At 41.6% G+C, this 72089-nt stretch overlaps 1 protein-coding gene across 1 annotated transcript; it reads right to left on the reverse strand.

Annotated features, from left to right (window-relative positions):
- Positions 1-1580: 1580 nt before the first annotated feature.
- Positions 1581-52486, reverse strand: Myh13 (myosin heavy chain 13). The gene is made up of 38 exons (XM_076871406.1): positions 52283-52486; positions 50440-50583; positions 50198-50354; positions 48653-48680; positions 48236-48347; positions 46557-46649; positions 44265-44328; positions 44071-44169; positions 43864-43967; positions 42210-42348; positions 39981-40099; positions 39085-39234; positions 38810-38980; positions 37760-38069; positions 35668-35741; positions 35485-35572; positions 30518-30635; positions 29562-29685; positions 28377-28513; positions 26639-26894; positions 24638-24880; positions 22405-22581; positions 20596-20741; positions 20396-20486; positions 19128-19517; positions 15572-15698; positions 15365-15483; positions 13363-13559; positions 12169-12352; positions 11012-11177; positions 10236-10360; positions 8829-9137; positions 8552-8755; positions 6499-6624; positions 6058-6228; positions 3385-3489; positions 3191-3286; positions 1581-1733 (listed from the first exon to the last, which is right to left on the reverse strand). Exons 1-38 carry the CDS (start codon positions 52484-52486, stop codon positions 1581-1583), a joined length of 5820 nt encoding a protein of 1939 aa, XP_076727521.1.
- Between the last annotated feature and the right edge of the window lie 19603 nt (positions 52487-72089).

Here is a 72089-nt window from a genome sequence, read left to right on the forward strand (position 1 = left end):
AAATGTCAGAATTTCCTTTTTTTTTTTTTTTTTTTTTTGGAAAAGACTGAATAGTACTCTACTGTGTACCTATACACCATATTTTCTTTATCCATTTATGCATCCTGTCACACTGAGGCTGTTTCTGTGTCTGGGCTATTGTGAATAATGCTGCCATGGACATGGATATGCCATGGACATGGATATGCAGATTCCTCTTCAAGATCCTGATTTTATTACCTTTGGGTGTCTACCCAGTAGTGAGATTGCTGGATCTTAGGATAGCATTAAAAAAAAAAAAAAAAAAAAAAACTTTTTTGAGGAAATGCTATGCTTGCTTACTTGTTTCCTTTCTGTCACCCACCCCCCTCCATTTCTTTTGGGAGCTCTTTATCACTGAGCAACATCCCCGATTCTTTTTACTTTTTGAGACAGGACCTCACTAGGTTGCTGAGGCTGGCCTGCACCTTACAATCCTGCCTCTGCCTCCTGAGTCACTGCAACTCTAGACATGCGCCATTGTGCCCAGCTCAATACCATTTGCCACGATGGCTGTACCAACTTATGTTCTCCTCAACGGTGCACAAGGATTCCCTTTGCTCGACATCCTTGGTATGATATTTTGTCTTTTGTTGTTCCTTTTCTCTGTGTCCTTATTATCTTTTGTCTATTGTAATTATTTTTTTTCCCTTTCTGGTAATAGCAATTCTAATAGGTGTTGGGGTGATAGAGTCTTCATTTTGGTTTATTTTTTCCATCTTTAATTTTTTTGTGGTGCTAGAGATAAAAACTGGGGTATAACAGATGACAGGCTAGTGGTCTAACACTGAGCTACACCCCAGCTGGGTCTTTATTCCTAGATGTTTTGCAAGCTGGTAATTTAGCTGACAGTGGGGTGGCTTTTCACCTTTTTTATGTGGATCAAGGAGGCTCTTCCTTCATATCCCTTATATTTCTTAATATTTACAGTAGAGCAGGTAAGTCTTTAAAAATCAGCCCCACAGAAGAATGGACTCCCATGTCGTTATCTATAAATTTAGAGAGAAAATGGAAAACTGAATTTGCAAAAATTATGAATTCATAACAAACACGGCCGAGCCAGCAATTGAAGTGTTTAGGAGAATTTATTTCTCATGTATTTTCCCTCCACTCTCCCAGAGGTGTCCCATGGCAACGAGCCTCAGGAGGGCCTCATTCTTCCATCTTCTGTAGGAGATAAAAAAAAAAAAAAAAATGGACACAGGAAATGAGTCAAATTCAATGGGAGGCTGACCATTGCCTTCAGGTGGAGAAGAAAAATGGCATTAAGAAGAGGCTTCGTCTCTCTTTGCACATTGTAAAAAACAAACCAGTCAAGCTACTAGAGATAGGACAAGTCCTCGAAAAGCAAGGAGCTTCCTGGACAGCATCTCCAGTGACAGAGAGACAGGGGCAACATGTCTGTCTCCTTGTGTCTCTCGGCTTATTCTCCCAAGAGCCTGGGAAATGGGAGTCTCTGTTGAAATAGTAGCATCTGTGAGTGCATGAGCAGTAGCAGGGGTGGAGGGGACCCACAGGCATCCTCCAAGCTCTCCCTGGGTGTTCTGTTGATCCCCTAGGTCTCAGGGGTCTGCTCTTACCTGGCCCCCCACATCTCGGCTCTTGGCCCTCAGCTTGTTGACTTGGGACTCGGCAATGTCCGCCCTCTCCTCGGCCTCCTCCAACTCATGCTGGACCCTCCGGCACCTGGACAGCTGCGTGTTGGCTTGCTCCTCCTGAAGGGGAGATGGAGATATGAGGTTACGGAGCCCCTCAGTGTGACTCTGGGGCTCTAGGGAGTTCAAGGACCAGGAGGCTGTGGGCCCTGGATTACCTGATAACAGGGAGGAAAGGTGGGCTGAGTTCTCCAGGGCATGAGGATGAAGCTCCCAGTTCATGGCCATGTACACTGGGCTCACCTTGCAGGTGCTCCAAGCCCCCACCCATGTAGCCCTGAACCCCTTCTTTATGCTATCTCACCCATAGAGATTTTTGGAAGAGACATAATTCTAAAGTTCTTCTAAGACACCAGAAAGTCTCAGAGACCAATGGCTCAGGTCCCCTTTGTCCTATCATTCTGCCCAGTAGCATGTGTCTGGGACCAGAGCATGGTATGGATTCATTTGAGGGTCATCTAAGGGTTCCTGGCTTAAATGGCCTCCTGGGTACCCCTTCAGCCTTGCCAATCTTGGTGGGACTACACTAATCCAATGTGTATGATCTCTCCCTCCATTTAACCAATTCAAATATGCTTCTTTGAGGTGAGTCTGGAACTGACCAGGTTTCTAGGCAGGAAAGAAAAAGGGCAATGGGAGAAGTCATCTGCTTAGACATTTGTCTAAGGGAGGGTCCTTTAAATTTTATTCCTCATAACACTATTTGTGAGAGAAGCTCTGCATATAATAAGAAGGTCAATTAAGTGTAAGAAATCTACATGATAGACTATCTCTTCCATTGTGGGGTGTTAATCACAAATTACTTACAAAATCTGAGAAACTCTTGAAGTAAAAGAACCAGTTTAACTTTGTTTAACCCAGAGTGTTCCAAAGTCTATTTCTATAAAAGAAAAAGCTATCCTCCTCCTGTCCCCAGCTTCCTGTCATTCATGTCCCCCTGACCTAATGCCGCAGAAGATACTTAGGAAAACACTGGGTTCAGCCCGTTCCATTTCTCTCCTGTTGGTTTCACCTCTGTGATCAAGGGGCAGATCCACAAGGATGAGAGGGAGTGGTGGGAGTGGAGAAGGATGAGAAGACTGGAGGAGGTGGGGACTAGGAATGTAGGGTGTGGCAATGATGTGCATTAAGATGAGGTGTCTTAGGGAAGGTGAAAGGGGTGGCGGGTGGGGTGGTTAGGGAGAGTTGGGGCAATACAAAGCCAGCAAAGTGAGCTAAGATGCAACACGATGGACAGAGTGAGCCAGAGTGGAATGGGATGGAGTGAGGTGAGTAAAGGTTGAATGTAGGGAATGGAGGTGACAGTCCAATGTAGGGGATGGAGGTAAGAAGGCACAGAGGTGGTGGAGGTAGGGAAGGTAAGTCAGGGGAGTGAGAAGAGGTGACCCTATGTTTATACTTGCAAATGCAAATTCAGGTCAGCCCCTCTGCAGATGATACTAAACCTATTCCCACTCAGGATTTGTGGGGGCACACAGCCAGGTGCGTGGGTACTCCTGAGGATCTCCTATACTCACCGCCTCCTCTGCCTGCCTCTTGTAAGACTTCACTTTGGACTGCAGCTTATCCACCAGGTCCTGGAGCCGGAGGATATTCTTGCGGTCCTCCTCAGCCTGCAAACAGAATATCTGTGACAGAGTTCCACCAACCTATGGTTTCTATTTATAGGGTTTGGTCCATGCAACATTCACCGAGGTTTTGGAGACTCCACCTGGTAAGTCATTTCCTTGACTTTGCGTTCGTATTTGTGGGCCCCCTTCAGAGCTTCTGCTCCCCGCTTCTGCTCAGCGTCCAGCTCGCTTTCCAACTCTCGTACCTGGGTAGGTGAAGAAAACGCAAGTGTGAAGTCAGAGCTCCCAACCTTCTTTCATAGACTCACATGCCAGGCATTTTAGAATGAACTCGAGATTCCCTAATTAGATTTTGCAATAGGACATGGGAGCTATTTTTATTCACCAGGATACCACTAGCCCATCAGTGGCTTTGCGTAGATTAGAACAAGACATCTTCTTTGGGCAGAGGCAGCCCGGGTGCACAGAGCTGGGCAACTGGGCCAGAATTGGCAAAGATGTCCCTTCCTCTGGATCCCTACAGTTTGGCAAGGGCAACACAGACTGGGCTTCAGCTTTAACTTGGACCCCAGAGGTGAAACCTGCATGGCTATTTAAGGTGGCCAGGATTCCTGATAGAGTAAGGCAGTAGTGGCCATGGGGCAATAAAAGGTATACCTTTTGTTTAACCCAGGGTATCCCAAAGTCTATTTCTATAAAAGAAAAAGCTATCCTCCTCCTGTCCCCAGCTTCCTGTCATTCATATCCCCCTGACCTAATGTCCCAGAAGATACATTGGAAAACACTGGGTTCAGCCCATTCCATTTCTCTCCTGTTGGTTTTACCTCTTTGATCCAGGGGCAGATCCACAAGGATGAGAGGGAGTGGTGGGAGTGGAGGAGGATGAGAGTTCTAGTTGATGGATCTAAAGCAATTCAGTAACTATCATGGAGTCTGATGATCATCACTTAGGAAGGAAATGATCCTTCTAGCCAGTCTACCTCAAATGGATAAAACTAGATAAAGTGTGTGAAAGTATTTTTAGAAGGATAAAGTACTGCACAGGCATTGTTAATGTCACAGTTGCTTAGGCCTTTTCTGAAGTCTGAAAGGGAGGAGCAGTCACTGAGAACTCAGTTCCTCAATGTGGTTCTAAAGCCACAACCCAGGAAGATCCAACTGTGGGTGGAACCCCAGTGGCTGCAGAGGGGACAACTCTGGACTTGGAGACTCATTGGATCAACTTGGAAAGCTCCCAGTGGAAACTGCTTACTATGAAAACCCTTCTAAAAAGATCCCCACACCCTCCACTTCATGGTCCCTGCAAACTGTCTTCTATCAGGCTCTGCAAAACTTTTTTTTTTTTTTCCCTCGAAATTGCTCTGTAGGTCTATGCAAGGTTTATGGAACTCAGTTAACTGGGCAGCTGGGATTGGAGGACAGTCAAGGTGCTTCACCAGAGATAGGGTGGCCTAGGGCCCTCAGCCAACCCAGAAATCACAGAACCACAGAGGGCAAGAGGGTCTTGATCCTTTCCTCCTTAAGGGATGCATGAGAAGGGTAGGTCTGAGCTCCTTTTAATGGACTAGGACTGGAAATAATTGCAAGTAAGCACTTAAAGGAATTTGAGAGGAAGTTCTAAATTCCCTGTTGTTTACTTTTGTCTATAACCTATTGTTTTTAGCAAAAATTTTTTAAAAACCCTTTCATATTTAAATAAACTGTGTGCCTGGTGACCACATCCTAGGGAGGTTGGTATAAAGAAAGATGGGCTTTCCTGCTGGGAAAAGTTGTTTCCTTTTCTTTTCCTCCTCCTCATCCTCTTTCCCTCCCACTCTTTCATTTCCTGTCTTCCTGGGACAATAGAGATCTCCTAACCACCTCCTTCTAACTTCCTCCTCATAGCCCTTTTCTAAAATGTCAATTGCTAGCACAACCCATTTTAAAAAAAAATGACTGAAATAAATCATCACAGGTCTAAAGAGAAAATCCAGCAGTAGAGGAAATGAAGAGAACACTCAGCAAAGAAACAAAACAAATACAAAAGAAGCTTCCAGATAAAATACAAATAGGTCTTTCAGTGTTGGGGGGCAGGCTAATCTTTTCTGGTGCATTAACATGGAAGAAATACCAATTGCTCTCCTTTTGGGATGGAGTGGGAAATACACCAGAATCACAGATTGCATTTAGAAACTTAGAAAAGTTGGGAAGAGAAAGAGACCTGGGAGTCGGAGACAAAGGGAGACTATAGACTACAGGATGGACCATTGTTCATCAAAATGAATCTCAGTCCAAAATGTAAATTATAATGAAATGTGTATTTTTCTGATTATAAAGTGTGTTTTTCTCATTTAGGTGCACAGATCTGAGTCTGCATGAAAAACAGAAAATGAATATTAAAAGACATCATCCTACTACACATACCAAGGTATTAGCGTATCAAAATGAATTTGTGGCAGGTCTTGGTGGCACACACGTGTAATACCAGTGGCTCAGGAAGCTGAGACAGGAAGATTGCGAGTTCAAAGCCAGCCTCAGCAAAAGTGAGGCGCTAAGCAATTAAATGAGACCCCGTCTCTCAGTAAAATACAAAATGGGGCTGGGGATGTGGCTCAATGGATGAGTGCCCATTTGTGTTGTTGGGGTGCAGGGAAAGGTCAAAGAGAATATGCAGAAATTTGGCTCACAGGGACTTTTGGAAATAGTCCCGAAGCTATCTTTTCAATCTATCAGCAACCACTTTTGTACCAGATAAATGTCTGGATCATGGTTTTGCCTGGGGCAGCTGAACTGGATATCATTTCAAGAGCCAGAATCCTCTCAAAAGAACTTACCCTGGCCTCCAGTTTCTGGATCTGCTTCTTGCCACCCTTCAGGGCCAGCTGCTCAGCCTCATCCAGACGGTGCTGCAGGTCCTTCACCGTCTGCTCCAGGTTCTTCTTCATCCGCTCCAGATGGGCGCTGGTGTCCTGCTCCTTCTTCAGCTCCTCAGCCATCATGGCGGCCTGGTCAAGTTCACAGGCCATATTAGTGAACAATCCACCTATCCCTTCCCAGAGCATATGGATGATGCTGTTCAAGTTGGTCTTGTGCATCAGATTAAATCTCCCCTGCCTTACTGGGGCCAGTTATCATGTTCCATTTTGCCTCTTTAATGACTCCAGGAAGCCACCACTAACTGTTCTCATAAGGAGATGAAACCTACTTGTCATGCCCTGGCTTGGAAGCCCCCTTTCTCCATTTCAAACAGCATCTGAAAAGAGAACAGTGCTTACATCCGTGATGGCCTTCTTGGCCTTCTCTTCTGCATTCCTGGACTCCTGGATGGAGTTCTCCACCTCTGCCTGACACTGAGCCAAATCAGCCTCCAGTTTTTTCTTGGTATTTATCAGGCTTGTGTTCTACAAGAAAAATGAGATATCAGTGGTGAAGGTTTTATTTGGGCACATGAAACAATCGAAAAGGAGGCGGTCGGGTGGGTTAGTAAATAACTTATAATTATGTTCCATTTCTTGTATTTCACATGGGTGGTCTGTTAGGTATGATTTCAGCTTCAACTGAACAGAAAGTCTTGAAACATGTCCAAAACTGAACATCAAAAAAAAAAAAAAAATTGAGTCAATGATAAAGGGGGAATTTTGAATATTTAGGATAGATTAGTCAATAAAAGGCAATGGAACAAGGAAATTGTTGATAGATATAACTACATGTCACATGAAAAATAATCCTAATAATCAAAATGTACCTTAGATAGAATTGAAAGGATAATGACAAACTAAAAAATATTTACAATATATATTATGGAAAAAGTATTCTCTTCCTTACGATAGAAATAAGATGAATCAATAAAAGAGGCAAGGAGTACAAGTAGAAAAAAACACATAAACACATAGGAAGAAATACAACATACAATAAAATGATGAAGCGATTCACTTTGCTAGTAATAAATACTGAAATTCCCAATGAAGTATGCTCCAACAATAAAACTGATGATGATTCAAGAAATAATAGGGACTTTTCAGAATTTGTAGAAAAGAGCCCTCACATCATTTTCTAATTGGAATAAAAATTGAGACAATCTTGTTAAAGAACAATTTACAATGTATTATCTTTATTGTTTTGACCCTGAAATTTTATTTCTAGAATTTTATTTACTTCCAGAAATATCAAGACAATAATAATAGTAGATGTATGTGAAAATTTAGTTATGAGCACATTTATAACAATGGTCTTTCTAATCATAAAAATTTTATTGGGAACAATCTAAATTAACCAACCATAGAGGATTGATTAAAGTGCCATATTATAGCACTGTAGTAGCCTGTTTTCCAGACATTAAAAACCATATCATATATGTCATGATCATTGTATTGTCTTGAGCAACCAATAAAAAAACACCATATCATAGATGATTTAAAGAGGTAGAAGTAAGTTCATGACACATTATTAAATGAAAGCAATAGGTTACAAAAGATCAAACATAGTTTTATCAAAAATGTGTTTATGTAATTCACAAGGGCAGAATAAGATACCCTGAAATGTTAACAATATGGTTGATTTTGTTTCTTCTCTGTGTCTGCTCATATTTTCTGTTTTATAACACAAGCAACTTCTTAAAACTTTCATAAAAATAGTTATTTTGAAAGAAAATCCTAATATTCTCAGATTTCAGCTTAAATGGTATAGGCTAAGCATTCTAATTCAACACATGAAATCTTGAAATCTGAAAAGGATCCAAAATTCAAAACCTCTCACAACCAGAGGAAAATTCCACACTTAACCTTATGTGATAAGTCATTGTCAAAACTCAGGCACCCTAAACAGAATCTATAGAAGTCCCTTCAGGCTATGTGTACCCAGTGAAAATAAAACAAAATGAGTTTCATGTTTAGATTTGGGTCCCATCCCCAATATATCTTATTATGTATGTGCCAATCTTCCCAAATCCAAAACAACCTGAAATCAGAAACATGTCTAGTCCCAAGTACTTTTGGATAAGGGCTACTTAATCTGTACTTTCTCTGAAGCCTTCCCCAGCTGCTTTAGGCAATAATATGAGTCGTGCTTGCTCTGAATTCCCTTCAACATGCATGACCTTTTGTCTTTATCTTTGGATAAAAGAAAGATCAGGAATCTGTCAATCAAGAGTTCAGGGTTACCTGGCAGTTTTAACCACTACTTTGGGAGGAGTAGGGCCTGGGCTCTACTTGCTCCCATGATGAACCTGGAGCAGAGGCACGTGGAGGAGGTAGTGCGGAGATACCTGGGCTTGCGGGAGGCCCTACCTGCGCTCACAGTGTACCCACAGCCTGGCGCTGGCGGACGCACCTGGGAGTGCAGCAGCTGCACTCGGTCGCTGGCATCCAGCAGCTCTTGTTCCGACAGCCTGCGGGTCCTCTCTGTTTGCTCCAGGGCCACCTTCATCTCCTCCAGCTCCTCCTGCAGGAGACCATTCCTGCGTTCCACGATGGCTAGCTGCTCCTTGAGATCCTCATTGCTCCTTACAGCATCATCCAAATGCAGCTGGGAATCCTACAGGGGAAACCAGGAGTGAAGGCAGAGCCGCAGGGCAGGCTGAGGGAGCGTGGGAGTGGGTGGTGCTCACCTTGAGCTGGCCCTGGACGGTGCGCAGGTGTTTCTGGGTCTCCGCCACCTGGCGGTTGGAATGACCCAGCTGGATCTCCATCTCGTTGAGGTCTCCCTCCATCTTCTTCTTCAGCCTCAGGGCGTCATTCCGGCTCCGGATTTCAGCATCCAGCACGCTCTGCATGGCCTCTGTGGCTCGCTGGCTGTTTCTTTTTAGCTGCTCAATTTCTTCATCCTTCTCAGTAACCTTGCGGTCAAGCTCGGATTTTACCTGGCTCAGCTCTAGCTGGACACGCAATATCTTGCTCTCCTCGTGTTCCAAGGAACCCTAATTAGAAAAAAGGAGCAATTGGGAGTGCTGTGGGCATCACCTCTCGAATGGACATTTCCACCCCTATTGTAGTAAGATGGATATTTTTATACCCATTTCACAGATGAAGGGAACAATATTCAGAGGTTCGAGTATTTGACTTGCCCATGAATATACCTAATGTTGGAATAAAACTTTATATATTGAGCATCCTTTGGAATTAATAAAAAAGATGATGGGTTTCTGTTTTAATAATAATCATAATTCAAATAAAAATTCGATGGTGGGTATCTATTTTAATAATAACTGTAATTCAAGAGCTATTTTCTACAATGACAGGGTAAGTGCTTTTCTGTTATCCTGCATTAGTTCAAATTTTCCTAGAAACAGCATCACCAATTGCCCTGCTCTGGACATGACCTGATCTGGTGTTTAGAGGGGCTTTGGGCTGGTTACACACTCTCTTTGTAGCATCTGTAAAATGGATAAGAATAATATATGTACACTGATCATATGTACACACACACGTATAACACACAGGTATAGATACATATATGGATAGATATGCATACACATACGTACCTATATATGTGTATATATAATGTACACAAAGGTCTGTTGTGAGAATTAAATGAATTATACAAGTAAAGGGCTTAGAACTTGCCTGGCCCAGAATAAAATTGCATACATGTTAATCATTATTATGGATCCAGGGCTCATAAATTTGAACTTTACATCTGGCTCTATTTTGATGATTTAAGATTCTTAATAGCCAACGATGTTGTGCACAACCCTAAGTTAAACATAAAACTGAAGGATTCTGAGCTGGCTTTCAGAATGTTTGCTGATTGATTTTTTTGTTTTGCTTCTTGCAAGGAAGATATTGAGGACACAATGAACACACTTATTTTCCAAAGAGGACATGTGCTAGAGAGGGTACTCGGGAGACCATGCCACAAAGCCTAGCTTTTTCAGCCCCAGGAAGGGTTGAATGTTTTTCCCAACGGGGACTCAATGCCTCCTGTTGGGAGGCACCTCTATGGGTGGACAAGGGCATCCTTTCAGATTCCTGTTTTCCTGAACTTCCCAGTGCCCTATTCCAGACAAGGCACTTGCCTCTGCCTCTTCCAAGGCAGCCTGGAGATCGGACTTTTCCTGCTCCACTTGCTTCTTGGTCTTTTCCACTTCCTGGAGGTTCTTGCCAGTTTCTGCAATCTGCTCAGTTAAGTCAGAAATCTCTTCTGCAAAGGACAGACTTGATTTAGGCTGTTGCAACAGACTCTAGCTTATAGCATAGCTACGCTTTTGCCAGGCAATTTAGGGGTTGGCAGCTCACTCGTGACATTCACATAGGAGAGAATACAGGGAAGCCATTCAGATGAGGTGTCGGTAAGACCAGATGTGTTGTCTCACCTGAGCTATGCAGAGGGGTGAGCGACAAGGATAGAACACTTTAATAAATCCTAAAACTTTACAAAGAATGCAACAGGATCACCGAGAGAGCCAGGAAATGCATAAGCTGGCAGAAGCTTTAGAAAGCACTGGATCTTGGTCTTCTAATTTTATAGGGCAAAAGTCTGAGGTCCTAAGGGATTTAGCGACATGCACAAAGATACAAAGCCACTAAGAATCCCTGAAGGGTCTTGTTCTCTAAAAAAGTGGGCATTGTAACCTATTGTGCCTTCAGTTCTTAAAAATAAAACTAAGCTGCTCCTAAGCTGATCTTATGCTCATTAAGGCACAAGACCTGAGGCCCATTGAGCAAATGGGATGCATGTTGGGAGAGGATTTGGTAGAGTAGTAGGAGGGAGGAGGCTGTGGGCAAATCGGGGAAGGGGATGGCAGGAGGAAAAGAGGAAATATTATACAGCTGGGGCCCCAAGAGAGCTCACCTTGCAGATTTTTGTTCTCCCGCTTCAACGTCTCTAACTGTTCCACCACCTCTTCATAGGCGTTCCTCATCTTGAAGATTTCAGTACTAAGCGACCTGGACTCTTTCTGAGCGGCTTCCAGCTCAGCTTGACTCTCATCCAGTTTTTGCTTCCATTCTGCAAGGATCTGGGATATGATAAAGGGCCATGTGAGAAGCAGAAGGGGCTGGGGGAGTTGAAAGTCTGCTCAAACAAGGGCTATTAGTAATGCCAAGGCTTCCGTCTTTCATCTTTGGGGATCAAAGAAGAAGAGAGGTCCTGCTCTGGACCACTGGCTACAATCTTTACTTTTCTGGATTCTTTTATTATTTATTTATTTTGTAGTCCTCAGGATTATACCCAGAGGTACTCTACTATTGAGCTATATCACTGCTCTTTTCATTTTTTTATTTTGAGAAAGGGTCTTTCTAAATTGCTCAGTGTGGCCTCAAAACTTGCAATCATCCTGCCTCAGCTTCCCAAGTAGCTGGGATCACTGGCATGCACTCTGGTGCCTGACCTCTGCTGGATTCTTAAAGATACAGATTGAGTATCCTTGATTTTAAATTATTGGGAAAAGAAGGGTTTCCAACTTCAGATTCCTTTGAATTTGGTAATGCTCATGTGTGCATGTGTGTACATAAATTTCACTATTACATAAATCTCATTTTTATATCTGTATAAAATGAGATTTATTGGGGATGAGGCCCAAGTCTATTCACAACATTTAATTGTGTTTCATATACAGCTCATACACTCGGCCTGAAGGTAATTTTATACATTTTTAGTACATGTGCATTTTAATTGCAACATATCACATGAGGTCAGTCTGAAATTTTTTCACTTGGGACATCGTATTAATGCTCAAAAATTTTTGGATTTTGGACCCTTTTGGCTATTTGGATTAGGATATTTGGATTACCTGTATTATAGTCTCAATATAATCTGAATTAGCTCTGACTAAAACTAAAATTCCCTTCAGAGGGACTGTCACAAAAGTAAAAAGAGACTCAGAGTCCTCCAAACTGAGAATTAATGTTCCAGCTGGGGGCCTTGTCGAATGTGGGTGCATCTCACACATCCAAGTGTGAAAGCCTGTCACTCTGACCACCACCTCCATTAAGCGGTTGGGGAAGGACCTTATCGAAGTTCCTCTGCTTCTTGTCCAGAGTGGCGCAGGCTGTGTTGGCTCGCTCCAGGTCCAGCATTAGGTCATCCACTTCTCCCTGAAGCCTCTGCTTGGTTTTCTCCAAGGAAGCACACTTGGAGTTTGCAGTCTCTGTGTTCTCCTCTGCCTCCTGGAGCCTCTGGGCCAATTTCTTCCTAAGAGAACCAAATGTTTTTTTTTTTTTTTTTTTCCTCCTTATCTTGGCAAAAGTGGGATATTTCAGAATGTAACTTGTCAGGTTGAAAAAGAACTGTCTGGAAGGGATTGAGCAAGACTTAGCATTTGAGTGGAAAGGATCCAAGTACAGTCATGTATCACATAATGACATGTCACAGAGCACATACAACTGGGGTTCCATGAAACTGTAATGAACCTGAAAAATTCACATCTAGGAACATGGTAGCCATTGTTATATGTAGTGAAATGCATTACTTGCTATGTTTATGGAGATGCTGTTATAAACAAACCTACTGTGCTGCCAGTCATATAAAGGTATGATACATATGTTTATATGCAGTACACAGTACCTGATAGTGATAAAAAACAATTCTGTTAATGGTGTATATTTTTATTATACTATACTTTTTTTATGTGTGTGGTACTGGAGATTGAACCCATAGCCTTCGCATGCTAGGCAAGCTCTCTGCCGCTGAGCTACACCCCCAGACCTATTTTATCCTTGTTACTGTTTTTTTTAGAGTGTACCCCTTCTACTTATTAAAAAAAAAGTTTACTGTAAAACAGTACATCCCATGATGCCATCATTCATCTTGTGTTTACCATGGATCTTGATCATATCAAGAGGACATATTAAGTGATTGGCCTATATTATCTAGGTTTGTGTAAGGAAATCACAGGATGTTTGTACAGCACAGAAGTTGCCTCACGCTTTGTCTCTCGGAACATATCTCTGTCATTAAACAACATGATTGTATCTCTGGAATAATCGCAAAATGCTTGGTGATAAAGAAGGTTCCTAAGAAGCTACGGAGGGAGCCAGATGAAAGAGTTCCCTACAACAAAAGGGAGACCCCAAGAGGATGGGGACACTATCTGAATGGTTAAGAAACTGTAACAAGAGAATCTCTCCAGGTAGGGAGTCCTCTCTGCCTCTTAGGATGTGTCCAGGGGGTCACCTCTCCTATTGTAACCTTAGGGCCCATACTTGGCCTCCTCCAGCTCCTCCGTGCGCTGGATGGCATCCGTCTCATACTTGGTCCTCCACTGGGCAACCTCACTGTTGGCCTTGGACAGTGCCCTCTGCAGCTCGGCTTTGCCTTCCTGCTCCTCCTCATACTGCTCCCGCAGCAGGTCACAGTCATGGCGGGAGGACTGCAGGGCGTGGGCCAGGGCATTCTTGGCCTGGGAATTACAGTGGTGACAAATTGCAAAAAAATATATGATTCTTTCCCAGATTAAGATAGTTTTCATTGAAATAGCTTTTCCCTAACTAGGATCATTCCCATACTGTCTTCAAAACATTTTGCCATATCAGCATATCACCTGTTTAGTTTTCTTAAGTTTGCTTTTTAATTATATTTGACTATATTTATTTAAAAAGTAAACTATTCCACAATAGCCAGAAGAAAACCATTAACTTTTGCCATAAACAGCAGGTAACCATAAAAACAAATGCAATGGAAATAAAGCAATATTATCGCTGCTTATCTTGGCACTGTCACCTGCTATGACTCTGTGTCTAAAGCCTTCTTTTTATTGCTTGATAGAGTAAATAAGCAAATTCTAAAGATTCGTCCAAATTGAGACCTTTTTCCTGGACGTCATCAGAAGGATTGAAACAGAATTAAAAAGGGAACAATTTTCTCACTACTTGATGCAAAGTTATTGAATGTTATAACCAGGAGAAATCTGAGAGCATCTTTTGGTGTCATCGGGGGGATGTGTCCCCACACTGGGGACTGTGGAAATGGGCTGCACTGTTTCCAGGGCTCCACCTCCTGTCTCAAGTGAGACAGGACATGCCCAGAGGTCTCTTCACTCACTCACTGCCATCTGGACAGGGTGAAAGTTTAACTCAAGATGCTATAATGGTTGCGAAACACCCTCTGGTGCTACCATCAAAGAAAAGAGTTCTGTTGACCCGGTGCAGTAATTTGTGTATTGTTTTCATCATTTTAAAAAACACAGTATGATATGTCAAGATCATTGTACTGTCATGTGTAACTAATTAAAACAAATAAAAAAATAAAATAATTAGTTGAAAAGAAAAAAAATTATATTTTCAAACTAAAACAAAACAAACAAACAAAAAAACCCAACTGCAAAACACTACCTGAGAAGGAAAACTTACTGCTGTTGTTTCCTGGCTAAAGGAGAGCCTCATTCCTATAGTAGACCTTCTCATTACTTGTTTGGAATCTGGTTCTCACCATTCCCTGCCCCCCTTTAGTTTACTGAAAACCTTTACCAGGAATAGAAATATGGGAGGTAAGTATAACATTTGTTCTTTTACAGAAGGGAAAAATGGGGGCTTGGAGAAATTTCTAAAAGATTGCCCTATAGGTCATGACCAGTGCACAGTAACCCCAGCTTTCCATTTATGCAGTTTTGTGGGCTTCTGGATTCCTACATCAGTAGCATTTACTGAACATCTACTATTTGTACTGTCCTACTAGGACTGCACCTACTGAGTGCTACTAGGGTGTGAGAAAATTATTCTGGCTCTTTGGGAGTGAACAAGATAGTGGGGAAACATGTTTTATAAACACAAGTGTTTAGATTCTGGAATCAAGGATATGAATATCTCAAGGGTGTCCTCCAGACCATATAGTCTTTTGGGAGAAAGGGTACTTAGAAACAGGTGTTACAGGTGTAATGAAGAATAAAGAGGAAGAATTCCAAGGGGCTTGGATGAATCATTGGGCAGAGGTGAGCAAATTAGCACAGTGATGGTGGGGAGGAGATGCTCCCAGTTGAAGAGGGAAATTTATTTAACCACCCTGTGGAGGATAGAGGTGCCCAGAGATGAGAAAGGAGATCCAATGTCAAGGTACTTAAACTTTAAGGAGCAGGTTCCCACCGTATTACAAGGCAGACTTTTTAATGTAGCTCTGCCTTCAACCTGCCTAAGTGAGGTGATTGTGCTCCCCAGCTTCTCAGTTTCTATCTGCTGTGATGTGGCAATTCTCAAAGAGAATTGTCCTTACCTTGGTTTCTTCTTCTAGTTGTCTCTTAATCTCCTCCAGCTGCTGAGTGAGGGCCTGCTTGCTTTTGGTCAGCTGTGAAATCAGAGATTCCTTCTCTTCCACTTGGTGGCTCAGCTCCCCTACCAAACAGATGGGACCCCCACATCAGCAAAGCCGACCGCCCTCCCCTGGGGCCTACCCAGACCCCACAGCCCTGACTGTTCTCACCATTCTGGGTCTGCAGTCTTGCCTTCTGCATATTCAGATCATGGATTAGCTGGGTCTGTTGATCATCCTTGGCTTTGATCTCATTAAATTGATCTTCCACAGACCGGCACATTCTTTCCATGTTACTCTTGAGGGGTGGGGTGGGAGTAGGAGATAAAGGTCAACACAAATGGCAAAAATGGCTTTCTGGTACTTGATATTGAACTGGACAGTTTGATGATTTGACTTCTTATTAGGTAAAATAATATAACATAGAAAAGATAAAGGTCAGTTTAAAAAATCATAATCAGGTCAGAATTGCCTCATTTTTATTTGTGATTGCTGCTTGATGACCAGTAACCTGGAACAGTGGTTTTGGTAAGGACGTATTTAATGATTTATATGCAAACTTCTGAGAGGATGTCACTCAAAGAGACTCAGAGATTATTGGAATATAAGTAATTCTGTTGGTAGGTGAATGGTGTTTGTGAGCAATGTGTTCATGTGACTCTGCTGAGGGTTTCATTGAATAATATAAACGATTCCCTGTGGTGACTTGGAGGGGTTCACCTTTATAAAGTCTGATTGGCCTATATTTTGGTGAAAAATTTTCAGCAACCTCATGTATAATGCAGACCTCTTTCCTCCTCCTCCCACACCATAAAATGTAAAATAAATTGAGCATAAGCTTTTCCTTAGCCTGGGGAGCATAAGATGGCAGAAAAGACAGGGATATTATATCCCAAAGGAGACCTCCAAGCACTCTGAATCTCTGAGAAGATGACATACACATGTAAAAGAATTCCATCAGGGGGAGTTGGAAAGGGGAAGGTAACACACAAGGAGAAAAATCAAAGAATACAATAACTTTAAAAAATATAAAGTAATAGGAAATGCTCCTCCCACTGGATTTGAAAATCAAGAGCCAAGAGCAAAAAGCAATTCTGGTGCAAGTGAAGCTGTAAGAAAGGCAGTGTATGGCGATTGCGGGAGTTTCTTCTAACTCGGCTGACCCTGTAACCAGCTCCAGTCAGGGAGTACTATGGTTTGGATGTGGTTTGTCCTCACAGGGTTCATGCACAGAAAGCTTGGTGCCCAGTGTGGCAGTATTGAGAGGTAACAGGACCTTTAAAGAGGTAGGGCCTAAACCAGGCACGGTGGTACATGCCTGCAATCCCAGTAGCTTGGGACGCTGAGGCAGGAGGATTGCAAGTTCAAAGCCGGCCTCAGCAACTTAGCAAAGCCCTGAGCAACTTAGCAAGACTCTGTCTCCAAAAATAACCCCCCAAAACGACAACAAAACAGGGGCTGGGGATGTGACTCAGTGGTTGAGCGCCCCCTGGATTCAATCCCTGGTGGGTGGAAGGAAGGAAGGGGGAGGGAGGGAGACAGGGAGGAAGGAAAGAAAACGGTAGAGCCTAACAGGAGATAATTAGGTCATGAGGAGCCCATCCTCAGAAGGGAGTGATGCTAGTCTTGTGAGATTTAATTAGTTCCCATGAGAATGGATTATTATAAGAAGCCTGGCACCTGAGTGTCTCTTCTGCATGTGCCTCTCACCACTCTAACATCTGCTCCTGCCATTGTGATGCCATCTACCATGGAACTCTTAGCAGTGCTAAGAAGATACCAATGCTGTGCCCTTGAACCTTCAGAACTGGGAGCCAAATAAAACCCTTTTCTTTATCAAGTGTCCAGTCTCAGGTATTTTGTTATAGGAATGGAAATGGGCTAAGACAGAGAGTGAGGAAGAAATCAAGAGAAATCAAGGGAAGCCTGAACCAGACCCTAAACAAGGATAGTTCATAATCCACTTGAATCTAATGTATGAAATATGATATGTCAAGAGATTTGTAATATTTTGAACAACCAATAAAAAAAAAAAATAATAAAAAAAGAAAGTGTAGGCCCAATACTCAAAAAAAAAAAAAAAATCACTTTCTTCTCTAATCTTATCTCCACCCCTCCCCCCCAATTTTTTCTTAATAAACACCCTGACCTCCTGGGAATCCCTCTGTGGGAGACCCACACTTCACTGTTGCTGCTTCCTCTAACCCAGCCAAACTGCTCCAAGAATAGCTCAGTACACCTTGAAATGAGGACACTCCTGAACTGAGGAGCACACACAGCTGCTCTTTGAGAGAAGCTTTACCTGAAGTCATATGCAGAGGTGGGTTACTATGCAGCTGATGAAATTAAGCTTCAGGGCACCCATCTGCATGGGCCCTAGAGAATTTGGGGAGCTGCAGTAAGTTGCAGGTGGGAAGGGGCAGCCCTCCTGAGCACAATGTATTTTTCGGAAGGAATTTCTGGCAAATGGTCTAATGAGCCCTCAGAAGAAAGGAACCTGTTTTCTGGTTCTCTAATAATCTGTGATTTTTAAAAAATTCTAAATAAATACTACCTTTCAAATCTAATTTTCATAATTTTGCATACAGTTATCCCTCATTATCTGTGGGTTCCATGTCTTCAGATATAATCAACCACAGATTGAAAATATTTTAAAAAATTGCATCCCTACTGAACATGTATAGTCTTTTTTTTTCCTTTTCGTTATTCCCGAAACAATATACTATAATAACTATTTACACAGCATGTACATTGTGTTAGGTATTATAAGTAATCTAGAGGTAATTTAAAGTGTATTGGAGTTTGTGCATAGGATATAAGCAGATACTGTGCCATTTTTACTTGAGAGACTTGAGCTGTGGATTTGATATCCATGAGGGTCTTGGAATCCAATACCCCATAGACACTGAGGGGACAGCAACTCTTTTTTTTTTTTTTTTTTTTTTAAAGAGCCCCAACCCTTCCAAGTTTTATGTGCTTTAATTACCATAAAACCTGGATCCACCCATGCTCGTGCTCATAGGCACAACTTCATACTGACAACGGGGTAAGAAGATGGTGTAGAAAATCGTGCCTATAAATCCCCTATGGTACAATCCATTGATAGGTTAGTTCTAGAACATGCCAGATGGACTGGCGGCTTTCTGTAAGATTCAGGAAGGACCATGCTACTGTGAGGAGTGGCAGATCATTTGGTCAAGCTTGAATGATGCTGTCGTCTGCATGTTTGTGTCCCCCAATTCCCCAATTTGTATGTTAAAGCTGAGTTCCCCATGCAGTGGAGCTGGGAGGTGAGGCCTTCGAGGGGGGATTAGGTCTTGAAGTTTTCACCTTCCTAAGGAATTAGTGTCCTTATCAAAGAAGCCATAGCTAGCTCCCTTGCCTCTTCTGCCATTGAGGACAGGGTGGTAAGGTATCATCTTTGAAGCACAGAGTGAGCCCTCACTGGACACTGAATCAGTCGGCACCTTGATTTTTGACTTCCCAGTCTCAGAACTGTGAGCAATAAATGTCTGACCCTTAAATAAAGTGTCCTGCCACTTAAATATCTGTTGTTTATAAACTACAGCCCAAATGGAGAAGACACACATCTTAAAAGAATTTGAGAAACTGGGAGCAAACAGAAGTGGGGGAGAGGGTCTCAGTACAGAATATGCTGTACGTTTGGGGACATGGCCACGGGACAGGAGAACTTAGACTTAGCTGCCTTACTTGGCCAGTCAGGTACCTTGGACTTGGAGACTGTCTCGATGTTGCTTGCCATGTCATCGATCTCCATCTTCAGCTCACTCTTCTCCTTTTCCAGCTTCTGCTTGACCCGCTGCAAGTTGTCAATCTGCTCCCCAAGTTCGGCCACAGTGTCTGCATGCTTCTTCCTCAGGGTGGCTGCGGTGGCTTCGTGCTGCAGGGTGGCCTCCTCCAGGTCCCTGCGCAGTTTCTGGAACTCAGCCTCCCGCTTCTTGTTCATCTCAATCTGGGCTGAAGTCGCTCCACTGGCTTCTTCCAGCCTGTCGCTGATCTCCTCCAGTTCCCTGGCTAGGTCTGAGCGCTGCTTCTCGATCTTGGCTCTGAGTGTGTGCTCTGCTTCGATTTCTTCCTCCAGCTCTTCAGTGCGGGCCTAAAAGGGTCAGCATATCAGGAATGTTGTTGCAGGAGGGAACAACTCACTTTGTGAGGGACTGGGTGATGAGGAATTGGCAGCATGTAGTTAAGAATACATTATAATACTGAGTTAATAGAACAAAATTGGAAATAACCTAGGTGTCCATTAATAAAGGAGTGATCAAATCAATCTTGGACTTGCTCTAGTAATCTATGAAGCAGTTAAATGCTGATCCATGCCTACCTACCCTGGATAGCACCACAGAATATAATGATCAATGAAATAAGTGAGTTACAGAATGATGTGCTCAGTATGAAAATTTTTATGCTAAAAATGCAAAGAAACTAAATGTTGCATAAATATATTCTATATATTTTCTTTGGATCTTAAATGTGCACAGACAGACATAGCAAAAAGATCCACCAGGATGCACATATGACTGAAACTGGTAGTTACTCCGAGAAACTCAGAGACCACTGGGCTTAGGAACAGTGGGCGATGCTTCTCTATTAATAACACTTAGTTTTATTGGTCATATATTTTATTCTTTCCAAGGAAATATGTGTGTGTTACTTAGAAAATTAAAATATTAATTTCAAAAAACAAAAGAAAAGTCAGTTGCAGTAGTACATGCATGTAGTTCTGAGCTACTCAGGAGGCTGAAGCAGGAGAATCATTTGAGCCCATGAGTTTGAGACCAGCCTGGGCAAAAAAACAAAACAAAACAAAACAAACAAACAAACAAACAAACAAAAAAAAAAACAGGACATTTTCTCCAGCTTCCAATAGGAAGAAGAAAAGAAGCTCAAGGACCACAGGGGGAAAGAGCAAACAGGGGTGCAGGGGCACTTGCCAAAGGATTTCTGCAGTTGGGAAGATTTTGAAACTTTTACCTGTAATTCTTTAATCTTCTTTTGCAATTGCAAACTGTGAACTTGTTCATCATCAATTTTGGTTTGTAACTGACTGATTTCAAATTCCTTCCTGCAAGTAGATTTTTTTAAAAAATAAAAGAACATGAGATACAAGCTTTTTAAGGGTGGGAAAGTTAGCTTTCAAGAGTCAATGGAGAGGTAGAAGATAAAATAGCTACTTCTTCAATTTCTCTTCTGCTTGCTGCTTGTCATTTTCTAGATCCATGATGGACTCCTGGGACATCTTCAGGTCTCCTTCCAGCTTCCTCTTTGCTCGCTCCAGGTCTGCCCGCAGTTTCTTCTCCTGCTCTAGGCTACCCTCCAGCTGGGAAGACATAGGCAGAAAGTATGGAACCCTGCTACCAAAATGAGCTCAGCCCCTTCAGTCAGTGCAGCCACACACCTGGCCCTTGGCTTCCTGGGCTCCTGTAGGGTGCTGACCATAAGCACCTACCCTGGAAGGAAGCAAGTCTTCCCCCTCTTCCCTCTTCTCACAAAGGGATCCCTAGGGGATCCCTTGGTTGGCTCCTGGATGCTTCTTTTAGCCAATTCCCACTTGACCCTTTCTAGGACATATTCCCTGTAAGAGTCTGGCACCCATAGGTGGCTGTTCTTGCCCAGACAGGAACAAATGGGGGATTCTGTGAATGACACATACAGGTCCAGGTTGCACAACATAACCACCCCCTGCTTATTCTATGCAACTGTTGGGGGGATTTGGCAAGGACTTCGTGTGTATGTGTGTACAAATAGGCACAGGGAAAGGAGGGAATGGGGGGAAAGCACACCTACTCTGACCTCAGAAGAATATAAGAGACTTGGAAAAGTTCTAGACACAGTAGTGAAAAAAATTAGAAAACTTCAAACCTGGTTCTCATATTAAGAACAATAATGTCAAGCCATAGGATCAGCCTAGGTGTTGGTCAGCAGATGAATGGGTAAAGAAAATGTGATATACATACATGTGTGTGTGTGTGTGTGTGTGTGTGTGTGTGTGTGTGTGGTCAAATATTGTCTCTTATATGTGGAAATTAAAGAGAGAGGTAGAAAGAGTAATAATAATAATAATAATGACAATAATGGATCTCTGAAAATAAAAGGGATAAAAGGGAGACCACTGAGACCAATAGAGTAGAGGGAGGGACAAGGGGAGGGCATGGGTGGGGACCAGGGAATGAAATCTACCAAATTCTGCTATGTACACATACAAATATACCACAGTGGATACTCTTGGATATATAACCATAATACACTGATTAAAATAATAATAATAAAAAACAGAAGTGACCAGCAAAATAGAAGCATAGCAGGGGAGGGAGGGAGGGAGAGAGAAAGGGGAATGAGGTTGACCAGATTATGTTTTGAGCATGTGTAGATATGGCATAATGAATCCCACTGTTAAGTATAATTGTAATGCACCAACAAAAAAATAAAGTTTGCTCTTAGCAAGTGAGAGAGAATATAAGAATGTATTATGATGTGGAATATATTAATTTTCAGAGCCACAAATAGAACTAGTGTTTCTGTGACTAGGAATTGAACCTAGAACCTCATATATACTAGGCAAGTGCTTTACCCCTGAGCTACATTAGCTCCAAATGGAACTAGTTTTTAATAATTTTAGAACAGGATTGGAGGTTTTAGAACCCAAATGAGCTACAAGTGGATGGTAATAATGATGAAGATGATGATATAATAATAATATTCGCAGCTGAGGTCTTAACTCAATTTTTCTATGTGATAAACTTCCCATGGAAACCTTCCAAGGTAGAGCTATTTGTGTCCCCATTTCATAGGGTGGAATTGGAGGTTCACAAGGTTAAGTGACCTGGTCATTATTCCAGACTTCTTTGGTGTCAAGCCAAGGCTGAACTCAGGGTTCTGATTCCAGGACTGGAACTCTGGAGCTCCCTATTATGTTCATCCCCTCTCTTGCCTGCACCTCCACCAGTAATAGACACTGCAGCAGAGGAATCAGATGCACTTACATCGTCTATTTGCTGTTCCAGCTTGATATTTACTTTGATTAGACCATTGACTTTATCTTCTTCGACCTGCAGATCATCCAGCGTTTGCTGATGGGCTTCCTGTAGCGATTTCTTTTCTTTGGTCAGCTTGGAAATGTTTTCTTCAAGTGCTGTCATTTCTTCAGACAGATTCTTGACCTAGAGAATAACACCACCAATTTAATATTGAAACAATTAAATTCCAAGCTTCCAATAACAAATGTAATTGCTGTGCTGAGCGTGGTGGTGCATGCCTGTAATCCCAGCTGCTCAGGAGACTGAGACTGGAGGGTTACAAGTTCAAAGCCAGCTTCAACAACTTAGTGAGAGCCTATCTCACAATAAAACAATAAAAGGGATGTGGTTTAGTGATTAAGCATCCCTGATACCAAAAAAAAAAAAAAAAAAAAAAAAAAAAAGTGTTGTCTCTCTTCCTCTGACTACTGCTTTTTTACTTTCTGGAATTGACAATCTCTCAGTTTTTTTGTTTTTAGGATGGGGGCTCACTATGTTACTTAGGCTGGCCTTAAACTTTTGGGGTCAAGTGATCCTGCCTCCGCCTCCCAGTAGCTGGGATAGGAGCATGTGCTACTGTGCCCAAACAGTCTCTCAGTTTTTTAAAATCTGCCTTGTTGCTCTCTCATGATGTCTCAGATTCTCCCATTAGGATTATTCCTTCGAGGAGCACATTCTATTTTATAACGAGGGACATTGTTAAAATGCAAATATGCTACCTCTGAAAGGTAACATATCAATCTATATTCATTCATAACGTATAATGCATCTGCAGGTATTTGTTAGGTTGGCTGATGGGGGTTTAGAATGAAGCAGGAAGGGAAGGAAAGGCATGAGGTATTATGCATGAAAACCCTGAGGGGAATCTGGTGTTGTCAGGGTGTGTGGTTAGGGCACTTTGCATAGAGCTCTAAGGCATTAAATAAAATTACTTTCCCTGTATACATCTTTCAAATCTGAGGTTGCCCTTTCTTGACCCATGAGCTGAATCTGGCCCCAAACATATTTTCTTTCATTTACAATTTTTGAAATGTTATCAAATTGGAGGGTAAAAAGAAATTTCACATAAAATCTCAATTTCTGGCATCTTGTGGAAAAGCAGAAGCTCTGGCAATGCTGGATAGACATTTCTACCTGACGGTAGTTGGCTGGTGATTAGTCAAGGCTACTATCTGTGGCCAGGGTTCACAGACTCCTCCGTTCCCTACCGTCTATGTTCATCACGCTCAATTGTCTATCCCCACCTTGTTCTCTGTCGCATGCTTCTCTGATTGCCAACTGCCATTGTCATCTCATATCCAGCAGACCTCAGCCCTTACCCCTCCTCATGGGTGACCACTGTGATGTGAATCATGCCATGTGTTTTTACATATCTTTGCCACATGTATATTTCTGTCTGTGTGCATGTTGGATATTCCATTTTTCCTCATATTTCTCCCAACTAGTCCTAGGTATTTATTGTCCATCTTTGATGCCCATGTGTATGTGCACAAGTCTTTTGCTCCCTAAAGCTGTGTGGTATTCCCTGGTGTGCATCCAGCATGTTCTGCCTCTCTGTTCCCCCAGGGGTGGACCTGGATATTTCCTGCAGCTTCCCACAAGCAATGCTGCTATAAACCTCCTTGCATATGCTCTGGCTCCAATCTCCCTCCTCTTTACAGCGGGAAAGTGGGGACTGGTGGAGAGACGGGGGTGGGGTGGTGGTGGTGGTGCCCACTTTGTCCATCTGTGGACTGGTGGAAGACTTCCTTGGTCTGCACACCTCAGAATCTCTGAGTCGTAGAGTATGTGGTTCTTAATTCAATTTTGTAATTCCAAAAGACCTTCCCAAAGGCTGCATCTGTTTATAACCCGCCAGTAATTAATCAGGGTCCCTGAGCCTTACCTCCCTGCCAATCAGTCATTGGTATTATCTAGTTTTCTGCCTCCTTCATGATCTGTCTTGTTTCTCAGGCATTTTGGGTTTGCTATCCCTGTGCTGGGTGCTATGAGCAACAGAGATGAGTATGAAACAACCTTCTCTCTTAAGAAAATGCTGGAAGTTTGTGGTACAACAAGGGAGAGTTGAGAAGAGCCTGCAGGTTGGAGAACAAGGCAGAGGGACCTAACTACCCTGCAGCTTGGCTCCTGCTCCAACCTCCCAGCAGGAAAGTGGAGACTGGTGGGGAGCTGGGGGCAGGGTGGTGGCAGTGGTACCCACCTTGTTCTCTGTCGCATGCTTCTCCTTTTCGACTTTTGTCAGGGTCAGCTCCAGGTCATCAATGTCTCTCTTGAGAGAGGAGCATTTGTCTTCCAGATTCCTTTTCTTGGCCACCAGGTCAGAATTCATCTCCTCCTCCTCTTCCAGCCTCTCAGTCAGCTCTTTGACTTTGGCTTCCAGTTGGATCTTGCTTTTGATGAGACCCTCACACCGTTCCTCGGCGTCCATCAGATTTTCTGTTTCCTGAAAGTACCAGGTCATTATAAGTTTTCATCAGTCACTTGGCAAGCCTTAGAAGGAAAGGGACTGACCCTCTAAAAGTCCATCTCCTGTATCTATGCCAAGGAGTGGTTGTGCACACACATACACACACTCACATACATAGGTACACATGCGCGCACACACAAAAACACACACACACACACGCGCGCGCACACACACACGCCTATATATCATCCACATACTCTCTCTTAGACCACCAAGGATATCATTTATTTAAGAGACAGTCACTTAAAGTGACTCAAAAGAGTTCATGGAGTTCCAAGTTCAGTTCAGTTTATTTTATTTTATTCAGGACAAGGGGTGAAACCCTGGGGCACTCTACTTCTGAGCTACATCCCCAACCCTTTTTATTTTTTTATTTTGAGATAGGGTCTCACTAAATTGCTGGAACTGACTTCAAACTTGCAATCCTTCTTCCCCCAGCCTCTTGAGTTTCTGGGATTACAGATATGTACAATATTCATTTTAAAGAATAAAGCCTCTAGAAAGTTGTCTGATTATTTTATGTTTCCTAGCAAACAGCAGTTGAAAAATAACTCATCTGCTCCATATTATCCCACGTTAAGCCATAATTTTCAAAACATGACTACCTTTTAACTTTCAACACAGAAGTGGCACCTGTGTGTCCTCGGCTGAGCCTCCTCAAGCCACAGAACATTACAATGAAAAACACACAAGAATCAGTGATTTAATAAGTCCATGTGCCAGAAGGCTCTGCAGTGAATCTCTCAGACAGATGAAGATTACTTAATTCTGTTCTTCAACAAAACAGGCTATATCTTCCAATATAAGAGAATTTTAAAAACTGAACATGCATGGCAGGGAAATGGATAGGAAGAGAACGGCAAGAATAAATGCAAATATTTATTGCACATCTTTAAACCTCAGGTATGTGCTCCCTGTCGTTCCCCAATAGCCATATGAGGTGGGTGTATTACTATGCCTATTTTACAGATGAGAAAACCAAGGCACAAAGAGAAGGGTCTTGTGTTAGGTTACCTTCACTAACAAGTGAAGGATCTGGGATGTAAACGCAGGTGTCTTGCTCCAGAGGTTGTTATCCATTATCGATAGATAATGGGTTGTTATCTCACCCACTGTGCCTGGGAAAGTGTTCCTAAAAACTGTACTATACCGATTGGGAAAGTGATAGGGGAGTTTGAAAATTCTTGGCAATAAGGCAATAGGCAAAGAAAGTATTGGGGGGTTTATTAAGAAGGAAAACCCACAAATGCCCTAACTTCTGGGAACTGCCAGAATTTGCATGCTGCAGATGTGGTTTCATTTTTCCTATTTATTTGATAAAAAAGTGTTCTCTAAAGCAGTTCTGAGTATAATACTGTCATTGAAAATCATGTGGAAAATGACTCATCTTTGAATTGAATCATCTCATTTGAATGATTAATTTTTATTGATAGGATTTTAAAAGACCTGGTGAACTCCTGACAGCTTTTTATTTTGAAGACACAAACAGCTCTCATATCTACAGCGAAACACGTCTAACTCTGCTACGGAAGACAAGGAGGGATCAGGGACAGCCCAAGTTTACTTTGCAGACATGATTTCTGGCCTGTGCAGACCTTGGGACCAGCGTCTTGCCTTCTACTGAAATACTCTGTGTGACCACTGGGTGGCACCACTGCCTCTTGAATAGACTCCTTAAGGGGCCTCAACGTCCTCCTTTTGAGTGATTTGCATTTTCAGAGAGGATGTACTTACAGACTGAACCTGCAACTGGAGGTCATTCTTTTCCTGCAGCAGGGAGACCATTTTCTCCTCCAGCTCCTTCCGCCGAGCCTCAGATTTGGCCAGGTCTTCCTTGGCCTTCTCAAAGTCCTCCTTCATGGTAGCCATCTCTTTCTCTGCCTCTGCACTCTTCAGCAAAGGCTTGATTTTAAAGAAGAGGTTCATCCAGGGCCAGTGCTTGACATTCATAAAAGAGCGGATGTTGTACTGGATGCAAAAGATGGAGTCCCTGTGCATTGGTTAGGACTCCAATTAATAAACCCCAGCAAGGCCCCGTCTGCCTCAACCCCCACTTGCTCTCAAAGGACCCCAGGATCTGCATCCTTCCTGGTTGAATGGGAAGGAAGTACAGCCATGCTTCGCAGACCCTGTGGTTCCAGAGTAGCTCTGCAAATGAGGGGCACAGGACAGAGCACGTGGAAAGGTTGGAAAGAAGAGAAGGCACAGGGCCATTTGTGGATCTCGCTTTGCTTGGCTGCCTGCTGCACCACCCTGTTGAAAATCCTTTACCTGAGATCATCGGTGGACGCCTAGTGACCAATGCCATCAGCACATTTATTCAGACGATTGGGTCTTTCTCTCACATTTGAATTATTAATCAAATCTCACTTCTTTGGAACTCCTTCTGCCTTTGATTTGCTGCTTTGTAGTATTTTGACATACAGACCCCCTCTTCCTGCTGAAGCATTGATAGGACCCCATGACCTGCTTTAGGTGTCTCTTAGCCTCTTGCCCTGTTTTCCTAATTTTGATTATTGCCTATGTCCCTGCATATACTACACAGCTTCATAGTAATATACATAAGTGCCTAAAAATGTATTTATGTCTCCATTAAACTGGTTCTTCTTTTGGAATATCTATACTTTATTTCCATGCCAGCTTCCATTGGCTTCACCAAACTGGATGCCTGGTGTATTCCCAGCACATGGTGGAGGTCCACTGTGGCACTTATGGTGTTAGATCTACCCCGGAAGACCAAGCTTCCACCCAAGTTCTGCTTTCCCTAATGCCCTCACATAACCAGTCATCCATGCTGCTTTTCTTTTCCTTGAATTATCCAAGCAATTAGACTCTTAAATATTTCCTTATTCCATGCCCTCCTCTCTCACCCATAGACTAAAGCTCAATTCAGGTCCTTGTCTCTTTAATTTGGACTTCCACTATAGTCGGGGTCATGACCCCTTCTATCCCCTCAGGTTCACTCTCTTCCCAGCTGCTAGAGTGACCTGATCCCCTCACTCATCTCCTTATGTTCCTTCTGGAGCTTCCCCATCAACCAGAGGATGGGGACCCTTGCTACCTGCCTCATTCAGTGCTCCAATAACAGTGACCTGCTTGTTGGTGTCCCGTCCAGATCATATTTTAAAACAGGTTATGCAAAACTTTTTCCAGAGGGGGGAAAAAAAAAATTCGTGCTGACCCATTCATGCCAACTCCAAAGCCCCAAGCATTTTGGGGGAGGCTTGCTTGTGTCAGGCCCCCCACTCCCCTGACTATAACATTGCACTTGTGTTAAAATTGGTCATGCCCATGTCTGTTTCCCCCTCCTCTGTGAGCTGCTGGAAGACAGGGTTCATTTCTGTATGAGATTGCTGCTCTGGAAATGTTAGTCAAATGAATGAAGGAGTGTATCCCAGCAACAAAAGCAGGAAGTAACAATCAGCTGCTACATGGGACGGGCAGGGTAACACAGAGGGAGAGCCTGCATCACCTCCTCTCCATCATCTTCTTAAACTCCAACCGCATTAGATACCCCCTGCACACGGCCTGCGTGCGCGTCATCAGGGTCACCAGCTTCTCATCTCTCATCTCCTCCAAAAGTCCCAGGAGTCCAGCTTTGAAAAATACCTGCATTCAAAGAGAGATGACCCCTGCTTTGTCTTCAGCAGGTGGTCAACTGAGTCTCTTGAAGGAGCCTGTTTCTGCCCAAGCCCACCCCTGGGTTGGAACCAGCAGCAGTTTAGCCTCTAGGACTCTTTCCCAGTGATTTTGGGGCAGTGAGATGACCTGTTCTAAAGTAGTTTCCAGGCCCACCAACTCATATGGACCAGTTCTGTCACAGCTTATGCTCAGACAGTAAAAATGAGTCCAGAAAATCACACTAGTGCAACTGTACCCAGATGAGGTCTCCTTCTCTCCCTGCCCATCAACAAAGGCGGGTCTCACTCTCAGGTCCCCTGCACCAACTGCATGCAGTGGCAGAACTTTCTCCATCTCCATGGAAGCCAAGGAAACAGAGTATTCTGTGGACCATCTGAGGACACCAGCCTGCCTCCAGGAGGTAGATCTTTGGAATCAGGCCAGGACTGAAAACCAGCCTTTGCCACTCAGTGGTTCCTATCTGACTTACCTCTCCATGTGACCTTGAGCATTGTCCTTGTCCTTGTCTTCCTGCCCTTACCCCCCCATTTCCCCTGCCTTCCCAAGAACTGGATGAGGCATGCCCCCTGTCTCACCGTTTGGTTATTATAAGGAGAATGAAATACATATGGAAGGACTCATAACACATGTGCTCAATAACTAGCATCCATTTTATTGGTCATGATTACTCTGCTCAAGCCCTCACTGTCTCTGGAATCTTCTATGTTCTCATCTGTCTGTGGTTCTTTCTCTCCCTGAGTCTCTCTTCTCGTCTCCCTCTAGGACATAAAAGCTCCCAGGTGCTATTCACTGGGGCTTCCAATCTCAGTTTCCAGTCACTTCAAGACCAAGGTGGAGAGAAAACCCTCTATTCCTAACCACAGAGCTTCCTTTATCTGGGCTTCAGATATGGGATGGCCAGGTGGACCAGAAGAGGAAAGAGACTCTTCCCTCCAACCAACTAACAAGCAGTTAGAACTGTGGGTTCCCTGAGGGGTTGGGGGTGTGGTGAGATTCCAGCTCCACCTGTTCTCACCTTGGTGTGACCAAACCGGAACTGTTCCCGGTCCACATCGATAGAGTTCAGGAGCTTCTCTGAAGCATTTTTGCTGTCAATAAACTGCCCCTCTGGGATAGCGCTGGCATTGAGGATCCGATATCTAAAGAAAGGTGACAACACGTCTTAAATAGATTCAACTCCCAGAATGGTCCCATGCTTGAGACCAGGGCTTCTAGAACCTTCTGTTCCAGCCTTAGGAGGAAGTAGGATACTATCAGCTGCTCTGGGAGAGGGAGATATTTAGGGGTTGGTACTAGGGCCATGGTAGAGAGAGAAAAGCATAAAGGAAGCCCAGCAAGTGCACACAGGGCTGGAATTTTGCTTTCAGAGGCAATGGTTCGTATCTAATTTAAAAGAGCCTTGAAATCAGCTGTGACCTACAGACCTCAGTTCTCCTGCCTCTAGGGGGTCCCTGCTCCTCTTCTACTCTGGACATGGCCTGAACTTCCAAGCCCAGAAGAGAGAGGTGGGAGGAGAGAGGAGGTCTGGAGCAGTGTGTCTTAACAGGGGCAGTTTGGTCCCCAGGGATGTCCAAAGAAATATTTGATTGTCACAGCTTAAGGGTAAGAGCTGTGGGTTTGCTACCAGCTTGTTGGGCAGAGGCCAGGAATGTTGCTAAAGTCCTTCAATGCACAGGACAGTCCCTTCATATATGAGTCCCTTCATAAAGGATTATCTAGCTCCAAATGTCCATAATGTGGAGGTTGAGTCACTGTAGTCTAGAGTCATAAGCTAGAGGGTTCTGGCCTTGGGACCATTTAGGGCAGGCCCAGCACTCATTTTGAACATGGGATCATCCCCTAGCAAAAGGCAAAGTCCATAAAAACCCCAGGAGGCTTGTAAATTCACCAACTACCCAACACAAGGAATGCTTTTGGGAAGAGCAAAAGGTGCCCTCAAATGGAGAGAGATGCAAAGACATGGTAACCTACCTCTGTTTGAAGTCAGCATAGAGAATCCTGCTGGGGAATCCTTTCCTGCAAATCCGGATGCCCTCAAGAACCCCATTACAGCGCAGCTGGTGCATGACCAGGTAGTGGTCCATCACACCTGGGAAGAGAACATCCTAAGGGGATGCCTGTGGCTTTTTCATTGTTCAGCTCCTTTTACTTTTTTGTTTTCTTTTTGTTTTTGATGTTGTTGTTGTGGTACAGAGGATTGAACCCAAGGGTATTCCACCATTGAGCTGTATCTCCAGGTCTTTGTAATTTTTTTTTTTTTTTTAATTTTGAGACAGGGTCTTGCCCATTTTTCCAGGTTGATCTAAGACTTACAGTCCTTTTGGCAAAACCTCCAGAGTTTCATGGCTCATTGTTCATCCTGGATGATCTGAGGCACCAGGAGCCACTCCCAAACACCCAGATTTCACTAAAGGTAATGCCAGCTTTAAGGCCGGGGGTTGGAGGTACCTGAAACCTGTTTACAAGTTCCAGTCTCTTTGGGAGAGTCTGGCACCCACAACCATGGAAATGAGAGCCAACAGTTTGATCTTTACTCTGCTTATAGCTCTGGATTCTAGCAAGGCTCTCAGAGAGGGCACATTAGGTATGGAGTGGTTATTGGGCTTCCTGTTAGATACCTTGAAATCCCTTCCTGTCTCTACACTATACAGATTTGTCTTTAATGAGAGAAGAGAAATAAAATAGAGAAGAAGGTGGGCTGTGGTAGGGAGCAGGCCGAATTCAGGGTGGATGATCATCAGTCAATTGCTTAGCACCTGCCCTGGGAAGTGAGGGTTACGACTAAAATTTGCAGTGAAGAAGAGAAAACTGAAGGACAAATCCCCATGTGCCATGTGGTACCATTGCCACTCTTGGTAATCAGCCTGGGTCAGACACAAATCAAACTGGGGTTGAGAACACTCTGACTTGGGACTATGCGAGGGGTTACAGGCAAGGTACCATGGTGACATGATGGCTTCTCTTTTTAAAATATGTTTTATTTGTTCTTATTAATTATACCTGGTAATAGACTATATTTTGACATTATACATATATGGAATATAACTTCCCGTTCTTCTGGTTGTTCGTGATGTGGAATTACATTGGTCTTGTAATCATACATGCCCATAGAAAAGTAATGTCTGATTCATTCCACTGTCTTTCCTATTCCTATTCCTCCTCCCTTCCCTTCATTCCCCTTTGTCTAATCCAAAGCACTTCTATTCTTACCTACCACCCTCTCCCCTTCTGTGAGTTAGCAACCATATATCAGAGAAAACATTCAGCCTTTGGTTTTTTGGGATTGGCATATTTCACTTAGCATGATATTCTCCAGTTCCAACACAATGGCTTCTTAACAAGGGCTTCCTAAGTTGCTGGGGAGGGTGTGGCTAAAGCTGGCTTTGACTTAACCTTATGAAAACTTCTGGAATGCTACAACCTTCCCTGGTGGCTGTGAGGAGAGATCATTATACAATTTCTAAGGCTTTGCTAGAGCAGCACTGTCTGATACAGCAGTTATTAGCCATGTGGGGCTATTTACATCTGAATTCATTAGCATTAAAAATTCATTTTCTTGGTTGCACTTAGTCCACATTTCACATAACTAATGGCTACCATATTGGACAGTGCAGATATTGAACATTTCTATCCTTCCCGAAGGTTCAATTGGACAGTGATTCCCTAGAGAAAAATTTGGTTAAGACCAAATAGAAATTGTATCAGAAATTCAGAAAATCACTGATGTAGACAGAACCTTAAACATCATCTGGTCCACCCCTCAGTAATTCTCAGATGATGATTCCTGCTGGTTCAAATCCCTGCTGTGCTATTTACTGGCTATGTGAACCAGGGACTTTCTGTGCCTCACTTGAAAAATAAGAAAAATACTGAGTATCTGCTTTAAAAGGCTATTGTGAAGATTAAGGGGAAGAAGATGTAAAGAGGTTAAAATAGCCCCTGACACACTGTAGGGGGCTTCCTGGACACTTGTCCCTGTGATTTGCCACAACCGCGCATGGTCAAAGGCAAGGCTAAGCCCTGCATCTCTACAAGAGCCAGGAGCAGGGAGAAAAGGCACAGGTAGAGGTCAATGATCCTTCTAGAACCAAAAGAAAAGGACCATCATTTGATGATGGGGAGACCAGAGCAGCCATGTTGCTTGCCAAGCCGTGCACCTATTGTATACTGTGTGCACTTGGTGGTGGAGAGAGAGAGGAGGGACGGGGGACAGGGCCCTTTCCTAATCTCCACAGAACCTGGGGGAGACTGAGGCCTGGAGAAGTGAAAGGCTTTGCAAGGTAGTTGGCAGAGCGAAGACTGGACCCTCTGTATGTTTCCTCCCAACCCTGGCTGAGTTGTTTTCTAGCAGGTCCTGAAAAGTCCTCATTTGTTTTGGTACAAATTCCCAGAACTTCTAAAATGTTCCTTGAGCCACCGCCTCCTTCTTCTCCTGTTACCAACCCCTGAAGATTTTTCCTTTTTATCCTCCCTCACTTTTTACTTCCCTCTTACTCTTTTCTCCTCCTATCTCACCCTTCCCCAGGCAGTTGCATGACATCCATGATATCCATTTTATAATTTTGGGCATCTCAGGGGATCTGCTAACTAGGAAAAGATTGCTCCTTCTGTAGCTAGTGAATTCTTAGCTAATGACTCCTTGTTAAGTTAGCCTTTCATATGCAAAGCAACTAATTCAAAGCCCTTACCTTCCAAACTGTCCTTATCCAGCTCTCACACTCTGAGACCTTATGCCTCTGTCCTAATCACACAGCAGCAAGACATCTGGGGCAGTTCAAACACCTTGAAGCCTGATGCAATTATGGGTCTATCCAATCCTAAACCAGCTTAGCTTGTTGACATCAACTCACCCATTCTTTTCCATGAAAACCACAATAAAGTCTCTTATCTGAGATTTTCCCCCTTGCTCTTCTTGCCCCCTCACCTGGCCCTTGTCCTTCCCTTCCTGACCCTACAGGGTGAACGCCTCCCTGTCTTGGGAATTGCCCGTGACAAACCATCTTTTCAGAAGCAGTCCTCTCCTAATCTGTTGGCCTCACCATACTTGAATAATAGTCAAATCCACATTTTAAAACAGCACACATCTGGAAAGTCCCAGGATTGTCACAAGAAGAGAGTCAGAGGGAGGCAGCAGCCCTGCTTCCTAGGGGTTCCTGTTTCTGTTCCCATGAAGCCCTGAGAGGTTGTAGAAGAACAACTAGAAAGAACCACATGTGCTTGTGGATGGGGAGGAGGTTGGAGATTTGGTCTTGGACTGTGGCTTTCAGTCCCAGCTCTGAGTGCCCTGGGGCGAAGCACTGGAATCCCAGGGTCTTTAGTGTGACCTCTTCTAGGAAATGAAGGGGTGGCACTAAGTGCTTTCTGAGGTGTCGCCCAGGCTATCTACCATAGCAGGGGGTTAGTCTCTTTCCAGACAAGAGAATGAAAACAGAGCCATGCCAGAGCAAAGGAGAAACAGAGGGGAAACAAAACTCTGGATTTCCCTAGAATTGACCTTAATAAAAAAATTCTGGATTTCCCTAGAATTGACCTTCTGAAAGAAAAGGTAAGCCATTGGCACAGTTTGGAACTCCCAGAGGTCAATCCATTCCTCTATCTCTTGATACTTGAAGGCCATCTGATCTCTCCATTCATTTGTGATGTGAAAGAGGCGAGTGTTTAATCATGAGCGAGCGCTGGGTATAGAAGGACTTCACTGTGTATAGGCTCCCTCACAGACACAACTCTTTGTGATAATAGTTGTTCTCTTTGAGACAAAGGACCCCGAGAAACAGCTATACTTTACTATGTGTGAGCGGGGCCTGGGTGACAATTAGGGTCCTACTTTACTGCACGATGTTCTCTATCTAGATTTATATGATCTCTTATTCTCAGTTCTCATTTTTAAAGTGGAGGTAATCACATGTATCTGTTTCGAGGATGAGAGATAATTTAATAAGGTGGCTGACATACACTACAGGATAAAAACCAAAAATCTGTTGTGATTGATGCTGTTTTTATGATGGGATACCAAAGACAATTATTTGCCAGATGCAATGATTCTTTACTTTAGGATAAAAGAGGCCAATAGAGCCCTTCAAGAATCTTATGAGAGCTATGGATGAAATGTGTCTATACACATACATACAATGCTTGGGATATGATTTCATGGTAGGGGCGCTAGAAAAAAAAATATAAGATGCCTCGTTGAATTTGAATTTCAAATATAAAGTGAATAATTTTTAATATTTAAATTAAATAAATTTTTAATATACATATATCCCAAACATTGCATGGGTCACATAAGTATTTTTGTGTAGAGGGGTTGTGGTGCTGGGGATTGAACTCAGGGATGCTATACCACTGAGCTACATCCACAGCCTTTTTAAATTTTGAGTCAGAGTTTTGCTAAGTTGTTCAGGCTGGTCTCAAACTTGTGATCCTCTTGCCTCAGCCTCTCAAGTTGTTGGATTACAGGCATGTACCACTGCACCCAGCAGCCATTTTTGAATTATTTATCTGAAATCCATATGTAGCAGAATGAAATTTAATCCTAATCTGTCACCCTGCACAAAACTCAACTCAAAGTGGATCAAAGACCTAGAAATTAGACCAAAAACTCTGCACATACTAGAAGAAAATGTAGGCCCAACCCATTGGAACACATTGGCTCAGGAACCAACTTCCCTAACAAGACTCCTAAAGTGCAAGAAGTAAAATCAATATTCAGTAAATGGGATGGCATTAAGCTCAAAAGCTTCTTCACAGCAAATGAAAGTAGAATTTAAAATGGCATCCAGTGTTCTAATTTACAAGTCAGGTAACCTGATTTAACAAACTCATTTGAGAAGTGATAAAGACTATAACCCTTTCCCTACACACAAGCACAGAATTTTATGTACATTTTGGGAAGTTCTGCTCGGTTCGATAAATGCTCTGCAAGATGGATGGCTACTCACCAGGAGTCTTGGTCTCATTGGGAATCAGACATCGTACAAAGTGAGGGTGAGTGCTCCGTAAGTTGGTCATCAATTTGTTTAAATTTTCCTGGGACACAAACCAAAAAAAAGCTCATTTGTTTCAGCACATGTCATTTTCATCAGGCAGAATAACTGCAATGTGGAAGTTGCCAAAACACGAACCCTGAACACGGCTGACACCGTCTGGAAAGAGGATCCCTTCTTCTTCCCGCCTTTCTTGCTCCCCCCGGAGTCACCTGGAGGCAGACACGGAAGGGCATGTCAGAGGCAGCCCAGAGAACACAGTGGTGGACTCTCCAATCACCTCTTTCAAGTCCAAAAACAGGAGCTTTGGTTTTCTTTTGACTTAACAGACATAAATTGTTATTTGTTTGATTTTTAAAAATAATAATTTTTTAGTTGTAGTTGGACCCAATACTTTTATTTTATTTATTTATATGTGGAGCTGAGGATAGAACCCAGGGCCTTGCATGTGCTAGGTGAGCGCTCAACCCCTGAGCCCCTTGTTTGATTTTTTAAAAGATGCTTTTAAACTGTCCAGATTTGGGAAAGCTCAACTTTATCCCCATTGATGGGGTGGGGAGGGTGCATGTGGGTGGCATTTTACTTCTCAGAACAGAAGATTGGTCTCTTACCTGTAGGGGTTAGACATAAATCAGACTGACTAATTGGCAAGATTGAGATGTCCCTCTTAATGATTGTGATTTCTTTTTTTAAAATATTTTTTTTTATTTTTTAGTTGTAGTTGAACACAATACCTTTATTTTATCTATTTATTTTTATGTGGTGCTGAGGATCAAACCCAGGGCCCCACCCATGCTAGGCAAGAGCTCTACCGCTGAGCCACAACCCCAGCCCTGTGATTTCTTTCTTGAGTTGACATCCTTTTATTCCAGAATTTTTGTTTAGCTCTTTCTCTTTTTCCTTCCTCCCTTCCTTCTTTCTTTCTTACCTTTTTGGCAGTACTGAGAATTGAACCCAGGACCTTTCACCCACTAGGCAAGGGCTGTACATCCTCAGCTCCCCTGTTTACTTCTTAATAAGAAAGTAACCGAAGGTAATAAAAGTAAGCCAATAATATTCTACAAGTCAAATTTTCTTCTTTCTAAAAGAAATAACCCAATTTGCTATCTGAATTTGGAGTCAGTGATATTTGGTCTACTTTTTCTGAATGGCTCACTTTCATATTTAGCCCACATCAAGTTTAAATTTATGCACATTTGTCACATTTTTTTCTGCCAAAGTATGCTAGACATTAATTTTTAAAAAGATCCAATTATCTATGAAATGTTTATATTGCATATATTTTAAAATGAAAAGCATTAATGTAATAAATTTATACATTTAAGGTAGTCTCTCCTTTTCAACTCTAGTTAGGCAATTATTTAAAATATAAATACAATGGTAACCTTAAAAAGTGACACTAGCTGCTGCAGTCACTTTGGAAAAGGATTCAGCCACCTCAAAAGGTTGCCATAGTTACCATGTGACACAGCAATTCCACTCCTAGGTATATTTTCAAGGGAATTGACAACACATATTCCCATAGAAACGTGTCTACAAATGCTCATAGCAGCCGTTTTCACAATAGCCAAAAGGTCAAGGCAACCCAAGTGTCTGCCAGTGGGTGAATGGATGAACAGAATATGGTACATTCACACAATGGAATGTTATTTATCTACAGAAAGGACGGAAGTACTAATGAAATATGCTACATCATAGACAAACCTTGAAAATATTAGTCTGGTGAAAGAAGCCAGACACAAATGGCCATGTTGTATGTGGTTCAATTTGTAACAGATCTCCAGAATAGTAAATCCACAGAGACAAAAAGGAGATTAGTGGTTTTCAGGGGATCTGGACCAAATTGAGGAGTGACGGATGTTGGTAGATTGCAGGGGTGATGAAATGGTTCTTGAATCAGATGGTGGTGGTACAACATTGTGAATATACTAAGCACTGCTGAAAAATGTAAAGGGTAAATTTTATTGAATGTAAATTATATATTAATAAAACATAATTAAATAATTTAGTATTAGTGACTTTGTGCACTAAGAGGGGCAGTTTACCTCCACAGACGTCTATCTTAAGGAGGAGTTGGAGTAGGGAAAAGAAAAAATGGAGAACAGAGACAGACAAATCTAGCTCAGCCTGAAGCTCATGCTTGACTACTGGTTGTATGAGCAGCTTTGTGATATGAGTAATTACACAGAGATTTCCACACGGGGTGGGGGGATAAAGATAAGAATTTTACCTGTTTCAGCACCAGCATAGTTGGAGAAAAGAAAGGAGAGCAACTTCAGTGAAGATTTCTGGTACAGTCCCACCACTGTCTCATTCAGGGGGTCCTTGTTCTTGTCCAGCCAGCCAGCAATGTTGTAGTCCACAGTGCCTGCATAGTGCACCAGCGAGAAGTGGGCCTCGGCCTTGCCTTTGGCAGGCTTGGGCTTCTGGAAGTTGTTGGACTTGCCCAGGTGCTGGTCATACAGCTTGTTCTTGAAGGAGGTGTCTGTTGCTTTGGGGAACATGCACTCCTCTTCCAGGATGGAGAAGATGCCCATGGGCTGGAAGGAGGATAACAGAGACCATTCTTCTATATTTAAGAGTACCTACCAATGGCTCCATGGTCTGGGGAAGCCAAAGAGAATTTCTTTGGTGCCATCACTCTGGTACTTCCAGCACTGGAACATAAGCTCTGTAAGAGCAAGGCTCTTGTTTTGGTGCAATGACCAAACAACGGTAGATATACAGAATGTGTTTAATATTTGTTGAACAAAAGAACATGGAATGAATAGAAAGTTGCACAGAGAGCCATAAGATGAATCATACATTAAATGATATCTGGGCTTCCTATGGCTACTTAGGAAGATATAGTTATTTCAATATGATCAGTTTTCAAAATTATTATGGGAAGTCCTTTTTTAAAAGTTGATGTCATCTCCTGTTTTCATAGTAATGTTCTACCAAGAACCCCATTGTGCACGGTCCTTCCCCCTTGGGTCTTTGGGCAAATCTAGAGGGTAAGAAGTGCCACAGTCCTTGTTGGACTGGCACTCACATTCTTGGGAATAAGGGAACACTTGGATCTGAACCATCCATGCACCTCTTTGAAGTGTCAGAACAGATTCTGGGGTGCTTTTCAAATGCTTTATCCTTTCTATAAAAGGGGATTCAGTCATCTGAAGGCTCACAGACTTGGAGAATCAAGTTAGGACACCAATCTATTAGCAGAGAAGAGGCAGAGTAAAAGTATCCCAGGGTCCCAGCCAAAAGGAGCTGTCCCTGGGGAGCAGCGTTTCTCTACCTTCTCAATGAGCTCAATGCAGGCAGCCAGGTCCATCCCGAAGTCAATGAACTCCCACTCGATGCCTTCCTTCTTGTACTCCTCCTGCTCCAGCACGAACATGTGGTGGTTGAAGAACTGTTGTAGTTTCTCATTGGTGAAGTTGATGCACAGCTGCTCCAAGCTGTTGAACTAGGTGTTTCCAATACCAAAGAGTTTGAGTGAGTTTGGAAAATTCCCTGGGAATTCTGCCAAGCAGATACCAAATCGGCCAGTCATTTCCCCAAACAACTCACATCAAAGATCTCAAAGCCAGCAATGTCCAAGACCCCAATGAAGTACTGCCTGGGCTGCTTGGTGTCCAGCTGCTGGTTGATACGAGTGACCATCCACAGGAACATTTTCTCATAGACGGCTTTGGCCAGGGCTCCCACTGAGTTGGTCACCTTGAGGAAGGATCACCCACACCACACTCAAATCAGCGTTTTTACAGTCACATTAAGTTGGAACAGATGAAATTGATGTCAAGAAGGTCAAAAGCCATTGAATTTTGTCAATTTCATACTGTTCAACATATATTAAATATTTCTTGAGACATTTGTCTAGCTCATGATGCTCCTGTTTCTTTGAGAACTATTTCACTTACAAAGATAGTTTTCTAACAACCAGGGTTATAGCCCATGACTTTAGCCCCTGGCCATATTTATTGGAGCCAGAGTTGGATCCTTGATCCAGGATGGGTGAATTAGAGTATCTCTTATGAGAATCTGGAGTTGACTGGTCTCAATATCTGGGTGGATCTGGAAACACAGATATGTAAACTTGGGAGGTATGAGGGGGTCCATCCACCCAGAGAGGTGGAGAAAGTTTCTCTGCCTAAGCAAAGATTAAATAGAGAAGGAGAAAGATGACAGCCCATGCCACCTCAGTAAAGATGCTAGAAAAAGCCACTTGGCTCTAGAGGGTTCTTCATTGCCTGATTCCCGGCGCTCGTGATACCCAGGGGGTGGCGGTGGGTGGGCATTTTTTCTTTGGCACGACTTGAGTTCCCCCTGAGGTCTAAAATGAATTCCCCCTTAATGCCCAAACCAGTTTCATATGTATTTCTGAAAACTGTCACTGAGAAGACTTTAATATGATGATTAAAATAGCAAAATACCTTCCTCAACTGGATTTGAAGCATCTCCATTACCTGTTGGACATTTTGCCCTTTGGTGACATATTCATTTCCAACCTTCACCCTGGGACAGCACAGGCCTTTCAGCATTTCTGCAGAATTCAGACCCATCAGGTAGCCAGCTTTGTCAGCCACTGACAGAAGAGGAGAAATGTGTCATGCAAAAAAGCAGCCACTTCTAAGGCGCCCAATGAGGCTCTCGTTCCTCCCAGAAATGTTTTCTATGAGTCCTTTTGATGTCTCTGCATTCTCCCATATGTACCAGGACTGCACTGATTCAGTGAGGTTTGGACTCATAGTCCAGGGACCTGTCTCAAGAACTTGCAATTTGCCTCTTGGATATAACCTTTATCAGCAATTAACTTTTTGTTTGATCTTGACCTACTGATATTTCAACTTCATAAAAAGACATAACTTGCAAAGTAATATTAGAGTCCAATAATACATAAAATGGTACTGAAGTAAAGGACATGTGGACAGTTGACAATACATGTTAGGCCCTTTCCTAATTTATACAAAGTGAGAGAGAAACTCAAAACCTTGACCCTGTCTTCAAGTGTTCACAGTTGAAAGTAGTTGAACATGGGCAATTTTATTTGGCTTATGGACTACACTTGTAGTATCTGTGGGTTCTGCATGTGTGATTCTTCCAACCTTGGATCAAAAATATTTGGGAAAAGATTGCATCTGTACTGAACATATACAGACTTCCTTTTTTTGTCCTTATTTTCTAAGCAATACAACACAGCTATTTACATAGTGTTTACATTGTTTGGGTATTGCAAGTAATCTAGATATAATTTAAAGCATCCTGGAGGATGTGCATAGGTTATATGTGAATTCCTGGGGGGTACCCCTTGGGCTGGGTGGATGGTGAGTTGACAAGCTGACTGCTGGCTGATTAATCCCAGGTGGTCACACACTTCCCTTGTTATTTGGAGTGTCAGTGGTTTCTGTAGCTTGCCAAATACATTCTAAACCATTTACGCTGGCACTCAAGGACTTTCAAAACAAATGTCCAAATAATCATGTTTAAATTCTAATCTCTTATAAACCCACCACACACAGACAGATCCATAGCCAAAGCAGAACCTTCTCTGTCCCTTCCCAGCACAATCTTTTCTGGACTACCTTGTGAAGACAGTTCTAATGCCTATTCTTCCCTCTACCTCACATTTTCCAGAATCCTAATCATCCTTCACAGTCCAAATCAGTGGCTCCTCATCTAGGAAGCCGTCCCTTATTACTCCAATGCAGAAATGCATTCCTCCGGGAGTCTTCCTCTCTTGTGATTTACTCTGCACAGGTGTCAAGGGCAAGATTCTAAGACGGCTTCTGAGACATGCTCCCCGGGGGGGTGGGGTGGGGAAACATGCTCTTCTTCACCTGAGCATGGCAGGAGTGTATGATGGGCTATCACTTCCCTGATGAGATGGCTAACCAGTGGACTTTGAGTTGATACAAAAAGGAGATTATCCTAGGAGGGACTAACCTAAGCAGGTAGGCTTTATGGGACCTAGTCTCTAATTCCTTCTTTATTATGCAAGGGTTAAAAACACTCTGCTTCACACCTTGTGGGAATGACAGATAAAGCTGGAATCATCAGGGTTGACCCACGTTGCCAGCTTTCTATTCAAGGAATTTGTAGGATGCATTATGAGAGATAAGAGGTTCAATGAGCAGGACACATAGGGGTTAATCTTGTCCCTATTCATCCCTCCTGCTTCCCTAGGCTCTACTCTCAAGCCTCTCAGAGGATGATGGTGAGGTCAGCCAGGTGAGAGTTAGGAAGAGGAACATTTGTTCACCTGTCCTTACTTCAAGGTCAAGTTTGACAGATATCAAGGTGGGAGGGATAGGAAGAACAAAATTTGGACCCCCACTTTATCAAAGGCCTCATTTTAGGCCCTAATGATTATGACAATATTGTTTACATTAATAGTAATGATATATACAGACAGAAAGTGAAGTTCACTTCATGTTATTCTTGCATTAATTCTACCTTAAAAAGCAGGCAAACTTTGAATGTGGAAACTAGCAGAATAGTTGGTCAGTCACCACTACAGGAGTCCCCGATCAAGCTGGTGGACTTCCCCAGTGTAGGTACACTGAGCTTCAGACAACTCAAGTTCCATTTATACAATTTTGGAAGAGCATGACTTGAGATGTAGTGTTTAGCTCCCATGGTCTCATCCACTCACGAACACAGATAGGAGTCAAATCTACCTTCTTCAAAGAAGTTACCTTCTGTGCCGTCTGGCTCTGCCTGCTCCTCTCGCTGTTTCTGCTTGAACTTCATGTTCCCATAGTGCATCACGGCTCCTGTCAGCTTGTAGATCCCAACTTTCTCCTCTGAGCTGAAGCCCAGGATGTCAATGGCATTCTGAGAGGGGGAAAAAGGGCCAGCTGTCTCAACAGGACCCAGGGATCTGTCTGTAGCTTTCTCCCGGCAGAGACCTCACCTCCTTATAGAACATGAGATAAAATTTGCTCCAATAAATGAATGATGGGTGGGGTGTGGTAAGTTAGTGGATAAAAAGTTTGTGTGTCTGGAGGTGATTGTAGGAAGAACATGTGAATGATCTGTCTTTGCCCATCAAATAAGAACTGAGAAAAATCCTTCCCACTGCACATAGACGGGGCTTATTTTCTGGATGAGACAATTAGGAATCATCGTGGGAAGGAAATCACGTAGGTAGTGATGGAGAAATAGTTCCAAAGCTTGAGCGTTTATCATTGTAACATAGGAGTTCCAATATTGTTCGGAATCAAATAAATGCATTATAGAACATTAGATCTAGAAAAGGAGATCATTGAATATAATACCATTGGTTTTCGAATGAAAAAGGGGCAAATTTAGGCAAAGCTCCTTTTTTTTTTTTTTTTTTTTTTTTCTTGTGCTGTGCATTGGGTAAAACTGGGAATGGAACCACCTTTTGATCCAGCTATCCCACTCCTCGGTCTATACCCAAAGGACTTAAAAACAGCATACTACAGTGATGCAGCCACATCAATGTTCATAGCAGCACAATTTACAGTAGCCAAACTGTGGAACCAACTTAGATGCCCTTCAGTAGATGAATGGATAAAGAAATTTGGTATACATATATATACACAATGGAATATTACTCAGCAAGACAAGAAAATAAAATTATGGCATTTGCAGGTGATTAGATGGAGTTAGAGAATATCAGGCTAAGCAAAGTAAGCCAATCCCAAAAAACCAAAGGCCAAATGTTCACTCTAGGCAGCGGATGCTCATCCATAATGGGGTGGGGGTGTGGGATAGGTGGAGGAACTTAGGATGGGTAAAGCACTATCTATATTATATCATTAAATCCACATGAATACCTTATAGATGGTATTCATGTGGATTTAATGAGATAATAATTATTCCCCAAAGTAAAAGGTCACAGACTAGATAGTTATACAGAGGAGATAGGTCCCTAAAGTGAACCTACAAGGACAGGTAGAAAGAATAATGGAGAAGCATTGCAGTGTGAGGTTGTTTATTATTGTTATTATTATTTTGTCTCTCTGTTTTGTACTTCTTCATATTTTCTAAATTTTCTTGAGCCGTGTAGGTAGGTGATTTTGTAACCTGAAAACTTCCAACAAATGTTACATTACAAAGCTTATAAATGCAAAAATTTATTCTAATTCAAGTATTAGAGGATAGAAGTGACGGTATGCTTGGAGAACCCCTGGATTCTTATTTTGGAATCTTGTAATGTGGAGCTAAGTAGGGAAAAGGGCAAACTGGACTCATTCTCTGAGCTTTCAATCTCCGTCTTTGGTCTAATCACTTAGGGTCCCAGTTTTCTCATGAGTTCCCTGAGCTGCCTGTCAGTTCAAAACTCCTTAATTCTCTGCATAAACAAGTTAATTTCATGCTTACATCAGTCGCCAATAGCTCCTCGCTGTCATCAATGCTGGCTACAGTGACCTCTCCCTGGCTCACGAAGGGAAAGTCAAAGGGGTTGGTTGAAATCAAAAGCAGGTCTGCAAAACATCAAGATCTTTTTAATACTGTAGACACAACTTACTCTGGGTATTGTCCCAAAGCCACTGATGAGGAAGATAAGAATGATATCAGAGAGCTTACCAATGAGTTCTGGCTTCTTGTTTGACATGATTTGGTAAAAAATATGATAGCTTCTCTCAGCAGATAACTGAAATGTCACTCTGGATTTTTCCAAGAGATCTAAGGTAACAACAACAAAAATAATAATTTCAGGTTTCCAAGAGTGACCTTTGTGGCAAACTACCAAGGTATTTGTGTTAAGTGTCCATACTTACAGGTTTCAATGTCAGCAGATGCCAGCTTTCCAGTGGCTCCGAAGTGAATCCGAATGAACTTCCCCTGTCCAATGGCAGGATGAAAAACACCACAGTCACTTGCTCTATATGATTCTGTGTGGGCCTCTGATAGGTGCTATCACCAATGGGTGGGAAGCACAGGGTTAGGGAGGCAGTGAAGCCAGAAACATAAGTACTTCCTATCTCGGTTTGTCTCACTCCTGCAGTCCCCAGGCTGAGCCAACCAAGGCTCAGGTAGCCCTATCCAGAGTTCCCAGCCTTGTTCCTACAGCTCAGGGGGCATCCATAGGCTTTCGTCCAACTCCCTGCTTGGAACCACCTCATTCCTGACTGCATCCTTGATTTTTATACTATTTTTACACCTTGTTTCCCAAATACTTTCTCAAATATTAGAATTGATTGTATGGATGGGCTGTCTAATTTCTTTTTCTTTCTTTCTTTTTTTTTGCCTTTGAATGCTAATTCTGAGATTTTATATACTACTTATTACAGGCAAGTCTAACTCCTAGGCATCTGGCTCCCCAAAGAACAACTCAGGGTCTGGGTTTCTCCCTTTTTGGGAAGTGATAAATAAAGTGTACACACACACACACATACACATATATATACACATACTTACACATGTATGTATATACACATATACATATGTATGTGTGTATATGTATATATAAATGTGTATGTATATATACACATATGCACATACACACATATAAAATATATAAACTTTAATTTATATTATTTTATAAAATTTAGATATAATGCGTACATGTGAATTATATATGTATTAATTTACATAGTACATATAAATATGTGCATAGTACATAGAAATTATGTGCGTCCCTTTCTCATATCCATTTAATTGGTACTCTACCATACTGTGAACACATTTAAGGGCGAAAATGTTGACTTGTTTATTCCACACAGTTTGGAATGTGGTCAGTACTCAATAATATTCTCAATATTTTTTCTGAATGAGGCCTATAAGGGTTTGTGAAGGGTCAGTGGACGTATGTGTGAATGAGAGTATTGGGGCTTCAGTATTTTTAGCTAATTTCTGGAAGACAATGGAATCACTAGCCTACAAAGGTCTGGAGGGGAGAAGGTGTACAGAGTGCTTATGAATTCTGGCTCAGGACCAAAAGGAAAGGCCTAAAGTGAATAAATGGATGTGATGACAGGGAGTCCTAAAGGCATCATCTCCACTTAAATGTGGAATCAGACTAGCACCATAGCTAAAATTGGTCCAAGCACTGTAATACATCTCTACACATGTAAAATGCACTCAGATCCCCCACAAAGAAGGGCTTAGTTTTGCACCCAGGAAGACAGATGTACAAGTGGGTAGTATTCAGGGGACCAAGCACATATCTGAGGAAAGAAAGGCCAGGCCTCAGAGCTAGTCTTTGAGGAATGCATCTACTTTTTAATCAGCAACCTTTTTATCTTTATGGGGTGACCATAAAATGTGAGCTTGAGATTGTCCAGCTGGTGAGATGTGTGAAGTTCTGAGGTACTTTTGCAACTAGAGGCATCAATGAGGGCTGTACCTCTTGAGTATTTGCTCCCCTGGCCAATGAAATTGAACATATTGCTGAATGCTTATTTGCCAGTGTGGAAATAAATACCTCTTTGGTGGTGCTATTCCTAAGTGAAATGGTTGAAGGAAGAATGATTGACTTTAATATACTTAGCACCAACCAATTCCTACTGGGTTCCCTTTTGTCTTTGCTAGTTCTTCTGCAGCTCCTAGGACTTCCTGACTTGGAGTAGGTCAAATCTACCAACCTAATTCACACTAAGAATTCTGTGGCTAAGTCAATGGATGTTGTTCAGTAATATTAAGTGAGCACAGGAAGAGATGTCCACTATCATTACCAATATAGGAGATATACATTAAAACCATCATTAGATATCACTACACACTTATAAAAGTGGCCAAAATAAGGTTTAAAATGTCTCCATCTAGAGAATCTGATGTTAGCATTCAAGAATTGATTTGTACTTGCAGAATTTGAATCTCTGAGGCTTCAGGATGCTTGTGAGGTGATGTTGACTAGTTAGGGAAAGACAGCTAAATCCTCCCTCTGCCAGGAAGAGGCCAACACTTTTTTCAAAGTGGATTAAAATATTCCAGTTGAGTAGATTAATCTGAATTGCTGGAGGGTAGAACAAGGCCCGGTATGTTTTAGTTTATGTGACAATTTTTCACATCCAGCACTTAAGGACAGGGTGTGGTTGGCTGGAGTAAATGAAAACTGGGCTGGGTCTTACAAATCTGGAAGAGTTGTCATTCCTCACAGTCTTGGCGTTTCCAAAGGCCTCCAGCAGGGGATTGGCCTGGATGATCTGATCCTCCAGGGTTCCCTAACAACAAAGAGAAGAGAGGACTTTGAACTGTCTTCCTGAGAAGCCCACAGGTGACTGGAAAGTGTGTGTACTCTGGGAAAGGTCCAGGGAGAAGTGTCCACCAGTCTTACCTGGTGTCCAGTGTAGACATGTGGAGATACCAGGGCCCCACCAGATCCCACCTAAGGAGTACATGTACCTCTGTACTCACCTAATATCATAGACATTTGTGTTCAGAAGGGGAAATGACCTCAAAGATCGTGCAATAAAAAAAATGGTTTTCAAAAATGTCTTATAAGTAGCAAAAAAAAAAAATCATAAAAATTGTTACTCAGGAGTCTACTATGGTAAAAAGGATTTCTACCTCACTTCCATCACTTATCCTTCTGGCTCCAGAGAGGTTTGGAAACTGTTAAACCTAGTGATTCTCAAAGTGTGGTCCCTGGACCAGCAGTAAGAACTTTACCTGAAAACATGTTAGAAAGGCAAAACACTGGATCCCACTTTAGACCTTCTTAATCAGAAATTATGGGCTGAGGCTCTCAATTCCTTTTAAAAGCCCTTTAATTGGTTCTGATGTGTGCTTCAATTTGAAAACTCCTGGTGTTTCCATTCCCTTCTCCAGAGGGAATGTGGAGTTGGTCAAGATCACTCAACTATTGTTGAAGGAACTGGTGCTAGATCCCAAGTCCACTTTCTGCCTTGCCCCTGATTGTGATATAGTAAAAGATACATATTTCCGTTTTCTGACACAAATCTCCTGAATCCCTTGGCATCTCCAAAGTTCTAAGTGTCTTATTATATACTAATAATGAATGAGTGGTGTCTGGGGGGGTCCCCAGACAGCCCCAGGATGAGGGTTGGTTGCCATGGGAACTGATTACAGGACTGGAGATTTCAGGGGAGAGAGAGACTGAAGGTTGAACTAATCACCAAAGCCAATGATCTGGTTGGTTATGCCCATGTAACAGAACCTCTGTGAGAATTCTTAACCATAGCGAATTCTTGACGAACCCATGGAGACGCTGGGAGGTGGCATGGCAGTTCCACGCTTCTCTCCCTGTCTTACCCCTCTATGCATCTCTTCCAACCGGTTGTTCTTGAATTGTTTCTTTTATAATATACCAGTAGTAAGTAAAGTGTTTCTCTGAGTTCTTTGAACCATTCTAGAAAATTACTGAACTTGAGAAGGGGTTTGTAGGAGCCCCAGATGTGTAACTGGTCAGTTCCACTTAGCACTGGGACTTGCAATGGACACCTGAAGTGGGGGGGGGGGTGTCTTATGGGATATGATACTATTTCCAGGGAGTTAGTATCATAATTGAATTGAATTGTAAGATTGTTGCTCCCACCCTCCCACCTCTATGGGTGTCTATAGAGAATTAGGATATTGCCTGGTGTGGGGGGAAAAAACAAAACAAAACAACAACCACAAAAAACCCCTCACACATTTGGCATTGGAAATGTTCTGTGTGAGAATACAGGGAAGAGGAAACTTCTGTTCTGTTTACCTGGCTCATCTGAGCTGTGACACACCCTTGGCGCTCACTCAATATGTCAGACATACTTATTCTAATAAGCCTCCAGGGCAGGCCATTGCTTACCTGCATTTTGCCTGTTGGCTGCTCTTTCTTCTTGTCCCCAGTAACTGCAATTGTTGCAAAGTACTGGATGACACGCTTGGTGTTCACAGTCTTCCCTGCACCAGATTCTCCACTGCCAATTTAAAAGTAAATGGTTAAAGGACTGGTTTGGTGGCACATTCCTGTAATCCCAGCGGTGGCTCCTGAGACAGGAGGATCGCCAGTTCAAAGCCAGCCTCAGCAATGGCGAGGCGCTAAGCTACTCAGTGAGACCCTGTCTCTAAATAAAACACAAAATAGGGTTGGAATGTGGCTCAGGGGTCAAGTGTCCCTAAGTTCAATCCTCAGTCCAAAAAGAAAAGTAAATGTGATAAAGGAAAGTGGAAGAGATGGGCATTGGCTTCTGAGTCATCATGGGCTCAAACACAGGTTACTCACGTGATAAGGATGGACTGGTTGTCTCGATCTAGAAACACAAAAGGAGGCAAACAAAATAAGTGAACAACAAACAGATAGGATTTAAATACAAAGCAAATTGGGGGAAAGTTAAAGAACCTAGGGCCTGGTTGGGTTTTGAACTTGTGGTGTGGTTCAGGCATGTCTAATCTTGGCGACAATTTGTGTAGATTTCTTAAATGTGGGATGTATGGAAAGCCTGGGAGATGAACAGTGAACCCCACATGTAAAAGTTGTTCATGTTGGTAGATCTTTAACTCTTTGCTTTCCATCTCCCTTTGAAACAAAGAAAGCCAATTTCAGGTTCAGAGCAAGTAGGAGACCATAGCTTCTATTTAGAATTTGTAGGCACTTATTGGCTGTCATGGTATTTTTCTCTTACTTTTATTTTCTACTCATGAGAAACTACTTCTGAGAGTGTATGGATTGAAAAAATTCATATATTGAAGTCCTAATATCCGGAACCTCAGAATTATTTGGAAATAAGATGCAGATGTGATTAATCAAGATGAGGTCTTTCAGGGTAGGGTGAAATCTTGATCCAATATGACTGGTATCCTTATAATAAGGGGACATTTAAAGACACACACACACACACACACACACACACACACACACACACACAGGGAGAATGCCATGTGAAGATGATGCCAGAGGGCAGTGTGACGCTTCTACATGCCAGAATCATCAAAGATTGCCTGCAAACCACAGAAGCTAAGTGCGAAACCTGGAACAGATTCTCCTACAGCTTCAGAAGGAAAAAACCTTGCTGAAACCTCGATTATAGACTTCTAGCCTCTAGAACTGTGAGACTATACATTTCTGTTGTTTAAGCCACCCAGTCTGTAGTATTTTGTTATAGCACTTATAGCAACCTAATAGTGATATTATCCTTCCCTTTAAAACTGAGGTCACTTCAGTTAGAAAAAACAAATATTGTTTGCAGAAAGGGTAAAGATTGTAAATGTGGGATAGAAATGATTGAAGTATGGGTGACATTGTACTGGATGATTTTTAAGTGTCGTCCAATCTTGAATGCTGGCTTTTATTTCTTGTCTCTGTGCTGAGTCAAAACGGGCAAAAGTTGAGAAGATAAAAATGATAATGGCATGACAGTATCACCATATCTCTATTTCTAATGCCACTTTGGAAATCTGGGGAAGATGCACAGAAGCCTGAGTTAAGGGGCAAAGCAGGTAAAGGGAGACTTTTCCACCTATTTTTACAACTTTGTGGCTACTACTACAGTTTCTCTTCTAAGTATGTCCATGCTAAGGGTGCTTTGCAGGTAAGGACAGGGCATTTCTTTGTGCTCCCTAAATAAGCATGGACTTAGTGTGGCTTTGGCCATGACCACTGGACTTTCCATGTATCATGACCAATAAATAGAAGATTTGCACTGCTGGCTATTCATCCCCAAATCATCTGAAGCTCTTTGGTTCATGCACTGTTCAGATGGCCAAAGCCTCTAACGGGCTTGAATAACTGACAATTATTTTTAAAAACATGAACAAAGAGAGGACTCACCAGTCAGCATGAACTGATAGGCGTTGTCCGAGATGGAGAAGATGTGGGGCGGGGCCTCCTGGCGCTTTTTGCCTCTGTAGGCAGCCACCACCTCTGGGTTGTATACCGGCAGCCACTTGTAGGGGTTGACGGTGACACAGAAGAGGCCTGAGTAGGTCTGGGAAAATCAGAAAATTAATCATTTAGATCTTGTTTTTAATCAGAGAAATAAATGATGTGCACTGATGTTCAAGGGCACTCACGTAGATCATCCAGGCTGCATAACGCTCTTTGAGGTTGTACAGCACAGCAGGCTCGTGCAGGTGGGTCATCATGGCCATGTCCTCGATCTTGTCGAATTTGGGAGGGTTCATGGGGAACACCTGGTCACTGTTCAGAGTGAGCGTCTGGGTATTGAGAAGAAAAGCAAGCAATGGAGAGGAAGCCAATGATCTGCACCCCTCTTCACTGGAGGGGTAGAAGTAGTGAGATACTGTGGTACATTCAGTGATACATTTATCAATCATTTCCATGTCTAGAGATGATCTTTAAGTAACTTGCCCTTGATTAACCTGATTCTGGTCAAACCAGTGCTGGTCTGATGATCCCAATCAGTCTGCCATTGTGGGTTCCAGGAGGTGGTTACAGGGGTGCAGAGCTATAGAGCCCTTTGCCTTCAGGGTGGTCAGATGTAGCTTAGAATAGCCACTATCAAGGTAGGTTGCCTTTGTTTACCAGGTTTGCTGTGAGTTCTGGGCTGTGACAAAGGTTGGAAGGTTGGAAGGAACTGCTCCAGTGTGTTTTATGCATTTCTACCTCAATGCCCTGGGTCAAGTGGGTTCCTTTATCTTCAATGAATATCTTCATTGAAATGATATCTGGACACCTTCAAGTGCCCCCTCTTCTGAGACCCATTTCCTCTCTTCCTTGTTTCTTCAAGGCTCCCATAATTCTTTGTACCCCTGCTCTCCTAAGTTAGAACATTTGAGCCTGCATCATGCATGGTTCATGGCTGTAAAATATTTCGAGATGATAACTGGATTCCCCCCCCCCCGCCCCTCTGTATTTTTCCTGCCTGTCCTCATTCAAGGATGCAGTTGGCTCTGTACTTCTTTCTTAAGAGAGGTAGAAAATATGGCAGAAAAGAGAAGGAGCCTATAGAACTTTCTGGATTTTGTTTTCCAAAAACCAAAGTGTTTAGAGGAACTTTGAGGGTTTTACAGAAGAGGTAAAAGGAAGGAGATTTGCTATAGCCTAAAATTCTTGAGAAGGGGTGACCCTCCTGTTCCACTGCCTTAGCCTAGAAAGAGAGACCCCACTGTGGCCAAAGGGATGAGAGAAAAGTCTCTGTATCCTGAACTTTTAGGATCTGGCACGTTTTTCTAAATAGATCTTTTAGGAGGCAATGCAACCCCGAAGCAAGACTGTGTAGGTTGAGAATATGCCACAACCTTGAGGGTGGGACAACCCCAAGAGTGACTGAAGACATTTTTTTTCTAGCCCAGTGATAAAGATCTGGAATCAGAGATTATGTCCAATAATAAAGAAAAAAAACTAAGAGAAAAATCTGTCTCATGTGTCTGAGTTTGAATTGAGACTCACACTTGCCGAATACATCTTGATTCCTACACTAGATGGGTAAGTTTAGGGGAAGGAATGTGCTAAGATTTGCAAATATTTGAAAAGTGTTCCATGCTTTGATGGAAACCTACTAGGTATCCAATAAGTACTGAATTGAAAAGGCATGCTGTAATTCTCCATGATAAACTAGCCAGTGCCTCCTGGGCTTCCTCTTAAGAATGATTGTGTGCAGCCCACAAGCTATATTTGGTTTTCTGTTCAGCAACAATAGCACCAATTTGCCTTTAAGTAGTCCCAAGTCTTTCACCTGCACCTTCCCCTTTTCTCCAAAGCAAACACCATAAAATCCTCAAAGCCCAAACCCTCAAAGGAAAGAGACAGGAGCGAGGTGTATGACATGGGAACTTCACTATAGAACAGGGAGATGTAAGTTTCAATCTGTCTTTAGATACAATTTCTAATATTCCATTCCAAAGGAAAACAAGGACGCCCATCTTATCTAAGACATTTGAGATCAGCACTTACCCGGTCATCCAGGGTCTTGACGATGACTTGGTCATTTTCCCTGCTCTGGATCATACCTTTCACATACATTTCCTTATCATCCACTGCAAAGCAGGCTTTCTTTGAATCGAATGGACGATTTTGAGCTTCGATTCTCTCCTTCTCTGGTTTCCGGAGGTAGGGAGCTGCTTCTCCAAAAATGGCCATCTCAGCATCCGAGCTCATGACTGCAGGGAGCTGGGAAGACCAGAGGATTGCTGAGTCTCATACCTGGGAGAACACTGCATGTATAGGGTGGCTACCTGTCATCTCTATTCAACAGGAGGCCAGATTCAAAGGCTCTGGGAAGAGCTAGGTCCTGAGGGATCTACAACCAGGTCTATGGCTTACACTGGGCAAATAGGAATGAGGTAAAAGGAACATTTTAGGCTGGGCATGGGTGTGCGCCTGTAATCCCTGCAACTCAGGAGGCTGAAGGCATGAGGATTGTGAGTTCAAAGCCAGCCTCAGCAATTTAGCCAGTCCCAAGCAACTTATGGAGGCACTGTCTCAAAAATAAAATATAAAAAGGGCTGGGGATGTGGCTCAGTGGCTAAGCACCCCTGGATTCAATCCCCAGTACTAACAACAAAAAAAGAGAACAAAAAATGTGTGAGGATTGTTTTTTCTTGCTGAGTGTCACTTTTGGGAACATCTCTTCGTTCAGCCCCTGGTGTGCACGTCTGTACCAATGAAAGATGACCCTGGTGAGCCCAATAAAAGGGGGCTTCAAGCATCTTTTTAAATTGTGCCTCCCATTTGAGCTTGTGGCTTTGAGGTCTCCCCCAGTTCCTAAGTGAATCTGGAAACAGTTGCTGGAAACTGAGGATTCCCAGTAGAACTTGCAGATAGCCCAGTGACAAGTAAATGAGAGAATACCAGCTTCTCACGCTTGCTTAGGTAATGTGGTAATAGCACATGGGCCCCCAGCAATGTCACTCTCTCTCATAATCAACCACCCCCTCTCCCCGCCTCCTTTGCTGGCCCTTCTCTTTATGTGTATTCTCTGCTTAGAAATCAGAAAACCCAATCCCCAAATCCCAGCACTGACCTTGTTCAGACCATTTAACTTCTCTGGTCTCCTGTGTCTTGCCACTTAAAATGATAAAGCCAGTCTAGCCCCTGTCTAAGGTTCCTGCCTGCTGTGTGACTTTATGGTTCCTTCTCGCCCTCTCTGTTTGCCTCTTCCACTTCTTTGGATCTGTTTTCCCTCAACTCCTCTACTTGTTTTTCCCCTCGTCTCATCCTTCTTCCCTTTCACTCTTTTTTTCCTTCCTGTTTTTTCTCCTGTAACTGAAATAAAATGGAATTAAATGACACTACCACACACACCTTTCCATATCCCTCTTAAAAACACTTAATATTTTTTGAATGGAATCTTTTGTATACTCTTTTTTAAAGTGAGACAGTTGAACATATTATAGTTCTCTCTCCCCCATCTTAGCCTTTAGGATTTTGCTCTCCATTGGTCAAGGTTTAAATATCCCTTCTGGGCTGAGGATATGGCTGAGTGGTAGAGCACTCGACTGGTACTCTTGAGGTCCTGAGTTTCATCCCCAGCACCACAAAAAGGAGAAAAACCCTTTCTTCCTATGATTCTGTGGAGTTCTATGTTGCATAGAGAGAAGTACCTGTCTTGCTTTGGGCCTTAATCAGATTAACTTGTGTTTTGGATCTGGTCACAATGGCACATGCCTGTCATCTCAGAGACTTGGGAGGCTGAGGCAGAAGGATTGCAAATTTAAGGTTCCCCGCAGTGTCTCAAAAAGTGTGGGGGGAGGTGACTCAGTGGTAGAACGCTGCTGGTTTCAATTCCCAGGATGGAGGAAAAAAGTTGCATTTGGTTTTACTTTGGCCAGGGGCTCTTCTGAACTCTCTGTGGACTCCTGGTTAAGATTTCATGGCTAAGAGTCTAGAATTCCAAAGAAGGCCCCTGGCTTGTAGTTGTCATGCAGTTTAAATTTTCTCAGTTATGACATGGAAAGGAAAAGAATCTATCATTTCCCCCATTTACTCTCTGAAGGCAGCCCCTAGTATTGTGGCTTAAGTGGGTTTCATTAGGACAGCCATTCTTAGGTTTTGTGGTCTCAGGACCCCTTGGCTCTCTTAAAATTAAACTCCTGAGAACCCAAGAGCTTTGTTATATATGTGAGTCATACCTCTCCATATGTACCATATGAGATATTAAAAGCAAGAATATTAAAAAATTTATTAATTCTTTTGGAATTACTATAAAGTCCCTATATCTTAACATAAGTTAACATTTTTCTGAAGACAGCATTTTTCAAAGCAAAAGAAAAAAAACAATTAGTGAGAAGGGTAGTCTTGGTTTTAATTTTGTGAATCTCTTTCATGCCTGCTAACGGAAGACAGATGTGTTCTTATGACTGCTTCTGTATTCAGTGTATTGCCATATATTTTTTGCGGGGGGGTTAAAATGAATATTTTAAAAATCCAATTTTGCAAAGCAACACTATTTGGAAAAGAAAAGAAGATTTTAACCACCTTTTCAAATAATTGTGAATATCCTTCTTAGATACTGTGTCAACATGTAAGTGAAAGTTTCTTGAAGACTACTTGTGGATTCTGAAAACGTATCAACAAATGTTTTGTTCTTTGGTACATTATAATCCATTGATCTATCTGGTATTTTAATTTTTTTTCCACTATGAATGAGCATTATATAGTGTCCATTTGGAAAATAGTGGTTCACTGAGTTTTACAGAACTTCCATATGTAGAAACATTTCATTGCACGTAATTGAAAAATCACAATCATTAATGTTGCCACTGTGATATAATTGGAAAAAATCTTTAAATACTAGGAAATTGTCAAGCTAATGGTGGCAGATACATGGTTTCTTATATTCTAATTTTTGTTTAAAGGCTCAAGTTTATTTCTAGTAAATGCAAGTTTTTCCTCCAAAAATCAATCACACTTCATTTATTTTTGGGAGCATGTCTACTAAATCTCTAAGTTTGAATAACCCACAGTTTTGTCTGCTTGTTGGTCTTCCAGGTAAAAATGGTGTTTCATGAGTGCAATGTCAAGTTGAGCTTGCAACTCATAAAACTATACATGTATTTTCCCCGGAGATAACCATAAAACACTAATGGACTTCCCATTTCATTGCAAAAGATATTAAAAGGATGTATACATAAGAATTGAAATTAAATAAAATTAACAATTCTTACTTAAAAATTTTTAAGTAATTCTTAGTGAAACTGGCTTTTTTAGTTGAAAAGAAATTTTTTTAGTTCAACTATATGGCAGTGAAGAATATCATGACTATTAGTGCAGTTTGGTGCCAAACCTTGATTTTTAAAACTGCAAGCAGTTTTATACATCTATGATTTTACATCTTTCATATAGTGAAAGAGATTTTAGAAAGTCAGTTGGGTATTATTATGAAATTGTTTTAACCTCGTATCTCCTAGAAGGTTCTTGGGGGATCTCCAGGGATCCACGGGCCACACTTTGAGAATGGCTGCACTCTTGCATTAAGGAATCTAGGCAGAATGCACAATTACAGGCTTCTATTATTTAGTTTGACTTAATGTTAAGTACATACCCCAAAGTGATGGCGAGAGATCATACACATAGAAACTATCTGCAACAGAATCTCTGTAGGGGGGACGAGAGAATCGGATCTATTTACAAGGGCCTCAGAGTGAGGTTTGGACATTACTTGTTTAAATTGTTATCTTGCTTTTCTGAAACTACTTTGCTTTTCTAAGGCTAGGATTGTGGCATAGTCCCATTGGTTGTGCACAAAATGATCTTGGGCAAATATTTCTTAATTTAGTAATTATATACTTATTTAACTTTATTTATTTTTGGTACTGGGGATTGAACCCAGGGCCTCATGCGTGCAAGGCAAACACTTTACAACTGAGCTACATTCCCAGCTTCCCCCTCCTCCTCCTCCTCCTCCTCCTCCTCCTTCTTTCTTTTTTTTTTTTTTTTTTCTTTTTCAAATGTATTTTGAGATGGGGTCTCACTAAATTGCCCTGGCTGGCATTGAACTGATAATTCTCCTGCCTTGGACTCCCCAGTAGCTAAAATTACAGCCATATTTCACCATGTTGTACACTTATCATTACTTTGTTATATCAAAATATGATGCCACACAGAGAAAGAAAATACAGCTAATTGAAACCATACTATTCCTTATATCGATTGTAATAGGCATCCCAATTTCAGAAGTAATATTTTATGAAAAAATGTGAAGAAAATAAGAATTGATAAAACAGGATAATAAATGTTTCCCATTTGAGAGTATTTCACATCCATTTATACCAGCAATATAAAGCAATATTTCTGAGACTTTAATGTGCATATGAATCCAACTGGGAATTTTTAGAAGGTCTGGATTGAGATTTTGAATATCTTATAAATTTCTCAGCTGATTCTGATGTATCTGGTTAATACTTTCACAGTAAAAATTCAGGGAAAGTTAGGAAAAAAATCAAAGAAAAAATAATGAAGAGACATATATTATTAAGTGAATTAATGGTACTGATTTTAAATGGATATTACAAAATTTGTGATGCTAATCCTGAAGTTGGTGAAAGACTACAATAACTGATGATTAAATTATAGTTTTCAGTCTTAGAAAAAGTAGACTTTTCCATGTGGGCCTCAAGTTATGATTAATTTTCAGGTAGAGAAAAAAACAAACAAACTAATCTAACCATGACTTAGAGCCCAATATCTACTAATTGTATTATCTAATGACTTGAGTTGTCTTCAGTAATATTCTTACACAGGTGTCATCCAGGCTCGTTGAATACCTTCAGGTACGAGTCATTTCTATTTTAAGCCACTTTGACAGGCCAAGGATTCTTCTCATTTTGAATGGAAATCTTGTTCCCATAACTTCAGGATGATTCATTCTCATTCCAGTTCTTGGTAACAGTAAGACAAGCTCAAGTCTTGCAACAAGATAGCTCTTCGTTTGCTTGATGGTTGTCCTGTGTTCTTGACTTTATCTTCTCTGTGTTAAATAAGCCCCGCTCCATTTTCCATCTTCATCTGCTTCTTCCATGATGTGTTTCTGAATCTCCTTTACTGTCCTGGTCACTTTACTCTGAATCTACTCCTGCTAATCTCTTAAAGTGTGATATCCAAACCACATGTCCTCCTCCATCAGAGTGTGCCCTCACCTCTCTTGACCTAGGTGTAATGGTTGAGGTGGTGACTGCCTGTTGGCAACCATGTCCCTCTGCTGACTCACCATTCACTGTCTAGCAAAGCCCCTCAATCCTCTCTGTGCATGCGGTTGCTAAGTCAGATCTTCTCCCTATATTTATGCGACTGTGTTGGGACTCAAGGGCAAAAACCATTTATTCCTGGCTAATGAAATTCACCTTGTTAGATCTGGCCCCACTCTCTTGCCAGATGACTCCTGATGGCCCCTGAATTTACTCTCAGAAACAACCTTAATTAGCCTCTTCTTCATTCCATGAGCGTGACCTGTTCCCACACTACATAGCTGTGCCCCTTCAACCACCTCCTCTTCTCCTGTCTTCAAGAACCTGCCAATGGTTATAACCACCCCCACCTGCCTAATCTCCATCCCCACCTCTGAGAGCTCCCCTCTCTCTTTGCTTTCAGGGTACCACGACACGGCTCTTGGTTTTCATTCCTCTCTTGGAAATTTCTCAGCCATTATCTGACATTGTCTGGTCAGCAACAATGTGGTCATGAATCAATTACACTTTGGTTCCTTTGATTTTAATTCATCTAGAATTACCTTGAATAGACACAAATTTTGGAAAAAGGAGTTTGATTACTACATGGGGCATAAATTTGAATGATCCCTCTTCATTCTTTCAGCATTACTTATAAGCAAAGGTATGGCTGCATGAATTCAGGGGTGCAAATTCTGCCTAAGAAACAGTCAAGTTTCTTAGTGTGAACTGGATCTTGATCCTATGAACAACTAAGTGTACTAATCTGGAGACTGCTCGTTAAAGTTCTATAATCTATTTTACACATTTCAATGTAGTGAGCAAATTCTTGGGAAGTTATTTTTTCCTTTGTCAAAACCTGCACATTTTAAAAATTTGTCTTTAAGAGTACTTTAGTAATTGATCTCAAATTCATTGGTTTCCACTACTTATGCGTATGGCAAGAATGAGAATGTGCAAAATAATGTTTGTTTTCCCTTACTGCATTCAGGATTAAGTCAAAAGTAGATCTTACCTTCTTGGTTCCCAAAGTGTTGGTGAGTGTCCTTCAGGAACGAAGTGTCTTCTTAGGGGTGATTCAAGAAATCAAAAACAAACAAATTTTAAAAAATGAGTGAATTGCAAAGACTTTAAGTAAGTTGTGTTTGTTCTGGTTTACTAGAAATTGTGTTTGTTCTGGTTTACTCGATTTGAATAGATACACAGTAGGTGTGGTGAGATGAAAAGAAAGTTTCCATTTTGCATTTTTAGTTTTGATCAACTTATCATTCTTTAGATATAATTGGTTAATAACAACACTTTTTTTTTCTTTAGAAACTTCCATATGTCCAACTATTCAGCTTCTTAGGAAGGAGGTAAGAAAAGAAACAGATAAGAAAGAAATCCTGTTTCTGTCCTACAAGAATTCAAAATTTAGTCAGGGTTAAAAGAAATGCTGAAATAAATCTTTGAATAAGGGAGAGTAAGAAGTGTTGAGTCAAAATTAAGGCTTAGAGGACTTGCATCTGGTTGAAGGGGTGACTCTGGTTGGAATCAAAGACAAAGAAAGGAGAAACGGGGGAATGATCTAGACTGTAACTTGGACACTATAGAGCAGCTGTCAAATTCTTTTGCCAGTAGGAGAAAAATTGTGAATTGTGGGCAAAGATTTCTTTAAGAGTTCTAAGAAAGGTCCTCTTACATGCCCTAAATTCCCCTGGAGCAGATGAAGATGGGTAGCTGAAAACTCATCAAGACTAAGGAATCTCATCTCTAGAAGTTTAGAAATTATGTGACTAATTCATGGAGCTAAGAGTTTGAGATTTTGGGGTATAAATTTTAATTTAAACAAACTTTCCATTTATCATGAAATACTTTTATGGAGGTAGGGATACACTTCATGAAATCCTTTCAACCACATTTGGTTTGCTATTTTGTTTGCCTTCTCCCTTCTCCTTTCACAAGTCTTAATAAACTCCAGCTATATCCTAATAAGCACATAAATTTCTCAGAAAAAAATAATTTGTTGCATATTATATCCTGAATCCTTAGTTCCAAAAGGGTAAGACTTGGAGGCAAAGCCATAGGTTTCTAATAACAATTCTGTTAAGGAGCTGCTATGGTTTAAGTTTTCCTTTCCTTCTGTAAAATCAAACAGACCAGAAAATCTTCAAAATTCCTTTCAGCCTTTTTGAGTCTATGACAGAAAGTTCTCCAATGTAATGGTGGCCTGAAATCAAAGCATCACAAGATTTTGAAAGCTGGTCATTGTGACGGATGCTACTGTGCTGTCAGATATGATCTAGTTCAAAGTCCTGAAGGCACGTCATACCGGACCAGCTTGCAAACCTGTCAATAACAACCAGATGATGATGCATCCTATCATGGATAATGGATAAAATGTGGAATAATTCGATGAGATGATGTCTTCCTGCAATCAGAGATTTAAGTAATCATAAAAATATTCAAGGCAATCACAGAGGAGATGAGTTAACATGTTAATTTGCTAATTGAATAGCAAATTAACTTTGAGAATGGGGATGGATTAAGCGTTATATTCAGTTTTGTTTAGCAGCGTGGATTTTTTTTTTTTTTTTTAGTCATAATTGCTTTTATTCTTGTCTTTTTGCCCCTTGTAAAATCTTGTAGAGACAGGTGTCTTGCCTTGCCATATTATCTCTGACATTGCCCTCAACAAGGGACCTTACATTTTAAGTGCTCTGTGTCACCTTCCCTTCTTCACTAGTAATCTGATCAGGTTAATCATTGCTACATGGAGGAAAAAAGCGGACATTTGTGCGTACTTACCTTTAGATGCTGTGGTCGGAGCAATTTCAGGAGTGTGGCCCCCAGCTCTCTTTATACTCCCAAATCTGCCAGCCCAGCACTCCAACTTGGCTATATTTGGGGGATCACCATTTACTTGTTAGATGTAAATGCGTCGTAGCCCTGATCTCTCACTCTTGTTAAATTACTTGGATAAATGACCAGCGGAGGCTGCATAATGCCAAGTCAGCTGCATAGGGATTTTGACGTTGGACACAGATCTTTGAGACTTAGAGAGTCCTAGGGGCTGAGTGGAACTGGGGCAGAGTGTGCTAAGAAGGTCATCGAAGGGCAGAAACGCAGGCTGATATGTCAAGTGATGGGCGATCAATAGCATGGACAGTAACTACACCTTACCTACCTAGCATTGATGTGGATGGAGTAGTATTCCTTGTTTTAGAAATTCCTGGAAAATGTAAGATTGACCATTTGACACAGCCAGTCTTGCTGTAGGAGGAAAGTTTTCCAAAATGTATTACTCATTTTTTTTTTGGTTTTATTCAATATCCTTAATATTCTTTAATATAGAATTTAACTTTTTCTGGACCATTCAAGGGTTCTGGGAAATGATGTAGTGAGGTCATCATGGATATTAGGTTCTTAGTGGATTTTGCCCTGCACTCATTGTTCCTAGGCTGAAGTGAATATTTCTATTTTTAAGCTTTTATATCCTGTTTGTGTTTGGTTTTGCTTTTCAAATCAAGGTCTTGCTATGTTTCCCAGGCTGACCTGGACTCCTGGGTTCAAGGAATCCCTTACCTCAGGCTCTCTGGTAGCTGGGATTATAGGCATGAGCCACCGTGCCCAGCTTTTTATATTTTTACCTTCAGGATCAGCCTCTCTGGTGTACTTTCTTTCTGTGGTTAATAGGTTTACCTCTACTAGCCTGGTTTTGCTTTTTAAAATCGGCTATGAATTGAGATTACAAAGTTAAGATCAGATGAAAGTAAGAATAAATAAGATTTAGAGGGTTCTAATTGAAACAAAAAAGTCTTTGGGGGAACTCCTATGGTTGCTCAGGGGATTTTGGGGATACAAAAAAATGATATTTAAGTATGTAGGAGAATTTGTACATGTAGAAGTTCAAGCCACTCACAGAAACAGTCTGATGTGTTTAAATTGTATATGACCAATGTTTGCTGAATTGAAGATTCTCTGTTGAGTCCTCCAGAGTGTAGAGTCTCACATGGGCCACTTCCAAAGGATAAGTTGCATTAGTCAAAAATGAATATGTAGGTGGAATAGGAGTAGAAGGGAATAGAATTTCTCCACAGCATTTTCCAAAACAGGCTGATTCTGAAGGCTCCCTGATTAAGTACTTTTAGGAAATGGGGCAAATTCTATTCTCTTCTGATAAAGTCATATAAATGTTAGTGTGTTGAGGAATCTGAGAATTCTTTTGATAAAGAAATATGAAAAATTTATTGTTTGGGATTCAGGGCCTCACACATGCTAAGCAAGTGCTGTATCCCTGAACTACATCCCCAGTTCTGAATAATTTTGGGGGGAACTCGGAATTTCACAATGTTGGAACATCGACTTCTTTAGTCTCTGCTCTATAAAACAAAAGAAGAAGGCTGAGGGATGAGATCCATTTAGAAATTTTGGCCCAGAAAAGAGCAACAGAAAGCTCTCAGGCATACACACAGCTGCTTTTATTGAAGGAATACTTTTTTTTTTTTTCTTCATGTAACAGGTGCTTAGTAAATGTTCTGGTGAATAAATAAACCAAGAAAATTCACAGGGGAATCTGTATTGAAAGAAGCTTGAAGTGATAAGGTAAAAAATCATGGGATCAGACTCTCAGTTTCATGTAATAGTAATGGTTAAGGCTTATTAAGAACTCATCACATGTCAAGCTGTATCCATATTAGTTCACTGAAGTTTCATAATCATTCTGTGAGGCAGGCACCAATGTCATTCCCATTTTATGGCCAAGGAAGCTGAACCCTAAGAGTTTAAGGAACTCACTCAGGGCCACACAGGTATGGGGCAGTGGAAATGGGACTCAGACCCTCTCTGACTCTACAGCCTCTGATTATAACCTCTCACTTTTGGAATCATGTCATTTTTGAGTTGCATGGATGGTACAGAGCTCTGTACTGGGAATGGGGAACCAGGCCCATGAGATAGGGTCAGTGTCCTAAAGGAGTTGACAGTGGAGATGGGAACAAAGTGTATAGGCCCATGCCTATATGGATAAGTCATTCTCTCGAGATGAAACTAAGTGCCCAAAGGAGTGGGATCACAGTGGTGTCTGAAAACCATGAAGTGCGTTGTATATATAAAATATTATCAAAATGTTTTTAATGATAATATTAATACTTTGGAGGAGGCAAGAGATTTGGAAGGGAGTGATGACTAAGATAATAATCATTTTGAGTACATAGATAATAATGTTTTCTAGTTCTTTCCAGTTTGCATACCATCACTGTATAATTTATTATGTTTAATTTTCTGTACAAGACTGAAGGAATTATACCATTTATATTGCTATTATTCCCAGTGTCCAAATGGGGACACTGGCCTAAGGGGGTTAAAGGATTGTCCAAAGGCCCCATAGTTAGTGGAAATCCAGGGTTTCTAATTCCAAAGCCATGCTTTTCTTCTCTCTTCTGCCATTTTCTCTTAAAGGAGTTGATTTTTTTTTTTTTGCCCTGCTAGAGATAGATCACAGAGGCTTTTGCCATACTAAGCAAGCCCTCTACTATTGAGCTACACCCCCAATGGAAAGGAAGTGAATTTTTATACAGATAAAGAGAACAGGGAGGAGGTTCTTGAGGAACTAAAAATTCATGGCTTGAAAACAAGACTTCCAAAAAAAAAAAAAAAAGAAAGAAAGAAAACAAGACTTCCTAGGATACGTTTCAAGCAGGCTGTTCGTGTGAGCCTGGCTATAGTGCAGGATTTGGGTCAGGTGGGGTTAACATGGAAGTGAAGACTGGAGAAGTAGGCTGGGCAGGTTTGTGATAGATTTCCAGTGCCCACTTAAGAAGAAGTCAGGGCATTATTCTGAGAACAGAGGGGAACATTTTATGATTTGTGATATTTTTTCTTTTTCTGAAGTTCTGGGGATAGAATCCAGAGGTGCTTTACCACTGAGTTACATCCCCAGCCCTTTTTATTTTGAGGCAGGTTCTCACTAAGTTGTTGAGGGTCTCACTAAGTTGCTGAGGCCTTGAGCTTACAATCCTCCTGCCTCGGCCTCTCAAGTTATTGGGATGATCGGTAGGCACCACCATACCTGGTGGGTGAGCAGATTTTATATATATAATTTCTTTTTAAAGATGGGTCTAGATCTGATGGTAGAGATATATTTGACCTGATGAATAGGATATAATGGTCAAGAATAAACCTGGGCACCTAAAACTATTTATTGACTAAAAGATTTGGTGAACACTTGCTGATGTGACATATTGACTCTGATGACTCCATAATCCTGGGGGAAGGTAGGCAGTAAGATGGTTAGAATCTACCTCTGGATGTCCCTAAGGATTCAACTCTGTTAAAACTTTCCAAAGCACCAGATGGTGGTTTTCACAGTGCTTAGGCTGAGTCCACCTACAGATTCAAAAAGAACATTATGCAGGCTCTTTGTTTTCCTTCGACTATGTTCTATTTAGAAACAGCAAGAAAAGAGAACTTCTTAACCTCAAGAGGTAAAAGGAGTATGTTTCAGGGTGATCTTTGTGAACACTGCAGTTTGGCAAAAATTTGCTGATCTTTATGAACGCTACAGTTTGGAGAAAACATGCTGATGTGATCACATTGACTGAACACATTCTGGACCGATCATATTGACTGATCTCTATTCTGGAATTAAGCCAATATCAGAGTGAGAAGCAATATCTTCTTGTTGGAGTCAGAAGACCCAAATGGGTCCAGCCATGCTCTGGCTTAGATATGACTTCTCTCTCATGGGATGTAATGGTATTGGAAGGTATTGGAGCCTTTAAGAGGTGGGCCTGGGGGAAGTGATTGAGCCATGACCATCCCCAGGAAGGGATAAATGCTAGTTTCTCAAAGTGGATTAGGTCTCACAGGAATGGGTTAGTTTCCAAGAGAGTGGGTGTTATAAAAGAGTGAGACTAACCCTTCCCTGTCTCTTGCTTTATCTCTTTTTTTTAAATATATATTTTTATAGTTGTAGTTGGACACAATACCTTTATTTTATTTATATGGTGCTGAGGATGGAAACCAGGGCCTCACACATACTAGGCGACCACTGTACCACTGAGCCACAATCCCAGCCCCTTGCTTTATCTCTTATCATGTGATCTCTTCTGCATGTAGAGCTTGTCTCTTAAACATGCTCCTGCCACTGTGAGGTTGTGACAGAGCCAGAGCGCCCTCAGATGCTGTGTCGGGCTGTTTGGATTATCCAGCCACCAGAATCATGAACAAAACAAACTTCTTTTCTTTAGAAATTTTCCAGCCTCAATTTTTATGTGATAGCAACAGAAAACAGGCTAAGACAACATCTTACTTCTGCCATTTACTTACTGGCAAATTGATTTACCTCTCTCAGCAAATCCCCTCTGCCAAAAAAAGTCAGATTTTTTTTTCTTTTTCTGCCCAAGTTATGAGGATGAAATGGGGGATCAAATTAGATATTGTGTACATCATCTATAGGAAGGCCATCTCAGCATGGAGTTTCTAGTTCATACCAAACAATACATTTTCATCTCTGTGACCCTGACACAGGTTTCAGCAAATAATCTGCCACCACTCAAAATGTAAATGAGCAATGCAAACTTTACTGAAGTAAAGGGGGAAACATAGAAGATCACATTACATACTGCAGAGTAAACTTCACAATTTTCACCAGAAATGGCTGTTCTGTCAAGTCCAGTTTTCTTCACACTCATGTTGGTAGTCGTTTCTTTCTTTCTCTATATGTCTTCCCCTACCCATTAGTGGTACTCATTTGTTTTTCTCCTTTTTGGAACCAAATAACTCAGCCATTTGACCTGCATTTCTACTCATTGGGTGATTCAGTCCTCAAGTAAAGATTGCATCCATCTTCAGAAGTAAGTTTGGTATCTACCTGTTTCTACTCACAGATGCTCTGTCAGGGGAATGGGATCTCATATTTTTTTTCTTTGCTTTTTAATTTATTTTTGTCTACATCTGTATTGAGTATAATTAATAATCAAAAAGCTGCGTGTATTTAATGTATACAATTTGATGAGTTTGGACCTACATATACATCCATGATACCATTGCTACAATCAAAGCAATAGCATATTCATCACCTCCAAGACTTTACTTGTGTTAGAGGGTCTCATCTTTACCCCAATATTATCCACTGTGGTCCATAGCTCCTACATCACACCCTCACCATCTCTCTCTGAAACCTGAGAGGAGTTCTGTGAATAAGGATTTTCTTCAGTCTCCTAGCATAGTTATCTTGTCAACTGTAAACTGTAGGTAACTTTTATCAATGTCAAAAGAAGTCAAGGGAAGTGACATTTTTCAATAAGAATATATCAGGAACAGGGCATTGAACTGGCCAGGGAGGTGATCCTGACAGTAATATTAGCAGGATGGTGGGGGTGGCTGCTTTGAAGGCAGGGGATTATGACGGGAACAGGTGTTAAGGAGGAGGAAAAAGTTTTCCTGATTTTCCTAGGAGACCGTATTGACATCAATCAAGAATTAAGATGCATTCAGAGAAAATGTAGGTTTGGATGTCGCAGTAAGGAGGAGAAAGCAGTAGCAAAGCCAGATAGAGAGGACTCGGAAAAAGTTCGGTCAAGGTCATTCTTCAGAAGGCTACTTGAGAAGAAAGGGCAATTAATTGTGCTGATAAGAGGATCATATCTTACCCCTCACAACTCAGGGTATCTAAGAGCTTATGTAACAGATGAAGTTTCAAAGAGCAGCAGGGAGTTGCCCAGTCAGGACCAGAAATTTCTGGATGAAAGTCACAGGACAGGTACATTTAGTGAATGATGCTAATTCATATCTGAACTGCTTAACTAAGGATTTGAGGGAGAAGATTAGATTCTGGAACTAAAGAGAGCCTTGAATATTATCTAGTCTAACTCCCACCTTACAGAATCAGAAGTTGAGGTCTTGGACAGATCGCCTAATTCATGCTGAAGGTAAAAACTGACCCTCTCTTCATTTTATTCAAACCCAAGAGCGTAAGTGCAGAACTTTCCAGTATAATCTGTAACTTTCTTCACTGCTGGCATTTACATACTGAAAATGTGCATTGCAAAAATTGATAAGGGGAATTCAAGGGCATTATTTAAATTGATTCTTATTAAATGGCAATGAGGAGATAGACATTACAATTTTACAGATGGGAAACTGAGGCTCGAGAGGTTAGGTGACTAGTCATACAGCTAGTAATTGGGAGAAGTGGAAACAAACATTTTTGACTCCAAATCTGGCTTGTCTTTCTGTTAGAAGACCATTGCTCCTGGCTTTACAAGATCCCGTAAGACATTAATGCTTTCAGAATTATACACGCTGCTCTGAATTACGTATAAATCTTCTCTGAAAATAACATGGAAATATTGTGTGGCTGGTCTGGGAACATTCTGTTCAGCGAATAAATCCTACCAGCTATGTCGGTTCAGTAAACTGGAGATTTTCCTGCCTGGCTTCATAACCTTGACAGATGTCTGTGAGAGTTAGGGTCTCCTTTCACTTGCCTTTGTTTTATCTATTAACCATGTTTTGGTACTTCAGTTGCTTAAAGTCTTACCAGAACTAAGGAAAAAAATGATGAACTGCTTTTAATTACTACCATTGGGGTCTTAACAATGTACCCTCAAAAAGCTACATCCTTTGTTGGAAACAAAGTATATATTTATATTATTAAATATGCATAATAATGTAGTAACTAAGAATGGATCTTGAGTATTAGAATATGTGTGAACCAAATTTTGACTTTACCACTTAAGTTATGTGAATTTGGGCAGTTACTTAACCTTTCTGATTTTTAGTTTATTATCTTTAAGATGGGTTCTGAGTCAATGAATAGTTTGGGAAGGGGCAGAATGGTTAGGGTCATGTCAATAGAAGGACCTGAGATTGAGGAATCATGAGCTTTTTCTGGAGAATGCACCAACCACTGCCACGGACAGAAAGGTCTGGAAATTTGGTCAATGTTGTTCTTCTTCATCTTTTATATTATGGTGTGGTAAGACCCAGGAGCTAACCCACAGCCTGTTCATCGTCCATTGTCCATCCTCCCATTACACCCACTACACACAATTAGCATCCTGTTCAGACAGCCCAAACACTCTTTGGTCAACCTCTTTTCCTCCCATACACAATAATAAAACAAACAGGGAGAATAAGAACCTGGATACGTGAAAGTAGGATGACAGTCATCCTGGCTGCTTGGGACTGAGGGAGTTCTTGCAATTGAAAAGTTGGTGGGGTGTGATGGCAAAGTCCTTAAGCCTGGCCTCAAGATGGCTAAGTGAAACCAGTTTGAGATCTCCTACCAAACTAGGATGTTGAAGAAATTTTCACCTGGAACTGATGATTCAAAGCTGTATATAGTACTCAGCAGGGAGCCAGCCACACAGCGAGAATGCACTCATTGTTTATTCATCAAACATTATTGAGGAAATACTATGTATAAGGAAGATTTTATGTGCTGGGCTCTGCCCTCATGGAAATTACATCTAGGTTGTATGTTTATGTGGGGACAGACAACTAGATACATACTAAGATGTCACTTAGTGATAAATGCTCCAATGGAAAGGAAAGCAGAGTAAAGCTATAACGGACCTGTGGTGTCTACATAGATGGATCAGTGAAAGTTTTTCTTAAGAGGTAATATTTGAGAAGAACTAGTTCACAAGTCAAACAAGGAGCAAGCCACAAGAATATCAAAGGGGGAAACAAAAGCAAAGACCCTAGGAGGTGAGTGTGGCTGGGCAAGAACAGAAGGGGATCACTGGTGCAGGATGAAACTAGTGGTGGGATTGAAGTGGCAGGGGTCATATGGTTTAGAGCCTTGCAAATTAAGGTAAGCATGTTGGGCTGAATTCCATTTAGTACTTTTTTTTTTTTTTGTAGTGCTGGGGATCAAACCCAGGGCCTTGTGCACACTAAGCACATGCTCTACTATTTGGCTTATATCCCTAGCCCTAGGACTTTATGTTTTAAATGTCAGTTGTTAGAATAAAGGCAATTTCATTCTTCCTTATCCTTTGCTGATAGCTCAATTACCTGATGTTTCCTTTATTTATTGATACTTCATAGTTGTACAATTTATGGGGTACAATTTCATTATTGATGCATGTATACGTCGCATATTGATCAAATCAGGACAGTTAGCCTATCCATCACCTTGTATATTTATCATTTCTCTGTGGTTAAGAATACTCAGAATCCTCTCTTGTAATTACTTTGAAATGTATTTTACCAGTAACCAGAGTCACTCTCCTGTACCATAAAGCACCAGAACTTATTTCTCCTATCTGTTGTAATTTTGTACCTTTGACCACCCATCATCCCCTGACGCCAACCTTGCTCCAGATTCTAGTGGCCATTTACTTCGTTGAATTTTTTTTTTTTAATTTATTTTATTTTTATCAGGGTCTGGCTATGTTATCCATGCTGGCCAGGAAGTCCTGGGCTGAAGTGATCCTCCTACCTCAGCCTCCAGAGTAGTCAGTGGAACCGGCCCTGATGAAGTCATCTACCTTAAGGTTCCACATGGAAGTGAGGCCATGCAGGCTTCGCATGGCCTTTTTCTGCTCAACATTGCTTCATTCTATCCAACAAAAGTCCTGTAGTGAACGTCTGCTTTTTCATTCAATAAATGAAACTATTCCAGGTAGTGGGGATTAAGTTTATTCTCTCAACCCCCTTACGATCTAGTTGGGGTACAGACGCGTGTGTGGTCACAACACTGATAACACACGGAAACACGGCGGTCCGTTTTGACGGAGACACACTACATCCGGGAGAGCGACCCCAGTTCAATTGCCAACAGGAGGAAGGAATCACTTCCAGAGCATCAGGGGAGGGGCCAGGCTGAGGCAGGAAGTAACCCTGCGCCATGATTGGCGCTGGTCAGGAGGGAGTACACGATTTTGGTGGGTAGTGCGCGTTGGAGGGTTCCTTAGGGACTGGAGTGCGATTGGCTTGTGTCCTGTGATGCCAGCGAGTGACTGTGTGAAGGACTGTGGTGGCGAGTGTGTAAAACCGCACGCAAAGGGAATTTGAAGGCAGGGCACGTGACATGACTGAGCCGGAAGGAAAGTTCTGGAAAATTCTTTATAGAGTTTCTAAATCCCATTTAAAAATTTTGCATGTATATTATCATAATATCGTATATTATATTGACATAGTTTAAATGTCATAAAAAATCCAGTTTGGGTACTAAAATGTGTGTGTAGCAATCTTTTTTTTTTTTTTTTTCCAAAATAGTGGATAAAAAGGTTCCATCGCTGTGGAAGAACCGTCTTCTCTGTGCATGCTTTTAACAGAATTTCTCATCATTTGAGCCCTGGCACCACCGCTAAGCCTCTCCGTTTCCCCGAGAGCGCCACGGGCCGAGGTTTCTGTTGGGAGCTGAAAAAAACAGTCTGTCCTCTCCTGAAGGTCAGGTTAATGGAATCTAAGAAAAGCCTTGTTTGGGGGTGCAGTCCCTAAGGCGGGATGTTTTTTCTCTTTCATCATGGAGAGCCCCCCTACCCCCCAGTCCCTGCTTGTGGCCTCCGGAAGCTGCATCTTGGTGACCTGTGGAGCCCAGGAGGGGAGGAATCCAGTGGTAAATTCCATCCTTAAGTAGGGCTTAAGAATCTGCCCACGGCTGCTGCTTCAGCTTCCCACTTAGGAAAATGTGACCGATGAAGTCTTGGGTGAAGGTGTTTGGGGACACTGATATGTGGAACATGTGCTCCAACCTCTGCCACAGCCAGGAGGCAGAATTTAAGTTTGCCCACTGACAGCTGCTGGGTGTTAGCCCTGGAATGTTAATCCGTACAGAAAGCTTGGATGAAAGGCCACAGCTTTTAGCAGCTGTGCTAATGGTCTCATCCATCAAATGACCCTCTCCCCTTCACCTTTCTGTTGTCAGTTGTGATGAAAACTGGATAGGAAATCTTAAGAGGCAGATTATTTTTATTTACTTTTTAAAAATACAAGCCTTTAAATATTTCCCAAAGTAATAAACACATTAAAAAATGTAATGAACCATAATGAAGGAAAATTTTATTTTTTTTCAAATTTATTCTTTAATTGACAAAATTGCAGGTATTCGTCACGTACTCCATGATGTTTTGAAATATTTTTGTTATGCATATATTTGTATGCACACACATACAGTCACACCTATATGCATGCACACAAAAGGAAATATTTAAATGTAGCTAATTATAGATATTTTGCCTCCCATATTTATTTTGTGGTGAAAACACATACACTCTCAGCATCTTTCAAAAATAATCCATAATTCTTATTAATAATTATTTTATCTAATTATAATGAATTATTAATAGTATAATAATTATTAATATTGTTATTAGGTATAGGAATCATGCTGTGTAATACATTTCTTGAATTTATTCCTCCCATTTAAATGTAATTTTTATCCTTTAAATAACATTTGCCCAAACAGCTCCTAAAATTTTATCACAGAGGTTATGTCTATCTTGGTTAAATCCCTTCCTACCATTTTCTAACATGTTTGTATGTGTTCCTAAACACATGCAACTGAGGTATCAGTTTGTAAGCACAGTTTTGTATTCTGCTTTTAGAACATATTTTGTAATTTTTTTGATGATATAAAGCACAGACCCTCCCCAATTTATGATAGGTCTGTGTACAGACAGAGATTCTGGTTTTGCAAGTGTATGAAAGCCATACATATATATAATAGAAACTGAAATTTGAATTTTGGTCTTTTCCCAGGCTAATATGTAGTAGAACTGTCTCTTGAGTTGCAGCTCCCAGTCAGCCCTCTGATCACAAGGGGAAACAACTGATAATCTGATGTCTTGTTTCTAAGCTAGGATGGTTGGCAGGTTAGATGTATTAAATGCATGTTTGGAGTAGGATATTTTCAATTTATCATGGATTCCTGGCAATAACCTCACTAGAAGTCCAAGATTTATCATTTATGTTTACTACAAAAAAAGTAAAATGTGTAAATCTAACAAAATGCACAGGACTTATATGTTAGAAACTACAAAACACTAAGTCAAGATATAAATAAATGGAGAAATAAACTGTAGTCATGAAATGGAGAACTCAGCATAGTAAAATATCAGTGAACTAATGAACAGGTTTACTGCAATTCCTTTCAAAATTTTTAATTCTGGCTTTAAAATTTGATATGCAGTATTCAGTGTTGTAGTATTTCCCTCAATGAAGAATTTTTAATAGCTTTGTGTAAGTATAATTGGCATGTAATAAACAGCACATTTAAAGTATACAGCCTAAGTTTTGATGTGTACACACTTGTATAACCATCATCTTAGTTAATAATAAGCATGTTCATTAACCCCAAGACGATTCTTGCTCTTTCCTACTGTCCTCTTTATTCTTCCTTAACTTCCCTCTGCATACCATTAGTTTTATTTTTCTGTCACTATAGATTAGTTTTCATTTTCTAGAAATTTTATATATATGGAATCATACAGTATGTACTTTTTTTGGAGAGGTGTTGTGCTACTTTCAGTAAGTGTAATTATCTGCTGGGAGTGGTGGCACATGCCTCTAATCTCAGTGACTGGGGAGTCCACGGCAGGAGAATAGCAAGTTTAAATCTAGTCTTGGCAACTTAGCAAGACCCTATCTCAAATTATAAAATA

This window comes from Callospermophilus lateralis, chromosome 11 (genome assembly GCF_048772815.1).
Source record: "Callospermophilus lateralis isolate mCalLat2 chromosome 11, mCalLat2.hap1, whole genome shotgun sequence".
NCBI classification, from domain to species: Eukaryota; Metazoa; Chordata; class Mammalia; order Rodentia; family Sciuridae; genus Callospermophilus; species Callospermophilus lateralis.

What these genes read in the sequence shown, in the direction of transcription:
- Myh13 (XM_076871406.1), bottom strand. Translation starts at nt 52,486, where the DNA reads ATGAGCTCGGATGCTGAGATGGCCATTTTTGGAGAAGCAGCTCCCTAC. An exon ending in AACCAGTCCATCCTTATCAC is followed by an intron (nt 48,348 to 48,652) that starts GTGAGTAACCTG and finishes TTAAATTGGCAG; the next exon opens with TGGAGAATCTGGTGCAGGGA. An exon ending in TCCAGAAACTGGAGGCCAGG is followed by an intron (nt 3,490 to 6,057) that starts GTAAGTTCTTTT and finishes TCACCTACCCAG; the next exon opens with GTACGAGAGTTGGAAAGCGA.